Raw genomic sequence first — 72,089 nt, 5'->3', positions numbered from 1 at the left:
CATGGGTCATGCTCAGTGAACAAATCTTTTGTCTGGATGGGCTATTGTGTGTGTGCCACCATACTTCTATTATGAGAATGTGGCACTTGCTCCAAAAGACGTTTGGACAATTATTTCAAAATTCCATTATGATATTCAGCCCGAGTATGTGGATTCGAAGATCTTCTGTTGTACCATTATTTTCTGGTACTGGATATGTGGAGGTGACTCTCGATAGACTTCGGAGAAGATTGAGTTAAGTGTAGAGATGGCTTGGAGGGAGAACATTCGGAGAAGAAGGCGTACGTGTGTGGGATGAGGATAAACAAGAGATCTTTGACCTACGAGCATTGTTGTTTGTAACCTCAATGATTGTCCTGCACTAAGTAACCTTTCACGACAGACAAACAAGGGATATTGGACCCCACTGTTTAGATGATACAGACAGCATATATTTGAAACACTGTACGAAAGTCGTGTATATAGGCTATCGTCGATTTCTTCCTGCTAACCACCCGTTAAGAAAGAAAGGGATGCATTTCAAAGGGGCGTCAGACCATCGTAAAAAACCTGCACACCATAATGGAAAGCATGTATTTGAGATGATAAAGGATGTAAGGGTAGTCTTTGGAAAGGGTCTTGGTAGTGAACCTATTCCGAACGACGATAACGGACGTGCACCCATATGGAAGAAGAAGTCAATATTTTGGGAGCTACCTTATTGCGAAATCCTAGAGGTCCGCAATGCAATAGACGTGATGCACTTGATGAAGAATCTTTGCGTGAATGTGCTAGGCTTCATGGGTTGTTATGGGAACTCAAAAGATACATTGGAAACACGACAGGACCTGAAATGTATGAAGCAATGAGATAACCTACATCCGGAAAAGAGAGATAACGGACAGCACTACTTACATCCTGCCAATTACACTCTCAACAAGGAAGAAAAGGATAGCATGTTTGAATGTATGAATAGTATCAAGGTTCCGTCTGGGTACTCCTCGAATACAAAGAGAATAATAAATATGAAAGAAAAAAAGTTTACAAATCTCAAGGCCCATGACTCCCACATGTTGATGACCCAATTGCTTCCGATTGCACTGAGGGGTATTCTACCAGAGAATGTATGATTGGCGCTCGTAAAGCTATACATGTTTCTCAATGCAATTTTGCAGAAGGCAATCGATCCAACCAAGCCAGTAAAGCTACAGAACGATGTGGTACAATATCCTGTTAGCTTTGAGTTGGCATTTCTACCATCCTTCTTCAATATTATGACGCACCTCTTGGTTCACCTTGTCAAAGAGATTACTATTCTAGGTCCAGTATTCCTACACAATATGTGACCTTTCGAGAGGTTCATGTCAATAAAAAAAACTATGTTGTTAATTGTGTCCGTCTAGAAGGAAGCATTGCCAAGGGATATGGAACAGAGGAGGTCATTGAGTTTTGTGTTGATTTTATTGACTCAATTAATTCGATTGGGGTTCCAACATCACGCCACGAGGGGAGGCTGCGGAGAACGGGCACCCTTGGAAGGAAATCAAGTTTGAGCAATGATATTGATTTGTTCCACAAAGCACACTTCACTGTTCTGCAACAATCATCCTTTATGGCTCTATATATCTAGGAACACAAGTAGATTCTATTTTTCCAATACCCGATGAAATCCGATGCTTGGATTATACGTCTTCACATGGATACTTTTCCCTCTTGGTTGTGTCAACACCTTATGGGTAACTACGCGATTCGCGAACAACTTGCTTGGTTAGCCAGGGGACCTTCTAGCACAATCGTGAAATTCCAAGGTTACGAGATAATTTATTATACATTTTACATGAGAGCCCAAGACCAGAAAAGTACCAACCAGAATAGTGGTGTCTGCATAGATGTCATAGATAGCAACAGGAGTAAGGACCCATATTATGGTTTCATAAAGGAGACCTCGGAACTTGAATACGGACTGTTGAACATCCCTCTATTTTGTTGCCAATGGGTGAAGCTAGCTGAAGGTGGAGTAACGAAAGATCAGTATGGAATGATAATAGTGGACCTAACCAAGACTGGATACAATGATGAACCATTCGTCCTTGCCAATGATGTGCATCAGGTTTTTTATGTGAAGGACATGTCTAGCAAACCCAAGAAAAATTCAGAAGAGCCATGGGAGCCAAAGCGCCACATAGTTCTTCCAGGTAAAAGAAAAATTGTAGGAGTCGAGGACAAAATAGACTAGTCAGATGATTATGACCAGTTTGATGGCATGCCTCTATTCACTGTCGAAGTTAACTCAAGCATCATGCTAGCCAAAGAAGAGGCTCTGTACTTACGCTGCGATCATGACCATGGAACTTTCATCAAGAAGAAGTTTTTTAACGTTACACTGTACTAAATGGTTCACCTTTATTTAATGCTCTATGGCCATCAGAACCTTTGAATTATATTGTAATGCTCTATGGTGAATTATATTGTAATGTTCTATGATTTCATGTTTATACATTAATTGTACTACTTGATACAATTTTTAATTTAATGTATCTATAATTTCATGTGTGTTTAAATTAGTTGAGGTGAAGATTTATTCGATCAATATAAACAATGTTAACCACATACGTCAATTGCATCTTTTGCACGTTAAAATTATTTAATTGAATAGTTTGTTAATGATAGTGCTGCATTAAAATAATTATTTTAGAAACTTAAACAACTAGTATAGAATTAATGACTGATTCAAACTTATTTTAAATATACTTGCTAATTTATTATATTTTTGCATGTTCAAAATATGTATTTTTTTTATTTTTTCTTCAACAAAACAAGTGAAAATATATATAAATTGTATTTGCAAAACAGGTGGGAAATGAAAAATCCCACAAAAGGACCTTTAGTCCCAGTTGAAAAGTCCACCCAGGACTAAAGGCCCCCATGGTTGCAATTTGCAATCAGGACTAAAGGGTGCATTTTCAGCTCCATTGCGAAAATCACCTTTAGTCCCGGGCAGATTTTGCAACCGGGACTAATTCGAACTTTGCAACTGGGACTAATTCGGACTTTGCAACCAGAACTAATTAGTCGCAGTTGCAAAGTCCACCTAGGACTAATTAGTCCGGTTGCAAAGTCCACCTAGGACTAGGGGGTTTAAATACGCCCCCTCTTCTCCCTGGCTGCCTCGTTTCCAACACTTGCAAGATACGCTGCCGCTCCTTTGTCTCCGGCCTGTCCACCGCCCCGTCACCTACACCGTCGCCCCACCGCCGGCCGTCGCCCAGCCATCACGCCCGCCCCGGCTTCCGTCATCCGCCCGCGCTGTCACCCCGGTCGTCCCCACCGTCACCCACGCCATCCCGCCGTCCCCGCTGTCGCCCTGTCATCCCCACCATCCCTGCCGTCACCTCATCCTCCTCGGTTGCCCGCTGCCACCCTGTCGCCCCGACCATCATCTCCTACACCGTCCCCCGCCTCGCCGTCATCCCGCCGTCGCCCGCCATCCATCTCCCCGTTGGCCAGTACGCCCCCCTCCCCTCCCCCTCGCGCACCCGAACTGCTACCGCCGGGGCCCTTACTGACGCAAGGGCCTTGACTGTTACTATTTTAATTCTTTAGAAAATTCGTTTAATTTAGTACAAATTAGTAGAATTTAAGTATAAATTAGTATAATCTTTAGAATTAGTATGATTTAATATAAATTAGTATAATTTAGTATACATTAGTATAATTGTTCGTGTAAAATTCACATGTTTCTAAATTATAGATGTTAAATATTCAACATGGACTATTGAAGAAGGAAAGAGTAGCGGCAATATGTGAATGTCTCATTAGATTCCTAGTGGACGAGGTGGTAAATCCACAAGGAGAATTTTATTACGATGGACGAAATTTAGACGCTCCGAGCAACACTTCAACGGGAAGATTGTAGATATAGTTTGATTTGTATAATACACTAAGATTTGTATAGTGTGCTAAGAATTGTATATATATACTAAGAATTGTATATATAGTAATTGTATACAATTACTAGTTTGATTCATTTAAATACTAGTTTGATTTCATTATAAAAAAGTCTCAACTACTAAAGGTTACCTAAAAGGGTACGTACGTGACGCATGCAGGCGCCTGCATGGCGCGCGCTTGAAAGCAGGACTTTAGTCCCGGTTGCGCGCGCTTGAAAGTGGGCTCCCTTTAGTCTCGGTTGGTAAAATCAACCGGGAGTTAAGGGTCCTGTCCCACGCCTGGCGTGGCAGGCCCTTTAGTCCCGGTTGGAAGGGGGGCTTTACTCCCGGTTGAAAGACATGGGACTAAAAAACCCGTTTTGTCTCGATTGGTTTATCCCGGTTGGATTTTTAGGAGATTTGCTCCCTACCAACCGGGACTAAAGGCTAGTTTTCTACCAATGTGTCGAAGATCACAACACAAGAAACACATTGGTGTAAACAGATTTTAAAATTTATGTTTGATGAGAGGATAAATACTCGAAGAAAATACAACTAATTATTCTCGCCGACGTCAGTGAGAGATATCATTAAAAAAGTGACATCTCCACATATCCTGATTGCTTATGCATGTCACCGTGCTTGTGCATGTCACCATGTGAGCATACATTCTGATATTGCTGCTAGCTACCTGTGCTTGCGCATGTCACCGTGCACACATGCTTATGACTGTTGTTGCCCTGGGAGAGGGTTGGTGTGCTACGTTGGTGGAATGGTGTGGTGGTATGGTGGTGAACAGCCGTGCCACTGGCGGTTTGTTGGGCGCCCGGCAACGAAGGGCCCCCAAATAAGCACGGATGGGCCGGCAGATTTTTTCGCTATGGGCCGGTAGGTAGCCTATTTATAGAAACTTAGAAAGTTCATTATCAATATGAAAAGTCCATCATACCTTGATTTGTACTCCAGCTGTAACAATGCAAGCATGCGGTCGACTGACTAATGATTGCCATTGCCATGTACAGCAATGGCTGACCGTGCCGAAATTCGCGCAGCCGCCTCGCCATCCCGGACCGCGTCGTCTTTGCTGCCGTATGCAGCGGCCTAGCACGCCGCTTGCAAGGGATACCGAGCGACGGTCATGATCTACTCCCTTGCCGACCGGCAGCCCGCCGCGGTGCAAGCCCCGGACCCTGCGATGCGCGATCATCTTATCCTGGACTCATCGGTGCAGATCGTAGTCGACCACAAGGAGGGAGGGTGCCACTAGAAGGAGATGGCAGGCATTGGTGACGCCACACTGTTTGTCGGCATGAGTAGTTCGCTGTGCGTGTTAACGAGAGAACATCAAGAGATGGAGCGTGACGTCGGGATTCACAGCCTCGGTACGTCACGACGGAGCCGATCGAGACGCCGGCGACTGTTGGGATACGAGGTAGGCTACACTAGCGCAAATCAAAATTTCTACCGCGTATAACCAGGAAGAACTGCCGTATAAGGATCACAGGATTACCACTCGACGCACTACTGGTGCGGAAGATGTAGATATGCGTCGATGCAGTGAAGACGATCACGTAGTCGTACGTAGTCGATCAACGTAGTCGTACGTAGTCGATCACGTCCAGCAGCTCCTCAGCAGCTCGTCCACGTGCACAGCAAGATCGCCTCCGGTGCCGCGGCTCATCGTCGGCTCGTCGTGGCTCGTCGGCGGCTCGTCGATGGCTCGTCCAAGTGCTGCAGGCGCAACACCTCCAAGGTATCCACACGTGCAGGGAGGAAGCGTCGCAAGCCGGACTGCTAGATCCGCGAGTTGCAACAAGCGAGGGCGTGGGAGGCGCGGCAGGTGTGTTTCGCCAAAAAGGTGTAAACCCTAGGGCGCCCCCACCCCTCTATTTATAGAGGTTCCTGATGGGCCTCTGGATCCGAGGCCCATTAGTACTCCTAAACCTAATCCAACTTGGATCAGATCCGAATTGGGCTTCCAGCCCCTTAAGTGTGTGACCCTATGGGTTCGGATACGTATAGATATGGCCCGAGTACTCCTACTCGGCCCAATAGTCGGTAGCGGCCTCTAGCAAGACGTGCCAACTCCTACACGCACACGAAGATCATATCAGACGAACCATCACAACATAATATACATGCTATTCCCTTTGCCTCACGATATTTGGTCTAGCTTCAAGCCGACCGCTCTTTCTCGATCCTGTGATTCGGAATCCCTTTGTAGGTTAACTCTTAACCGTACGTAGCATGGCCATGCATTTTTGGATCCGATCACTCGAGGGGCCCAGAGATATCACTCTCAATCAGAGAGGGGCAAATCCCATCTTGATTGACCATGTCTCATAGCATGCTTCTTGACAAACCCGAAAGCTACCTTTATAACTACCCTGTTACGGCGTAGCGTTTGATAGCCCCTAAGTAGGTCGATCCACATCTAGAATACATGCGACAATCTCAGGTCTAAGGACAAAGCGTATATGTTGTTTAAAGAGAGAACTACTTCTCATGTTGGGTCAGTCCTAACACATGTCTTCACATGTGTCCACATTATTAGTTCAACATCTCCATGTCTATGACTTGTGAAACATAGTCATCAACTAATACATGTGCTAGTCTAATATTCATGTGTGTCCTCACATGAACTCCGACTAGGGACAACTTTAGAATAACCATACAAGTAAAGAGTTTCACATACAATTCACATAATTGCAAATCAATTCAAGTAGCCTTTAATGGATATTCAATGAACACAATATACAAATCATGGATACAAATGAAATATCATCATCTCTATGATTGCCTCTAGGGCATACCTCCAACAGTCTCCCACTTGCACTAGAGTCAATCTAGAAGGTACCTAATACCCATAGCTCTTACATGCGCATCATGCTTAGCCTGCGGGAGTGGTTTTGTCAACGGATCAGAAATGTTCAGATCCGTGTGTATTTTGCATATCTTGATCTCACCCCGGTTAACGAAGTCTCGAATGAGATGAAATCGCCGCATTACGTGTTTGTTCTTCTGGTGGTTCCTTGGCTCCTTTGCTTGCGCAATTGCCCCATTGTTATCACAGTAGAGATTCAATGGGCTGGACGCATTCGGGAACACACCAAGCTCAATCAGGAAATTCCTTATCCAAACACCTTCCTTCGCGGCTTCCGAAGCCGCGATGTACTCGGCTTCTGTCGTAGAATCGGCCACCGTCTCCTGCTTGGAACTCTTCCAACTAACAGCACCACCATTCAGTGTGAACACAAATCCTGATTGTGACTTTGAATCATCTCTGTCGGTTTGGAAACTAGCATCGGTGTAACCTGTTACAACGAGCTCCTCCTCACCTCCATAGACGAGGAACATATCTTTAGTCCTTCTCAAGTACTTAAGAATGTTTTTCACCGCTGTCCAGTGACTCTCACCTGGATCAGATTGGTGTCTGCTTGTCATACTTAGCGCATATGAAACATCTGGGCGAGTACTTATCATTGCATACATGATAGATCCAATAGCCGAGGCATATGGCACTCTACTCATGCGATCCCGCTCATCAGCAGTCGAAGGACACTGAGTCTTGCTGAGATGTATGCCATGTGACATAGGCAAGAACCCTTTCTTTGCCTCTTCCATGCTGAACCGCTTCAACACTTTGTCAATATAAGTATCTTGGCTCAAACCTATAAGCCTTCTCGATCTATCTCTATAGATCTTTATGCCCAGAATATATGCCGCTTCCCCTAAGTCCTTCATCGAAAAACTATTTTTCAGTGAAGTCTTTACGGACTCAAGCATAGGAATGTTATTTCCAATCAGTAATATGTCATCCACATATAAGATTAGAAATACTACAGAGCTCCCACTAACCTTCTTGTAAACACAAGACTCTTCTTCGTTTTTGGTGAAGTCAAACCCTTTGACCACTTCATCAAAACGAATGTTCCAACTCCTAGATGCTTGCTTCAATCCATACATGGATCTCTGAAGCTTGCATACCTTTCCAGCATTTTTCGGATCGACAAAACCCTCGGGCTGTATCATATACACGTCCTCAGCTAGGTTTCCATTCAGGAAAGCTGTCTTGACATCCATCTGGCATATCTCATAATCGAAATATGCAGCTATAGCTAGAATAATCCGAATGGACTTAAGCATCACTACGGGCGAGAAGGTCTCGTCGTAGTCAACTCCTTGAACTTGTCGAAAACCTTTTGCGACAAGTCGTGCTTTGTAGATGTGAACATTTCCATCCATGTCCTTTTTCTTCTTATAGATCCACTTGCACTCTATGGCTTTAACACCATCAGGCGGGTCAACCAAGTTCCAAACTTGATTGTCTCCCATGGACTCTATTTCGGATTGCATGGCACTCTGCCATTTTTCGGAGTCTGGGTCCATCATTGCTTCTGCATATGTCGCAGGCTCATCATTGTCCAACAATAATATTTCTCGTATTTCGCGGAGCCTTGCGGACCTTCGTGGTTGTGGCGGTGCTTCTCTTGCCATGGGTATCTCAACTTGTTCTGCTACGTTAGCATCACTCATTGATTCTTGCCCGATTGGCTCATCTTGAACTTCTTCAAGATGCACTGTCTTTCCACTTTTTTCTACTTTGAGAAACTCTTTCTCTAGGAAAACCCCGTTCCAAGCGACAAACACTTTGCCTTCTGATCGGTTGTAGAAATAATATCCCAAAGTTTCCTTTGGATATCCCACGAAAATGCACTTATCCGACTTGGGTGTGATCTTGTCCGACTGAAGTCGCTTGACAAACACTTCACATCCCCAAATCTTTAGAAAAGACAAACTAGGAATCTTTCCAGTCCACATCTCATATGGTGTCTTAACTACGGATTTAGATGGTACCCTATTAAGTGTGAAAGCTGCTGTTTCTAGAGCGTATCCCCAAAATGACAACGGTAGGTCCGACTGGCTCATCATTGATCGAACCATGTCTAACAAAGTTCGATTACGTCGCTCGGACACACCGTTTCTCTGAGGTGTTCCAGGCGGCGTAAGTTGTGGAACAATTCCGCAACTCTTTAGATGATTGCTAAACTTGTGGCTCAAATACTCGCCTCCACGATCAGATCGTAAGGCCTTAATTTTCTTACCACGCTGATTTTCAACTTCATTCTGAAATTCCTTGAACTTTTCAAAGGTCTCAGACTTGTGCCTCATCAAGTAGACATAGCCATATCTACTAAAATCATCAGTTAAAGTTATGAAGTATTGGAATCCTCCTCTAGCCGTCGTGCTCATTGGTCCGCATACATCACTATGTACGAGTTCCAACAAGTCTACTGCTCTCTCAGGAAAACCTGTGAAAGGCGTCTTGGTCATCTTGCCTAGCAAGCAAGCCTCACATGTCTCGTCTGATTCAAAATCAAACGAAGTTAGAAGTCCATCAGAATGGAGCTTCTTCATGCGCTTATCACTTATATGACCCAAACGACAATGCCACAAGTAGGTAGGACTCAAATCATTAGGCCGAGGCCTTTTAGCACTTACATTACAGACATGTGAACCATCAAGATTTAAAACAAATAATCCATTCACAATGGGTGCAAAAGCCATAAACATATTATTCTTAGAGATCACACAACCATTGTTTTCACTCGCAAATGAATAACCATCCTTCATCAAACATGAAGGAGATAAAATGTTTCGACTTAAACTAGGAACAAAATAACAATTATTCAACTCCATAATAAATCCTGACGGGAGGTGGAGTTGCATCGTCCCGACGATCAAAGCAGCAACTCTTGCATTATTGCCCACGTGGAAATCAACTTCTCCTCTTTCCACGCTTCTACTTCTTATCATTCCCTGCATCGAATTGGAAATATGAGCAACCGATCCGGTATCAAATACCCAAGAATTAATAACTGTATCAGCGAGAAATATGTTGTCTATAACATAAACAACAAGCGTACCTGAGGTAGAAGTACTCTTACTTCCGCCGTTCTTCAAGGAAGCTAGGTACTGCTTGCAGTTTCTCTTCCAGTGACCAAGTTCATGACAGTAAAAGCACTCTTTATCTGGAGCAGGTCCAGCTTTAGCCTTGGGCGGTGGGTTTGGCTTGGACGTTCCAGCCTTGCCCTTCTTCTTCCAAGAATTGCCCTTCTTCTTAAAGCTGGGCTTGTTCTGTATCGCCATCACATGGCTGGTACTAGCGCTTTTCTTGATGTCAGCCTCTGCTGTTTTAAGCATGCCACACAGCTCATTCAGACCCTTCTCCGTCCCATTCATATGGTAGTTCGAGATGAAGTTCCCATAGCTAGCCAGAAGAGATGAAAGAATGAAATCAGTGGCCAACTCTTGGCCCAGTGGGAAGCCTAGCTTCTCCAACCGTTGAGTGTAACCAACCATCTTGATTACGTGTGGTCCTACTGCTGCGCCTTCTGCTAGCTTGCTCTCAACAAAGGCCTTAGACACATTGAACCTTTCAGTCCTGGCCTGTGTTTGGAACATGTCTCTAAGCGCCACGATCATATCGTGCGCCTCATGGTTTGTTTCGAACTGCATCTGCAGCTCGGGTTCCATGCAAGCAAGCATAAGGCAGCTTACTTCGAGGTAAGCATCACATGCTTTCTTGTAAGCATTCTTAGCAGCAGCGGGTGCATCCTCAGCAGGTTCTTCTGGTAGTGGGTTGTCTAGAACATCTTCCTTTTTCTCAGCCCTGAGAACAATTCTCAGGTTGCGGATCCAATCCGAGTAGTTTGTTCCATTCAATTTGTCCTTCTCAAGGACCGAACGCAAAGCAAACGATGTGGTGGTGTTGCTAGGTGCCATTTAATCTACAAAAAAGTAATGCAAAATACACTAAGACAAACGTATCCATGATAGAGCAAATTACATTAAACTATTTTAACAGAATCTACTCCCACTAAAATCAATATCCCTCTATTGAAACTTAGTGATTCAGGATCCACAACTAACAAGTCTACTAGTGAGCTTTAGCATCACCGCTAGCAAACGAGGTAGATCGGTAAGCAACTTTTGCTAATCATATCACATATGACTCCTGTTGTTGGGTGACATCTCTATGTCTCGGCGCCCAACCTTTATGCCCCAAGGTCCTTAACCGTTAAGATGACCTCGTTAAGCTAACCAACCCTTATGCGTGTAAGTGTCCGACACAAACCCGTCTAGTCAAGGAAAACTAGTGGCACCCTAATTTCATAGACCCACCACTAATTGTACAAGACATGGGACGGTGCAAGTTTTAGTTGGGAGGGCATACTAACTTAAACTTTGCGAGGGATCGTTCTACTTCTAACATCACAGCATGCAGAAAGTAAAACATAAACAGAATAGCATTCACACAGTTGTGACACAGTATGGCCCGTTTTTCATATGGTGATCTCCATCTCCATAGAACCTGTTCACCATGGTGATCTCCATCTCCATGTTCCATGTGCGCCATCCTCCTGGTGATGAGTCCTCCAAGAACTAGAGCATGCTATTACGCCTAATAGCTAGTAAAGAATCTAGTAATGAAGATTACATAGTTGCTTGGATCATCACAGATTGGCACGCAGACCATTAAATACAATAAAGTGACAACACATATGGCTCCTGCCGTGTTGCCGTACGCGCGACACGCAGGTCACGAATGAGTTACACACATGCATCACATACACAAGGGGCCATACTGATCACAAGATACATACATCCTGCAAAAGAGAGTTAGGCGTCCTAACGTTCCAAACTTCGGAGGCCCGAAACTCCATCTTCCAAGCCGAATTTGGCAAATCTAATTTTGCCGAAAACGGCGAAGCGGTTGAATTTCATGTGTAACTTTTTCTGTAGATCAATTTTCGTATAGAAATCGCCCCGATCCGAGATCGTACCGAAAAGTTACGGCTGATTTACCGAAGCATACGCATACGGCAAAATCCCGACCCCGGCAGTAGATCACATCTACTATTTCACATCTAATGCGCCTGGCGTATGACCCTGGATCTCGATTAGACCAATCATATTGATCTTCCCTCACTGCAACTGGGTTTACGTGTATCACTTAACTCCGATGGCGGAAACCGACCGGTAGGAGTATGTCGTTACACTACCATTGCAGCAAGGGCACGAAATCAGGACATAGATCAAACAGAGAACTCGCATATCTCCATATGCACACATCCCGAATCCAAAACTAAGCAGCTACGGCTCTGATACCACTGTAGGGATACGAGGTAGGCTACGCTAGCGTAAATCAAAATTTCTACCGCGTATAACCAGGAAGAACTGTCGTATAAGGATCACGGGATTACCACTCGACGCACTACTGGTGCGGAAGATGTAGATATGCGTCGGTGCAGTGAAGACGATCACGTAGTCGTACGTAGTCAATCAACGTAGTCGTACGTAGTCGATCACGTCCAGCAGCTCCTCAGCAGCTCGTCCACGTGCACAGCAAGATCGTCTCCGGTGCCGCGGCTCGTCGTCGGCTCGTCGTGGCTCGTCGGCGGCTCGTCGATGGCTCGTCCAAGTGCTGCAGGCACAACACCTCCAAGGTATCCACACGTGCAGGGAGGAAGCGTCGCAAGCCGGACTGCTAGATCCGCGAGTTGCAACAGGCGAGGGCGTGTGAGGCGCGGCAAGTGTGTTATGCCAAAAGGTGTGAAACCCTAGGGCGCCCCCACCCCTCTATTTATAGGGGTTCCTGATGGGCCTCTGGATCCGAGGCCCATTAGTACTCCTAAACCTAATCCAACTCGGATCAAATCCGAATTGGGCTTCCAGCCCCTTAAGTGTGCGACCCTTTGGGTTCGGATACGTATAGACATGGCCCGAGTACTCCTCATCGGCCCAATAGTCGGTAGCGGCCTCTAGCAAGACGTGCCAACTCCTATACGCACACGAAGATCATATCAGACGAACCATCACAACATAATATACATGCTATTCCCTTTGCCTCACGATATTTGGTCTAGCTTCAAGCCGACCGCTCTTTCTCGATCCTGTGATTCGGAATCCCTTTGTAGGTTAACTCTTAACCGTACGTAGCATGGCCATGCATTTTCGGATCCGATCACTCGAGGGGCCCAGAGATATCACTCTCAATCAGAGAGGGGCAAATCCCGTCTTGATTGACCATGTCTCATAGCATGCTTCTTGACAAACCCGAAAGCTACCTTTATAACTACCCTGTTACGGCGTAGCGTTTGATAGCCCCTAAGTAGGTCGATCCACATCTAGAATACATGCGACAATCTCAGGTCTAAGGACAAAGCGTATATGTTGTTTAAAGAGAGAACTACTTCTCGTGTTGGGTCAGTCCTAACACATGTCTCCACATGTGTCCACATTATTAGTTCAACATCTCCATGTCCATGACTTGTGAAACATAGTCATCAACTAATACATGTGCTAGTCTAATATTCATGTGTGTCCTCACATGAACTCCGACTAGGGACAACTTTAGAATAACCATACAAGTAAAGAGTTTCACATACAATTCACATAATTGCAAATCAATTCAAGTAGCCTTTAATGGATATTCAATGAACACAATATACAAATCATGGATACAAATAAAATATCATCATCCCTATGATTGCCTCTAGGGCATACCTCCAACAGTAAGCAGTCTTAGCAGCAGCGGGTGCATCATCAGCAGGTTCTTCTGGTAGTGGGTTGTCTAGAACATCTTCCTTTTTCTCAGCCCTGAGAACAATTCTCAGGTTACGGATCCAATCCGAGTAGTTTGTTTCATTCAACTTGTCCTTCTCAAGGACCGAACGCAAAGCAAACGATGTGGTGGTGTTGCTAGGTGCCATTTAATCTACAACAAAAGTAATGCAAAATACACTAAGACAAACGTATCCATGATAGAGCAAATTACATTAAACTATTTTAACAGAATCTACTCCCACTAAAATCAATATCCCTCTATTGAAACTTAGTGATTCAGGATCCACAACTAACAAGTCTACTAGTGAGCTTTAGCATCACCGCTAGCAAACTAGGTAGATCGGTAAGCAACTTTTGCTAATCATATCACATATGACTCTTGTTGTTGGGTGACATCTCCATGTCTCGGCGCCCAACCTTTATGCCCCAAGGTCCTTAACCGTTAAGATAACCTTGTTAAGCAAACCAACCCTTATGCGTGTAAGTGTCCGACACAAACCCGTCTAGTCAAGGAAAACTAGTGGCACCCTAATTTCATAGACCCACCACTAATTGTACAAGACATGGGACGATGCGAGTTTTAGTTGGGAGGGCATACTAACTTAAACTTTGGGAGGGATCGTTTTACTTCTAACATCACAGCATGCAGAAAGTAAAACATAAACAGAATAGCATTCACACAGTTGTGACACAGTATGGCCCGTTTTCATATGGTGATCTCCATCTCCATAGAACCTGTTCACCATGGTGATCTCCATCTCCATGTTCCATGTGCGCCATTCTCCTGGTGATGAGTCCTCCAAGAACTAGAGCATGCTATTACGCCTAATAGCTAGTAAAGAATCTAGTAAAGAAGATTACATAGTTGCTTGGATCATCACAGATTGGTACGTAGATCATTAAATACAATAAAGTGACAACACATATGGCTCCTGCCGTGTTGCCGTACGCGTGACACGCAGGTCACGAATGAGTTACACACATGCATCACATACACAAGGGGGCCATACTGATCACAAGATACATGCATACATCCTGCAAAACAGAGTTAGGCGTCCTAACGTTCCAAACTTCGGAGGCCCGAAACTCCATCTTCCAAGCCGAATTTGGAAAATCTAATTTCGCCGAAAATGGCAAAAACGTTGAATTTCATGTGTAACTTTTTCTGTAGATCAATTTTCGTATAGAAATCTTCCCGATCCGAGATCGTACCGAAAAGTTACGGCTGATTTACCGAAGCATGCGCATACGGCAAAAACCCGACCCCGGCAGTAGATCCCATCTACTATTGCACATCTAATGCGCCTGGCGTATGACCCTGGATTTTGATTTGACCAATCATATTGATCTTCCCTCACTGCACCTGGATTTACGTGTATCACTTAACTCCGATGGCGGAAACCGACCGGTAGGAGTATGTCGTTACACTACCATTGCAGCAAGGGCACGAAAATAGGACATAGATCAAACAGAGAACTCGCATATCTCCTTATGCACACATCCCGAATCCAAAACTAAGCAGCTACGGCTCTGATACCACTGTTGGGATACGAGGTAGGCTACACTAGCGCAAATCAAAATTTCTACCGCGTATAACCAGGAAGAACTACCGTATAAGGATCACGGGATTACCACTCGACGCACTACTGGTGCGGAAGATGTAGATATGTGTCGATGCACTGAAGACGATCACGTAGTCGTACGTAGTCGATCAACGTAGTCGTACGTAGTCGATCAACGTAGTCGTACGTAGTCGATCACGTCCAGCAGCTCCTCAGCAGCTCGTCCACGTGCACAGCAAGATCGCCTCCGGTGCCGCGGCTCGTCGTCGGCTCGTCGTGGCTCGTCGGCGACTCGTCGATGGCTCGTCCAAGTGCTGCAGGCGCAACACCTCCAAGGTATCCACACGTGCAGGGAGGAAGCGTCGCAAGCCGGACTGCTAGATCCGCGAGTTGCAACAGGCGAGGGCGTGGGAGGCGCGGCAGGTGTGTTTCGCCAAAAAGGTGTAAACCCTAGGGCGCCCCCACCCCTCTATTTATAGAGGTTCCTGATGGGCCTCTGGATCCGAGGCCCATTAGTACTCCTAAACCTAATCCAACTTGGATCAGATCCGAATTGGGCTTCCAGCCCCTTAAGTGTGTGACCCTATGGGTTCGGATACGTATAGACATGGCCCGAGTACTCCTACTCGGCCCAATAGTCGGTAGCGGCCTCTAGCAAGACGTGCCAACTCCTACACGCACACGAAGATCATATCAGACGAACCATCACAACATAATATACATGCTATTCCCTTTGCCTCACGATATTTGGTCTAGCTTCAAGCCGACCGCTCTTTCTCGATCCTGTGATTCGGAATCCCTTTGTAGGTTAACTCTTAACCGTACGTAGCATGGCCATGCATTTTTGGATCCGATCACTCGAGGGGCCCAGAGATATCACTCTCAATCAGAGAGGGGCAAATCCCATCTTGATTGACCATGTCTCATAGCATGCTTCTTGACAAACCCGAAAGCTACCTTTATAACTACCCTGTTACGGCGTAGCGTTTGATAGCCCCTAAGTAGGTCGATCCACATCTAGAATACATGCGACAATCTCAGGTCTAAGGACAAAGCGTATATGTTGTTTAAAGAGAGAACTACTTCTCATGTTGGGTCAGTCCTAACACATGTCTTCACATGTATCCACATTATTAGTTCAACATCTCCATGTCTATGACTTGTGAAACATAGTCATCAACTAATACATGTGCTAGTCTAATATTCATGTGTGTCCTCACATGAACTCCGACTAGGGACAACTTTAGAATAACCATACAAGTAAAGAGTTTCACATACAATTCACATAATTGCAAATCAATTCAAGTAGCCTTTAATGGATATTCAATGAACACAATATACAAATCATGGATACAAATGAAATATCATCATCTCTATGATTGCCTCTAGGGCATACCTCCAACAGCGACTGCATCTCGCATAAATCTATCACCTATGTGTGGGTCCCTCTTGTCAGCGTCACCTTCCTCCTCTTCCTCCGCTTCTTTCTCCTCTCCCTTCTTCCTCTTTCTTCACTCAGTGTCGGTGCCACTGGGTTAGGGTCTTTGGACATGGGGTTGTCGAGGAGCCCCAATGACTTCCGATCTTAGAAAAGGGGTGGAAGGGGGGTGGAAGAGGGGGCGCATGGAGGCCCGGTGATAGAGGTGGGTTGTTGGGTGCCATGGCGCAGCAGTGGGATGTCGTCGGCTGGGAGTGACGGCTTGATAGTCGGTGGGGTAAAGATTGGGCGAGGGCAGGGTGTGGGCTCTCTCTGGTGAGTGCCCGCCGGGTTAGCATGTGGGGGGAGCTGCTGCCGAATTCGACGGCGGCAGGAGCCGCCAGAGACAATGTTCAAGGGTGGCGCTGGGCGAGCAGGGGAGAGGATGCAAAGGAAGCGAAGGAACGAGGGAGGCGACGAATCCTGCTGGAGATGGAGGCGGCGGTGGTGCAGGAATGGGCTGGCACCGGTCGTGGGCCCCACGCTCGCTATCACCTTCAGCGACGCTAGACGTGCCCAATCGAGATGCCGGGGCTGAGCTGGCCGCCAGCGGCATGGTTCACGCCGCCCTTCGCTTTTTAACTGCTACAGTTAACAAGTGAACTTTCATGGGCTCAGCTTCCCAGCCTCATAGCTTATTGGGCCGCTATGAATCTACCTTGGGCTGGATTTTTGATGAAATGTATCAATTTCTTCCTTTGTCATGGACAAGGTGAAGATTTTTCACTTGTACTATTTGGAACAAGAAAAATACACTTTATTATTTGTCACACCTAATCTATTTTTTAATGCAGATATACCTTCCTAATTGGTGTCAACAAAAACATAAAGAGATTTCAACTAAACTATCTTGTAATACTAAAATGACATAATTGAGTGCATTTTTTTGCAAATAAAAAATTGTAAATAACTTCGTAGTGCAATTGAGTTTGTTTTCGTACCAATGGCATAAAAGACCAACCAAAAATAAGCAACACAGAAAACCTAGCATATAATATAACAGACTAAGTTAACTCTTCTTTTTCAAAATCTGAGAAGCTACATTATGTAAATGCAATTGCTGAATTAGACAATAACTTTGTTGATTTCGTTCAAAATTTGTATGGTTGGTTTCACGATCTGTCTGTGTTGTTGGCTTGCTGGACTTTTACCAGTAGACCTGATTTGTGGTGTTTTTATAGTTGGCTTGGAGAGCGTTAAGAGCTAGTCACTTTGGACGACCTGATTTGACATTTTATTGTATAAGTAAAATTTCATCTATAGTAATCATTGTAAATTTACAGTTCATTCAATGTTTTTATTCATAGTTTGATTGTACTAGAAAACTTATTTTATCTTGTCGATGAAAGTGCTCCGTTACATTTGTTTTCCCTGTTGATAAAAAAAATGGATGAATTCCTCAAAATTATTACCTGAATATACGAGGTTAAACAACACTTGACAACGTGTCCTTTGGTGGAAAATGCAATGTTTAAGTTATTAGCTAAGTACCAGGTAGACACATATATCCGAAACAAAATTATACCATGAAAATAATTTTATAGTTTGGTTATGTATGATATAGTTTTGAGATTAATAAGCCAAAAAGAAACAAAATTCTTAGAATTAAGGGCCATTAATTAGGCCCATAAAGTACAAGCCTGCAAATCAAGCCCACGACATCAGGGTGCACTTTGGTTTCAGCCTGGGTGGAGTTGCCTGAGCCAGGCAGCTCGATAAGCCCCGGGCACTCGAAATCGAACGCCTGAGAGCGCTGCCTGGCAGGTTTGCCAGGACCTCAACTAAAGAAGCCCTAAACGTGGACTGGCCTAGTGTGGCATATACAGGATTCTACGGAAGTCAACCATATATAAGCTGAGTGTTTACAGGTAAATGTGTTTCCATTTGATTAGATAGAAACACTTGTACTGTCAAAATCCTTTCAGACTGAATGACTAATGAATATTCTTTTTGATCTAGCACCAGGATTTGCAAGCTCAAGGGCAGTTCTATTACATTGAAACAGTGTCGCAAAAGCCCTATGAGTAGAGGATTTTACAGAGAAAAGTAAGATTAGCCTAGATTGTACCATCAACATAGAGATGGATTTTTTTTCCCATTGCAAAGACTTGGAAAAAATTAATATTGTACCACATTAATGTCACATGAGGTTGTTTCATCAGTAAAATCCCCTCAATTCACATATACATTTTTCTCTATCAAAATTTAGAGAACCATTCCGCTTGGCCTCCCTTTAGCCTAGAAAACTCCAACATATTTGAATGGCCTATACCTAAAATTAAACTCCAAAAAAGAAGAAACTCAATGCAAGTGAAACACGTGCACCGTACCAACCATCTATACATGTGGACCCAAAAAAAAATCAACATTATATGAATTGATTGATAGTATACCCAACATATTACGGCAAAGGACTACCATTCATTATACAAATACCACGATGCCAACGGCCAACCCACACATAATCCTTCTACACTAGTTTACACTGCACTGGAGATCTCACTAGCTCAACCTACAAACTAGCACATCAGAATGGATCGATCGATCCGATCTCATTTGTAATCAGCCAGCAGGCGACTGCTAGCTAGCGACTTGCTAGCACGACAAGCATTCTGAAAGGAAAAACAACATTATCAAGAGAAGTAGGTCTGGACATCCCTGGTATCAATTGCTAATGGAGTTTACGAACCATGTGCCTTCGCACGTTGATGCTCCTTCTCGAACCCCTCTCTGGCAAAACCTGAACATATTGTGCTTGCTTTCATTTTGAGAAGCAAGCACAGTCCATTTTCTACAACTGAATTACACAGATACAGTACATGAGTAAACCCGTTATCTTACTAATTAAGTTTTGAAGTGACTTGGCTACTGCTCCATATGTTTCTCATGTCTACCACCTAACTACTTTTCTGTGCTTCAAGTACTACAACTGGTGAAGGTGAAGCCGCATGTCATGAAAGAGCTTTCATCAGCTGTGCAATCACTAGGCCGCCATTGCACGGCACTTCAGAAGGTTCCCATTGACACTCGTGCACCCTGTGGAAAGGTTGCGAAATGCCCACTTGCCAGCGAGAGCCATCCATGTCCAATCAACAAAAGGTCCCAAGTAAACGGACTGACGAAAGGAACAAAGGAGAATTGCAGGGTTAGGAATCGCTACGTGTACACCAAGCCCTTCACTACATACAGTACGTACAGATATCATCCTGTCGAGTACCCTTTTTTATAGGGGCCCTGCTAAGGTACTCCCGATTACCTCCTAAGAGGTAAGAGCTTGAATAAATCACAGCCCTTGATTTTTTATAAATGAAATATTTAAATAATTGAAATAATTAGAAAAGAAAAAAAGGAAAATGACACCAGATATCTCGGAAGGCAGGAAGCGGCGCCAATCTTCCCAACCTGGTTCCTGGTGAGATTTTTCTGTTAGCCTGATTACTACTCTAATCTCGGGAGTAGATCTATCATAACTAGTTTTGATTTGTGTTTTCATGATCTGTACAATATCATATGTCACACCTCCATAAATACTTAAGTTACAACAAACGTGCATCGTATGCCTACAGATTAATCACGTTGAAAGAAACAAAAAAACTGTTACCATGGCTAGGATCCCTAATAGATCTAATTGTAAGATATTTTTTTTCATTTTCCAATATAAGAATTATATAAATATATATTTCTTCCTTTACCTCCTAGAAGGTAATACGTACGTGATAATAGACATCTAGATTTAACTGAATGGACGGTCCACGGTTACTTCAGAGTACCTTATAGCAGAAGCCCTTTTCTTTAATCAGCAGCGTTTGTGTTTTTTGTGGTAGGTGATATTTGTTTCTTGTCATTGCACGACCTGTCAGTCATAAAGAAGTACTAAGTTAAATACCCTTCTATCACAAAGAGAATGTGCTGTATATAACTGATTAAGTATACCAAATAAGTGTAATTTATTATGTATTGTAATTAATTTTAAAAAAAGTATGTATGGTAACTTTTTAGAACAAGACCGACAAATCCTGACTCCATCAACCCATCTGCTTATTATTTTGCAGTGGTAGAATAAAGCCAAGAACCATTACATTTCTCCAGTCCTGCCTTTGTCACTGAAGGTCTGTGAGTTTTGAATTTTGATACTACATCATTTGACGAATACTTGATTTAAGAAGTTTCAATAAAACATGCTTATCAAAATATATTTTTATAATATATGGAAAAGTAGAATAGTCATTCGGATATATAACAGTTAGATTTTTCTCAGTTTTATTTACTTCTAACAGCATTTTCAATTTGATAGAAGCAAATTTGTAGTAGAAAATGAAATGGTATGCGCGATGGAAACATAAAACATATCCATATTTTAGACAAAATGCTTGTATCTTTTGTGACATACTAAATCAGAAAAGGAAAACATCACATATTTGCAATTGTTATCAACTTTGGAGAGTAAGATACACACTACACATAAGGTGTTGCCACTAATGTAATGTCTCCTTGTGACAACAGCATATCTAAGTACAGCTACATTACAATAACTTTCAGGTACAACCGAAACATGTAGGTATCACACTAGCGTAGTGTGGTAGCCATGCTTCTTCCTTGTTAACAAAGGCGTGTACGTAGCATTTTCGGTTTGGCATGGATGCTTCAAGGGGGCAGTTAGTTGCGGGGCCCACAGGACAGTAGGTTCCAACGACCTCTAACTACCGGCCGGGCCGGGGACGGGGAGTGTCAAGTGTGGCCTGTGGCTGGGCCCGGGCCGGCCTGCTGCTTTAATGCCACTGGAAGTGAAGTCCACTTTGCTGGGAGTGTGAAGCACTCCACTCCACTACTCGCTCCCCTGCTCTGGGCTTGCAGCTCTTCTCTCGATTCCTCCACACACACACACGCACACACATACACGGCACAAATCCTCCTCTTCTTTCTTAATTAGTTGGTGGCTACTACTCTTTTGATCTTTTTCTAGTACCCCACACACACCATCACGCTCACTTGCATTTTTCATGGATTCGATCTGATCACGCACAGTGTCCCAATTCACGAAAGGAGTGATTTGACATGTTCCGTATGGGCATGCATGTTTGGAACGCAAGAGAATTATCGCACATGGATTTTTTTTTTCCAGGAGGCGATATAAAAATTAATCAAGTGAAAGCTATGTTTCACGCATAGGTAGATTAGTACTTATCTTACTGAAAGATGCACGGATCAGAACTCGATCGCTCTTTGATCAGGATGTGCGTGAGAAAGCAACAGGAATTGTTTTCGTATAGCGAAGAATAAGTGATCTAGAGATGAGATAAGATCAGATGAGAACTACACAAACATAATAGGCCAAGTGGGTCTGAAGTCAAAATCCCCTACATACCTTATAAAATAATATTCCCACATGGGGCCTGAGGTCAAAATGCTAGAAGAGAGCTCAGGCTCTATATGATGCGATTGTTGATTTTTCTTTCTTGAATAAGTACGAGAGCTGCGTATCATTGTATTAAGGAGCGGCTACTCTTTGTAATTAAAGTTTGAGCGGTTACATGGACGATTGTTGATTGAATCTTTATACTGAAAGTACATGGATTTCAATTTCAAAACAACACTTCATGGAAAATTTTTAATGATTACTGGTTGGAACTAGATAACAGTTCAGTATATGAAACCCGCCACGTTTTATCAGTTGTCATTTACACTACGGACAACATATTGGTGAAAACAAATAATGTGGGAAGCATGCTTCGCGCAGTCAATAAGTTTTGATCATATTATACTCATAAAAATAATTTTCTTTATGGACAACATATTGCTGGAATACGTACTTGTTGTGAGATAAAGAGTTATCTTTTCAAAATCAATATGGTTATTAGCAATGTGAACACATTTCAGTCAGATTTTTTTTAATAATATCATCTTTTTTTTGGAGAAAAGAATGCGTGAATCATGCTTGCATCTTTTGGCTTCTCGGAAAAGGAATAACAGGAATGGGATCTAAGAAATTAGACTAGAGAAGACGGAAGACTTGTTCTTAATCATGAAGTCATGATGAACTGTACAGAGTATAATGCCAACACGGTAGGTGAAGGTGTATGCAGCTTGCATGTGTATAATTCTTAGACTAGGGGACTGATGATATGAATTAAGAAATTAAATCTAGCGTTGCTAGCCGCCATGTGCCATGGACGCCCAGTTACCTAAGCGCATCCCTCGGAACACTGGAACTTCAGAAGAATTCTGCTGAAATTAACCTTTGCTAGAAACAAGTTAAATTCAAATACAATGGAGAAATTTAAAGTTCTAATTAAGTGAGAGCATATATCCTTATATATGCATGGCGAATTGATGCAGAACCTTTTTCTATAGTTACGCGCAGATCAAAACCGGTTGATGCGAAAACGAAGTTCCTATTGTCGTTTGTCAACCCTGCATGATATCGTTTTAATTTGTTGGTAATGGAAAATGAAGGCTTACTGAAAACCATGAAGCAAGATTGCACACACCGACGTGCTGTGCTCACATGTTTTATATAAGTTTTTAATAGTTTCCTGGCGGTTGGAACCTTGCATTTGGTGATGGTACGATTGAGCCACGCACCTGTGTGGTTGGGAAGGTGAAGTGATGCTGACCAAACCCATTGCTAGTTCAATAGAAATCAAGCACTTGAGACATCCTATTTTTTGCTAATTTGAATTAAATTAGAGGATCATCTCATGCTCTGGACGATATTCCAAACGATGCCGACTCCTGACCCAGTTCCAAAATCCACAAGAAAACTCCAGTGGCCATGCTTTCACTTTATATGTGCCAAAGAATCCATGAGAGGTTCCCATGCGTTCTCCAAGAAGAAGAAAACACAGTTCCCATCTTTTTCTTTCCAAAAGGTAAACAAAGTTCATTTCAACAGAGTGTGCATATTCTTCGCCGCGGAAATTGAAAGGAAAATAAATGCAATAATAAGATGAGAAGTTGCAAGCTAAGGGAAGAGAGTGGAGGGCCTATACATACAAAACATGTGTGTGGTGTGAGGAGGGATTGGTTGGAGGCCATGAGTTGAGGCCTCTCACTCAGCAGCGTCATGGTCAGGGGCCGCCAGCAGCTGGGAGCCTGTCTGGCCCGGTTAGTTAGCATGTTGCCCCGTTGTCCGCTGCCCCACCGCACGAGCTGCCACACCACTCCACACCGCCGGATCCTCTGCACCAGCACCACCTCCCCTACTACCCCCCTTCTAATCATTCATCTAATTAATCCACTAAACAACTGCTACAACCCAGCTCCCCATCTCTCTGTGCCCTCACATTAGTCCACTAAACACACCTTATCATACTAGCTATGGGAGAATGATGCTCGGCCTGTTTGGAACGGAGGAATTGCGACAGAATGATGGAGCGATGAGGTTACTTGGAAGTTCTTGTGTTCGTCAAGATAGGTGCTTGAATATTAATGCATATTCCTTTTTCTAAAAAAAGGGATAGGTGCTTGAGTTAAGAATGGATTGAGGCGCTAATTCGGCTGCTAGCTAATAGGCCAGTCATGTGGGCTAGTGTGAGGGAATCCTAATGCTGATCACCCAATGTGGGCGTTCAAGGAGGGTTGGGGTTGGGTGGTGTGCTTCCAACTTCAACTTGCCAAGGAACCAACCAAAGCCAGTGGAGGCAACAATGCAAGCAACAGAAGGGGGGAGCCTTTTCGTGGTGGTAGAGCAATGACCAAACCAAACCCAAGCTAACTCCCCCAAAAAGATTAGATGATGATTACGATGGGGATGATGTAGACACAGAGAGTGAGGGGTCACAGAACAGCACACACACACACACACTAGAGAGAGAGGGAGAGAGGTCACTCCCTTTACGTGAGCACAATGCCTAGCGAGTACCCACCTTTTTCCAGCTCTCTCTCTCTGCTTCTCTCTCTTACTTGCTTGCCACTTTACACACTCCATTGCACTCATCATCAGCTCACACTCATCTGATCACACACTGGCATGACAATGCTGATCACATCCTGGTCCAGTCAATATTTCATAAACTACAAACGGAAGTTGATCCTTCACAAAATGAAAATACAAAATTTCGTAGTTTGATCAATCACTAGCCATAGTAATATAAGGGAGAAATTGGGACACTCATCAATGGAAATAAATCCAAATCAATCAATGAATTAATAGAATTAATCACACAGGTCAAATCTCAAACATATTTCTGTACCGATAATTCACATCGCCCATTCCAAATCATTTGAACAAATAATGGAATAAAAATACCCCAAAAAGAAGAGAAAATAAAAAAAGTATTCAGACAACAAGGAGAATTGTGTGTACTGTATGTAGTAATTATGTATCAGCTGAGAAGCAGAGAGCTAATTGGTGGTTACTAGTAATGGCAGTCAACCAGGGCCGACGCGGCGGACGCCGGGAAGAGAAGGGGCGCCGCCGCTGCCGGCCTCTCCGCGACGTCGAACGCGAACCGTGGCGACGTCACCGCCCGGGCCTCTGCTGCCACCTCGTCGCAGGGCGCCGGCATGTTGAGGTCCAGCTCCAGGAGGCTCTTCTCCTTCCTCGGCGCGTCGTCCCGCGCCGCCGCCGGCATGAGCGGGCGGTGCCGCCGCATGTGCCCGCCCAGCGCCTGGCCCGACCCGAACTCGGCGCCGCAGATGGAGCACTCGTGCACCCGCGGGTGCTTGGAGTGGACGCTGCTGGTGGCGACAACGACGATGGCGGCGGCGGCGTCCTGCTGCTCTTGCTTCGGCGCCACGGGGACCCGGACGGGGATCGCGAGCACTGTTGCATCGGCGGTCGATTCCGCCGGCGGCGGAGGCGTCGGCGGGAGCGACGGAGACGGCGCGGCTGGCTCGGCTGCGGCGGCCGCCTTGCTGCTGCTGTCTTCGGATGTGAGCGCCGACGGCGGCGGGACCAGGCGGGGTTTCTTGTGGCTGGTGCGGTGGCCGCCGAGCGCCTGGAACGACGGGAAGCACTTGTTGCACGTCTTGCACTCGTACACGTACTCGCCGGCGGCGGCGCCGTCGGCCGGACGGCGGCTCCTGAACCTGGCCTCCTTGGCGACGACCACCGCCACCTCGTCCTCCTTCGCCCCCACGGCCGCCGCCGCCGGGACGCCGTGCGCGAGGAGCATGAGGCAGAGCGCCATGTCCTCGTCCTCCTCGGTGAGGCATCCGCCGCCGCCGCTCGACGCGGCCTCGTCCGACCGCGACGTCCCGGACTCCTCCTCCGCCGGCGCCGTGGCCGCCGACGCCGCGGACGAAGACCACTCGGGCGCCGCCGAAGCCGACGCGGACGCGGACAGCACCACCGGCGGCGCGTGCACGCGCTGCCTCTTGCTGCGCTTCCCCTTGACGAGCACCGGCGGCACCGCCATGGCAGGCGGCGTGCCGGCCTCCTGATGATCTTCCCGGACGCCGCTGGCGCCCATGGCCCCGATCGTCGTCGAAGGGATCGGAGATGGCAAGGTGGAGTGCGTGTGTGGAAGTGGGAGGGAGGAAGATTGGTTGATGCTTGAGGAGAAGGGAAGGGATGGCGCTGCTGCAGCTGCAAGTGTGCTGTGCTTTGCTGCCTGTGAAGGATATGATGTGATGCTAATGACACCACAGAGGGAAGAGTAATAAAGTGGATTGTCAACAAGAGAAGGCAAGGGGAGGTGGAGAAAGTTAGGAGGTTGACATATGCCCATGGCTGGCAATGTGCCAATAAACTAGTGGCCGAAATCGCCGGCTTGGTTGGGCTACCATGGGGATGTGGGAAGAACTGGAGAGGGAGTGGAAACTCATGAAGATCTGGACCGAAGAAAGTTCGGTTCCGTGGATCATCCTAGACGATCCACGTCTGTTATCTATGTGGAAGTCGGCGATTATTCACTAATATCGTAATAAACGGTTGTCTTATGCTATTGGTTTGGAATACAAGTTTCCTCTATATTGTTTCATGAGAAAATTGAATTGTTGAGTGTTAAAATTCTTGGTCCTTAGTGATATTCAAATATCTTTGCATCATGCCCAAGTAAGATTTATGGTACCAGATGTGGTGGGGCAGCTTTGATGCTATCTTTAGTTCATGCAACCAGACTGACTGGCACCTAATTAGTGAGTGAGTGGCTAACTAAAAGTGCTAGGACTTTGGACTATACCGAAAGTGAGTGTTTAATCAGGTGTACCTGCACATTACTGTCTGATGCAGTCCTTTTTGCAACGTTTTTAATTTCCACCGCATTTATTTTTCTCCCCTGTAAATTGCTCAGCACTTGCAAGTTATTGCTCCATACAGAATAATTCCTAGCACAGATTGACCAGCATACATACTTGCATCAAAGGAGAACACACCGATGCGTGTATTGACCGGCGTCGCCACCTTTTCTGACGATTTATATTTTACAAACATTATATTGTGCCTTCACCAATGGGTTAATGTTTTGTCTTGGCAATGTGGATATGTCATACTCATGCTCGGCCAACAGCTCAAGCCAATGTGTCATTGACAGATGAAAATTCCAATGAATAGGTATGCGTTGGATATTTCTTCCGTCCAATCCTTTTCCGTCCTTCTTGAGTCCACAAGGAGAGACCATTTTGCAAACAATGTAGCTGAGGAAGACACACCATGGTAGTTCGAGCATATCGATGCCCAATTAGACAGGACTCTGCATCAGAGTATGTAAAATTATGCTAGCATATCAGCTATTACTCAAGCATACGTTAGTGGTTAGTGGTTGAAGCCATAATTCCATCTTTGAACAACTACCGTGAAATTATGCTAGCATATCAGTATACTGTTGGGTGCACTGTTTGAGCAAAAAGTATTGGGACGGATGTTTGAGGAGACGAAAGGTGGGGTGGAGGCTTGAAGTGAAAAGGAAGTGATTTCAACCTGGAAAAGAGATATCTACACTTCTCTTTCAATACTCCTGTGGACTTCTCTGTCGCCTCCTTTTGCGCCAACTCCTTTGTTAATTTCTGAAATGGAGTAAAGGTTAAACACAAAAAAAATGCATAAAGAGATTTGTTTTCTTATGTTCTTATTCATCGTCTTGTTCTTGGCCACTTTATGTTTTCCCTCACTTTTTATTTACATATATAGGAAATAAGGCTAGATAGCCATACTGAAAAATTTTATCTTTTTCCATTACAATGGTGCTTTCATGATGCCCCACGCATAGGGGTAATGGTCGCAGGGATATATCAACCCCTAGAGTGTAATTTTTTTTATAGTAATAATGAGATCTTGTATTATTTTAACACGTTTGAATGATGTTGCATTTTTAGCTAATGTGATTAATAGGCTCTGGATTGTTTTCAACATTATATATTTCACCTGAATCATTATCTTGGACTAGAATGCATATTATTATACATCACTAAGTCCTCTGAAAACAAAAGAAAAATAGACACTAAAATTGTAATACTTTTTACATTTTTCTAATTCACAAAAACCACCCGAATTTTGATTAGATCTGCATACACATCTAGTAGTGTGGCCCAAGACACTTCGCACCAAATTAGCCGCTTCCTTTTACTGTAGGTCAAGTATTCAGTACAACCGCAACTCAACTCTCATCCCTCCCCTTTAATTATATATGCAAATGCAATGATCCAAACATTACATGTCGATGAGAGGAAATGAGTGACCCTTAATCATTTGATACCGTGTAAAACCGTTGGGACAAGAATAAATAGTTTTGTTCAGGTCAGAGGTTGGTTGGCTTGCTTGCGTCCCACTCCTGTTTTTTAAAGGGAGAGGCAGCTACGGCTGTTGCCTGTCTTTGAAGCTGCAACAATACTTTAGGTGTGTGGTGTGGTGTGTACTAGTAGCCTGGTAGTGGAGATGGTGTAAGTGTAAGCAACTGCTTCACTCCCCTAATCCCCATCTAACATCTCTCTCTCTCTCTCCCATTCCCAGAAATGGAATTTTGGCATGATCTGTTCTTTGTTAAGAAATGGCCTTCCAAATCCTGAGAGATTCTCAATGATTAAATAAATATAAGACGTTTTGAAAAGGAGCTAATGGGGCAGTGAGTAATACATGGCTCCCACCTCTCTTGTCATGGGCTCATGGCCAATTTGGTACATACATTTTGTTGAAGTAGCAGCTGCTTCTACGCAACTCTCGTATGCTACAGATGAGCAACGTTCAGCGTAGAAGAAAATTCTGTGGCCACTAGCAACTTGATTGCGCAACTTGAACATGAAGGTTCTTAACTTTGCAATTTACTTGTCATTTTAAGTTTGTACGCATCCTGAATCAGCTCTATTCCTGAGTTGGGGCGCTGATAGAGGTCCGAAGCACCCCTTTGGCTCCCAATCCCTGCGTCTACGAATATGACCCTGAATCGTGTGCCTCCTCGCGAAAACTAAATAACAACTAAAGAAAAGGAATGAAAAGGATAACAGCTTGTCTGCAGCTTAGTTACGTTGGGCTAAGTGGAATACTAAGGAGCACAGACTGACCCATTCTGAGACCTTGCGTGCAACCAGTTTCCACATGAGCCTCAACACCTGACACCAATCGTAACTGTGGAAAACAAGAAAATTAAAGGGCATCCAGCATCTTGCAAAACCAAGAAAGCCAACAGAAAAGGTCAGTTTTGAAGATTTTCCCCTGAATTCTCCAAGTTCCAAACAGTGTGAATAGTTTCAGTTTGGCCCTTGCTTACTCTTCCTGGATTTTACAGCAGAGGAAGCAACAGTACACGTACTACTCGTTAAAATTAAGATAAGGAGCTGATTCTAAACGTTGACCCCATCAACTCACCTAATACTGGATCTGAGAGAAGCATATCGGCTAGTGTCACACACTAACACTACTATCAAATTCATCTACATAAGTTGCATTGCTATCCATTGGCATGTGCAGAGGATGGGAAATAGTGCAACAAGAACTACCCTTCACCACATCAAGAGATGATAAAACAGTTAAGCCCACTGACATAGGTTGACTTGCAATGTGTTGTGCACTGAACACCTGCTGGTCGTTGCTGGCATGTTGTCTCCATTGCAACCAATCCAACTCTCATGTTCGCCCTCATCATTGTAGTTTTTGACGTGTCGACGTGTTATGGCAAGTGGGCTGGCCGCAGGCCTAGGCCCACGAGTATTGTAGCTCGTGAACCACGAGGGGAATAAGATTGGTTTGTTAGCAGGTCATTAGAGATAAGGTTATTTAGATTAGATTAGGTTTGTTAGGTAGCTACCTATATAGCACAGCCACACCATCCATTGTAATCAAGCAAGAAGAACCGTAAAAAGTAGTCAAATCCTCCTGAGGGAGGGTGACGACTTCAGACTATCCCTAGTTATACCATATCAAGAGAACTGTTTCAAATCGTCTGATGGTTTCAATTACTTCGCAGTGTAGTTGGCATTTTAGTTTTTATGGACTCTGACCAACTCTATTACTGAGCTTAACAAAATTACTTGTTCCTAAGTTCAGACTTCTTCTCTTCCGGTTGCTTGCCCTGCGCTACCAGTTCTGTCATCAAGTGCATCAACAATTCAACTTGCATGCTCAAGGGCTATTTACCTAATTATTTTTTCGAGCACAAGTCGGCTTCAATATTGAAATTTAATAAAAAAATTATGTTTGAACCAAGGGTAAATATTTCAAGACAAAAATAAATAAACCGAGTGAATACTTGATGGGCACCAAGCTTTTAACTTTCAGGTAACCTTTTTTGCGGCATGGATGACAAGTAAGGAAAAAAAAACCGCATCAACTAGAGGCCCCTTGCGCACCTAAAGCTCTTCAAAGCTTCGCAAAATAAATGGAAATTAACTGAAATTACATTTCGTCTTGTAAAAGGAACAAAGAAAAATAACAAGAGTTTTTAGCACAGCCAGGCTGCAGCTTAGTTGTGCTAAGTGGTCAGCTGCACCGATTGACCCATTCCAACTTTGCGTGCAACTCGCTTGCGCATATGCTTTAACAGTTCATTCCAATATCTTGTGCAAAAGAATGGAAAGGGCATCCGGAATCTGCCAAATAAAAGCTACTTTCATAGTTTCCAGTTAAACTTAGGGCCTGTTCGCTTCAGCTTATAAGCCGGCTGAAAAGCTGAAACGGCTGATTTGTTGTGAGAGGAAAATACTGTTTGGTGACTGATAAACCGACTAAATAAGCTGAAGCGAACAAACAGGTGGATAAATCAAATTCATATGAGATTTGGTCACATTATTTTCCCACAATCCTTGCATTTGACCCCGTACACCGACTGGTCATTTAAGCAGTATGATTTTGGCATAAGCTTGTTGTGAACATGCTGCCATACTGTATAGAAAAAAGAGCCTATTCTAATCGTTGACCCCATCAGCTCAACTAATACTGGATCTGATCAGCATCGGCAGATGAAGAACAGACACGTAGAGCTAGGATCATACAAAATTGACTGCAAAAGTTACCATCCATCGACTTGTGCACAGAATTAGCTAGAGATTAGGGTATAATATTAGATCGAAATCGGATCATGAGACGATGTGGTGCAGTGAAGCCCACTAAGCTGTGCACTAAGCACCAGTTAACACTTAATCGTGCTGCCATGTTGCCTGCATTGCAACCACAACCCCACACTCATGTTCTTCCCCATCATTGCCACTGAAGTTTCGGATTAGTGTCAATTAAAAAGAGCTTAATTAGAACGTGTCAGGGAGGCAATGGATTGCAACCAGATGGGGGGATTTTTTCGCATGTGGAGCCTAGTATCTCTGCCACATCACGGCGTCAATCTTGCTCCTTCGGCACATGGTGCTGCAAATTTATGCTGCCGCTTACGAATTCATCTCAACAAACTTGGATCTAAATTTTCAGAAAATGAGCTGAAAAAAATACGTGTAGTACAATGACACTGCATAAAGAGGAAATGAGTTCTCCAAGTCACTGAATAACCAACACTTCATGTAAAATTCATGGCATCAAGAATATTCATCTGGAGCTGGAGTCCATGTCATCAAGAAGATTATAGGATGTCAATGAAAAGAGTGTAACTAGTTTATCATTGTTCATGACTGAAATGTTTTCAATGCATCAGATTTCACTTGGGGAGCCTTTTGTTCCTGAAGCCTTCGATAATGATGTTGCAGGTGTTCATGGTGCGCGCATCTAGCAGATTGTGGTTCCAGAGTTTGATCATAAAAAGCCTCCAGCACCTGTTTTGCGGTAAGAAAACCTCCAATAAAAACACAAGCACATATGAAAATGCATGCCTGCTGCAGTCCGCAGACATGCATAAACTCATGTAGCAGTCACTCACCCTAGTAGAGAAGGGTTTCGTGCAAGTAATTGTCCATGAAGCTGGGAGAATGCTTTACAGGCCCATGGCATATGACTATCAGCTATCACCCTGCACTTTACCCTTCCATTTTCAGTAAGAAGATCGCACATATAGGTCAATGAAATGTCCAAACAAAGATGTAGAAGTGTCTGACAAACTAAATTGTAGTTCCAGGAAAAAAGATTGATTAGGGTCATATGTAGTAAAAAATAGATTGCGGTCTGATTAGGATCAAAGCATATCTTTTAGTTTTTATTGTCATAAGTCTGCTATAGGCAATTTATTCTTTAACGAAAATGCTACGCAACTCTCCAGCATATTTGATGGGAAAAAAGTCTGCTACAGGATCAACAAGTGATGGTGCGTTCCTAAAAAAAGAAGTTTGTAGCGACATTCAAGCAGCACATAATGTTGCATTGGTAGTATTATTATGGCATTAGATTTAAGAAATGTCTTATCAAATCATCTAGTGGCAATGTTGCAACTTTATAGTGTTACTAAGAGCCACTTTGGTAGTGCTCCGGCTCCGGCTTCTCCTGCTGCTCCTGCTGAAGCCCTACCAAACAGAGATGCCAAAAATGGCTCCACGCATGGGACACTAGAGGAGCCGGAGCCGTTTTGTATTGAGAAGCCGGAGCAAAAAAAAGTGACTTCTCCGGCTGTTCCCCGTTTTAGAAGGAGCCGGAGCCCTACCAAAGGGGACCTAAGTTTTCATTAAATGGACATTTTTTATGCATAACTCAACTAACCCATGACTGTAGATCATAACTATTGCAGTGACATAGTGAATACTCAAATATATAAATTAATTTCTAGTAATAGGATGTCGAAAATTCTATACCCTAGCAAACATACCGGATAATGTGAACCTGATCACAAGCAGCTATCTACATTGTTACCTATACTAGCATTTAGTCTCAGCTACCCTACCTCAGCAAATCCCTCAGTGCCATACTGCCATCAAAATTTATAAGGCTTCCCTCAGTGCCATAGAATTCTGCGAAATCCCTTCAGTGCCATTGAATCTAAGATTTATCCCCTCAATTCCGTCTATCTTTCCATCAATATGCTGTTAAGTCTGCTTGGGAAGACAATTTTGCCCCTCCCAGGTTAGGGTCCCATCTGTCAGCTCCTCTCAATCACCTCTTCTTCTTTTTTTCTCTTTCTCCTTCGCCCGGTCCTGACACTCCTCTCCGCCCGGCCCCGGACTGGACCTTCTCCCCATCGCCCCCTCATCCGCCCGGAGCTCCTCCTCGCTGCCCCTCCTCTACCGAGCCCGCAGCTCCTCCCCATGGCCCCTCCTTTGCCCGGCCCCGGTAGGGAGGACATGGATGGCGGTGCCGGTCTCGGGCGAAGGGGTTTGCCAGCGGTGACGGCTCGGGCTTTTTCTTCCCCGGCGGTAAAGGTCTGGAGGCACACAGTGAGGTTGGTGATGTAGATGATGGAGGGCGTGTTTTCTTGGAAGAGGCAGCACTGCGCTACGAACTCGTGTCGTCCGTCGAGCGGCCTGGCTATGGCATGAGGAGCAGCAGAGCAAAGCTTGCCTGATACGTTCGCTGGAGTCTGGAGACACGAGTCAAGAGAAAGAAAAAAGAACAGGAAAATGGATGGTCTTGTACTCACATGGGAGGATAAGGTCGGGGAAGAAAATAAAAGAAGATAACAGAGAACCTTTTGCCCAGTTATGAGTAAAGGTAATTTGTTCACAACTTTACTTACAGGTGGGTCCTAACTTGGAAGGGGCAAAATTGCCTTTTCCAACTAAACCTAACAGCACATGGATGGAAGTATGGATGGAATGGCATTGAGGGGATAAATCTAAAATTCAATGGCATTGAAGGAATTTCACAGGATTCTATCTATGGCACTGAGGGAAGTCATATAAATTTTGATGGCACTGAAAGAATTGACTCATCCTAAAACATGCCATAGTAGTAAAGACAATTTGAGCTAGTGCACCAACAGCAGGAACTGAAATCACTTCTATTTACCTAGCCAGGAATTAAATGGAAATATTAGGAATCGACCTGACCTTTGTCTGGAAACAAATGAATTCCACATATGCATGATAGACTTCTCATCTTTCGAAATATTAATGAAATCATCAAGCATCTGCATTTAATCAGAAAGTTAAATAACTAAACTACTAAACTATTACGCAGCAAATACATATTTAATGAAGCTCAAGCTAAGGTAGCAGACTGTTCATATTCCATTCTAGCACAAGAACAGAGCAAAAAAGAGTATCTACCCTTCTATCTTCAAAGTCAGCAACATCATCATCAACTTCGTCTTCACTATCATGATCTGAGAGAACTTCTTCCAATGCCATTTGCTACAATAAGTATAAGGAGATGATTAAGCTAGATTGCAAATATAGGAATGAATCATTGGAGGCAGTTAACTTAGCAAGATGATGGGAAGCAAAGCTCAAGGGCAACAAATTAAATTACCAGCACAGAGAGCATAACACTAAAGCTGAAAATTGGCCAAAAACTTTTGGACATGAAAACAAAACTGAAGTCAGCTAGCCTAGCAAACATCTTCAAATACTTCCTACAACATTATATCAGGCCTTCCCATCAAATTAGTAGATCATTTGTGAAAATGTGGTACCAAGTAGTATCCGGTATGCCACCAAGAAGTTATGACTGACTGCTAGAAAGGAAAGAAACCAAGTATAGGGTTGCCACCTGTTTGGTATGCCACTCAACCTTACAGATCTAACAACATTTCTATCATTTATGACACTGCTAGAAAATGAATAATCCTAGCAAGGTTGTCACCTATCTTCGCTTGACAAACCAAATGCACAAATTTAACTTTGGAACGAAAATTTTTCACTTTGGTTTTTTCAATGGGCTAATTATCAGTAATGACATTTAGATCTGAAAGCTTCCCTATTCTGTTAAAACCAAGGTTTTAAAATCTCCCGCTATAGCTATTTGAGGCATGGTAACGCTACTTGAGTTCATGTACAATTTAGCCGCCATAGCCTCATTTAGCTCCACTATTAGCTTTTTTATAGTCCCACTGCTAAACCCCTTAGCCCGCTATTTAAAACATTAGTTAAAACATGCAAAATTAGCAACCAAATATCATATGCCCAAAAACAATCATTAATTTCAACTGAAAACAGCTATGTTAGTGTTTGCTGAACTAATTAACTTCCATTTTTTTGGTCAAATGCTATAATGTCATTCTAGGGAAAGGGAAAAAAGGATATCCATTGAAAAGCCTCGATTTACTTAAGGGAATAGAACAGCAGTATTGATCAAATGACTGAGTAAGCATTAATGTCATGGCACTATGTGCAGTAGCTGATCTTGACCGAGGCTTAGAGGTAATTACGGTCATGGCAATATGTGCAGCCTACATAGCTCAATGGAATTATGGTCAAGATCAATAGAAAAGTGTAGGATGGGAACAAGACAATATGGATGAAAAGAGGAGCACAAGTTTAACACCTGTCCTTTGTGAGAATGGAAGAATTGACGTTTTTGAAGGAGTAGCTGACTGCCAAATGATATAAACGTAAACAAAGCAACGAGTTAATTGAACAACTTGTATCAAAGGTGATTCAAGACACAATTAACTGAGTAACATGGTATCAAGAACGAAAATAAGAGCTTACTTTCTGGGGTCCAACTGATCAACAGATAGTCTCCTGGTCTTTCCAAACTGGAGTACTCTTGGTGGTGAAAGATGGCTGCCATGTACTGAATAGGCAGGATCAACTGATGTGTCTGACACAGAAGTCCCTGAAAAATTAGGCATCATCAAGAAAATCCATGATTACTATCAGAAACAAAATTGATGTGCTATGTGCAAGGCATTTCAGAGATACAATGGCAGCTGTTATTGCCTATGTGGCACTATAGAAGCCACATACTATGTGTGCAGGTGTTAGGGACGAGGGCCTACTGGGCGCCAGGGGCAAAAGGGGCCTAACTGGGCCAGCAAGCCCTATGGGCCCAATGGGTCCAGCAGGACCCCTGCGCCAGGGGGCCACGCAGCACTGTAGCGGCGGCGCCCCCAGGCAGCTGCCGTATATCTTGTATAGTAGATTAGGAATTAGGAAGGATCTAGATATTAGGATGGCTTGCAAGCCAAGTTAGGGTTCCTTGAGAGCCAAGTCGTGTCCCCTCTATATAATAGAGGCCCCATGTACCAAATTAATCAAGAAAGGAATTAAGGGGTAAAACCCTAAAGTTCTCCAGCTCTCAGGCTTCGGCCTCCCCTCCCCCTCTCCCTGCACTGCCTCCATGGGCGCCGGGCACCCCCTCCCTCCCTCCCTCTAGGCCCCAGATCCAAGGGGGTAGCCAAAACCCTATCAGCAGGATTTCACCTGCACAATATTAGTTGAAGACAAATTTTCATTGGTTTAATCTTTAGATATCATTCTTTTAGGGATTTAAGTCAGCACTATAAAAAAGGGGTATCCAGTTGTGAAATATGCAATAATTTTAGGGCATCACACATCTTAGTTATTACCAGGGTACGCAGATGTAACTAAATTAAGTGTTGAAGTCAAAATATAATGCAAGTTTTTCTCAATATGCCAGCAGAATGATTGCCACAAATATATAAACAGCCACTTTATCAGGCTATACTGACTCTATTCAATAACATCTCTCAAAAAGCTACACCAAGAAAATGTCGAAGAGTTCAACTTTTACAGACTAGCATGGTGTAGACCAATTGTTCAAGAAGGGTTTTATAAAAATTTACTGCTTGGACCATGTGGCCAACCTGTATATATGTATCTTACAGAAAACATGCAGTTTAAAATATATTTTCTCCCCTAAATTAAATTTGATCAACAAATAACTATTAAACTAAGTTAAAAACAAGGAAAGGAGACAAAGTACGTAATCATGAACAGGTAGGATTTCAGTATATTATAATATGAATATAAAAAATGCAAATCAAATAAGATAAGAGGTAAAAGATTTGAATTGTCCAACCCATATGTGAAAGGAAATCTGACATGGTGCATGTTAGAGAATTGGGAGTCATTGCTGCTTTAATGACACTTCCTAGCTAGATCCATAACTAATATGAAACTAAAACCATTAACAGTACTCCTAACATTAGTTCATTTCACAGGATAAGAAGAAAAAGATTATAAATGTACTAATTTCCTTTTGCACATGGGTATCTACAGGTAATTTTGATCCCATACCAATTAGATATCCATGCCAGATCGTCTCAGCTGCTTTTGATGGAACAATCGTCTCAATTGCTTTTGATGGAAGGATCACCTCAGTTGCTTTTGACGGAACGATCGCCTCAGTCACTTTTGATGTAATGATCCCCTCAGTCATTGTAACTATTCTTCGACGCTTCTTATACTTTGAGCTGATGAACCATTATTACTAATATAAATTTGGATGAATAGAGAAGTGATAAATCATAAAAGGCAAGGGAGAACAAGCATACAAGAAGGAAAATGTTCTTTGTCTCGGATCAACTCCTGCAGGAAAATCCTGGAAATGACAGCATTAGTTTTTTCCAGACATTTATGTGCAAAAATGTTTCATCTAAAATGGTATTCAGTATGCAAGAATCTCCAATGTCATTCATGTAAAAACCCATTGGATCTTCCATGTTAAGCATCCAAATTCTTAACTGGGTTTTGGTGCACCCTTGACTTTTACATCCAAAGAAAGCAAGAACAAAACAGAGCTATGGGAGGTAAACTAGCAGAAGAATAAGAGGAACGTTAAACTTAAAAGGTTTGTAAACCACTGACTGTGGCATGCATATCTATGTACATCAGTTTCATTTATTTCTTAATAACTAGACAGCAACATACATTTGAATCTTCTTACCTCATTTGTCCAGGTATTGTGCTTCAAACTAACATTAACGACCTGTTCCTTCTTAGATATCTGTAAGAACAAGTAAAAAGACTATTTACCAAAGAATTGAGCGTGTTTGAAGAAGGTTACTTCTAGAGGTTTACGAACCAAGAACCCAAAGTTGAACTGGTCATGCGATGAGAGTAAGTGACATTGCAGACCCTGACATAACCAAAATCATTATATTAGCTATGATATCGAAAGAGAGTAAACATGGATGTTACTTCTGATAGTTAAGTCTAGTAGCTCTATTAGTTTTTATTCCTATTTTACCCCTTTGCTTAGCCACCAAGCTACCTTTTGGTTGGCAGCCTATATATGTACCAAAACTGGACTATTGTCGAAGTGTGGAATGAGAAAGTGATCCATTTAGCTAACAATTGGTATTCAGAGCCTATCTTTCTCATCCCCTCTCTCTTCTCCCGAAGCACCCATGCTCCCCGTGCTACTCTGTCTCTCTCCCGTGCTCATCCATTCCCCGCGGGCCCACCTACCACGGGCGGTGGCGGCACATCCACCCAGCCCAGATCCAGCGGCCGACGGGTGTCCTTCACCATCCCGCAGCCCGGATCCAGTGGCGGCGGCTCGGGCGCGAGCGGCTGTTGCGGCGGGCGGCGGCGAGTGAGATGGCTTGGGCGACGCAGGCACAAGCGCCAGCAGCGGGCGGCGGCTCGGCGCGGACGCGGCGGCGGCACGCAGGAGGCGCAGGTGGCGTTGCAGGGGCAGCGCAGAGCAGCTCGACGTGGGTGCGGGCGGCCAGGAGCAGCGGAGCGCGCGGAGGAGCGTGCAGCAGGGCAGCGCGGGTGCCAGCGGCGGCTCCCTCCCCTTCTTCCCGGCGGTTTCCTTCACCTCTCCTTCACCTTTCCCATGGCTGGCTCCAAAAGAGCACCGGCCGCGGGTGGCGTAGGCGGCGCGGGCCGCGCGGCTGTGGTTGTCGGCACGCCACCGCCGGCTGGCGTGGTGCCGACACTCCTAACCAGCTCTAGGGGCTCCTCCCGTACCTCCTCCCACCGCTTGGCCACGAGCACTGTGCGGCGCCGCAGGGCGGTGGCCAAGGAGGAGCGGTGTGAAGAGGCGGTGGTGGCAGCGGTGATGCAACGCGCCGAGAGAAGGAGCGGCGTATTGAGACTGAGGAGGAGGCAGCATTGGAGCGGCACCGGGCACGGCGTGCGGCTGCGGCGCGCGAGAAGGAGCGGCGGGGCGGAGGCCGCGAGGCGAGAGGACCGGCGGCGCGCAGCGGCGTTGCGCAACGCCGAGTTGCGGGAGGCGGCTGCGGCTTGGGCAGCGCGTGCACCACCCATGGAGACCACAGCGGCACGCGCAGCCGAGGCAGCTTGCCTCGCCGCAGAGGAGGCACAGGCGACAGCGGCTGCCGCTACCTAGCGGCGCCTGGAGGCAGACCGGCTGTGCAAGGAGGCGGAGGTGACGCGCGAGATGGCGCAGCGCAACGAGATGGAACTAAGGCGTGCGACGCAGGGCGTCGGTGCCGAGGCGCAGGGCCACCATTCTGGGCTGGAGGAGGCGGACCGGCGGCGGAACGCGGGGGTGGACCAGTGGGTCCAGGACTTGCGTCGAGGCGCGGACGGCGGGCGTCCTTGGAGCAGGAGGAGCTCCGTCCACGAGTCCAGCCTCGACTCCGACCTCGACTCCGGGCACCGACCCCCGAGGGTCGTGAAGATCATCATCCGGGAGTTTGTTGGTAGCACACAGTGGCCGATGTTGACGAAGACCGACTACATGGAGTGGTCCTCGGTGATGAAGGTGAAGCTCCAGGTGCGGGAGATGTGGGACGCGGTCCAGTATAGCGACGTCAACAGCCATAAGGACGGCGAGCACTCGAGGCATTGCACGCCGCGGTCCCGATGGCGAGGAAGAGGACTGCCAAGGCCGCCTGGGACACTATCGCTGCGGCTCGAGTTGGCAGCGATCGCGCCCGCAAGTCCACTTTGCAGAAGCTTCGGCAGGAGTGGTATTGTCTGGCTTTCAAGCCGGGCGAGAATGTCAACGACTTCGCCCTCCACCTCTCCTACCTGATGCAGCGGCTGGAGCAGTATGGTGACGACGAGATCAACGAGGAGAAAGCCGTTGCGAAGTTCCTGCACGTCGTTCCGAAGTACTCGCAGCTCGCTATCTCCATCGAGACACTGCTTGACCTCTCAGCACTGTCGATCGAGGAGCTGACGGGGCGACTCAAGGCGTTCAATGACCGCAACGAGCCTTCTTCTAGTGGGGAGGTCATCTTTTGTGGTCAGCTCCACCTCACCGAGGAGAGGTGGCTCGCCCGCCAGAAGGAGCGGAAGGAGTCTTCTTCTTCCTCGATAGGCGGTCGTAAGCGCGGCAAACTGCGCAAGGCGCCCAAGGCACGAGGAGGTGCCGAGGGCGGCGCACGAGGAGGCGCCCAGGGCGGTGCCACCAGAGAGCGCGAGGCCGCACGAGACGACACCTGCTACAACTGTGGTAGGACTAGCCATTGGGCTAGAGAGTGCCGCTAGCCGAGGCGCAGCTAGGCCCACGTTGCGCAGGCTGTGGAGGAGGAGGCAGCTTTGTTCCTGGCTCACGGGACCATCGAGCTTCTTCCAGCGGCACCGGCCACAACAGCTCTCCTCCACCTCGAGGAGCCGCGCGCACACATCTCCCTCGGCGATGGTACCAATGACGACAAGATCGACGGCTGGTTCCTGGATAGTGGTGCCTCACACCACATGACCGGGCGCCGGGAGTACTTCTCCGACTTGAACGTTGACATGCGCGGCTCCATCAAGTTCGACGACTCTTCAGCCATGGAGATCAAGGGCATCCGCTCTGTCGTCCTCGTCGCCAAAATTGGCGAGCACCGGCTCCTCACTGGTGTCTACTACACTCCCGCGCTGAGGAACTCGATCACCAGCCTCGGGCAGCTGGATGAGAACAGGTCGCGCGTGGAGATCGACAGCGGAGTGCTCTGCATCTGGGATCGATGAAGCCGCCTCCTTGCCAAGGTGGATAGGGGGAAGAACAACCTCTACGTCCTCTACGCGGAGGTGGCACAGCTTGGCACCAAGGAGATGGTGCGGGGCAAGATGATGGATGGCGGCTCAACTTCGATGTACAACGACTATGTCCACTTCGAGGGAGTTGGGGGAGTGGCAGCTCTTCTTCGCTGAGGGTGCCTACCCCAGTCCCCACTACGGCGAGCTCTTCACTGGCGCCAACGAGTCCTCCACCGACTCCGACGAGTACTCCTCCAAGCACTGCTTCGTCAACACCGGCTCACAATGAGCCCTGCTCGGTGAGTTTCGCCACTCCACTCTCTCATGACAAGGACCGCGTCGACACGCACCACGATGGCGAGCCACTGCGATACCGCACCATGGCGGACATTCTGGGCGACCAGCCGATGCCGGGACGGGACGGGACCGGTGCCATGCTTCACCTGATGCACGACGACGGTGAGTCTCGCTCCTTTGCTGAGGCTGAGGGACACACGGCCTAGCACGCCGTGATGCAGATAGATGCGCTCAAGCCTTGGCGAAGAACCCTGTCTTCCATGAAGGAGCTGCTTGGAGGAAGGGAGCGTCAAGGCAACCACATCAACACTCAGGAAGAGTCAAGTTCCAAGAGTTAAGTCCTTATGGTGATAGAATAATATATTAGCAGTGCCTGTATGCACTTAGTGCCTGTGAGCACTAGTATCCGTGGGTGGTTCGTGCCTACGTGCACCTTATCACCAATTATGGTTTCATTTCTATGTAAAAGCTGCTAGACTTAGGGGGAGATTGATAGTTAAGTCTAGTAGCTCTATTAGCTTTTATTCCTATTTTACCCCTTTGCTTAGCCACCAAGCTACCTCTTGGTTGGCAGCCTATATATGTACCAAAACTGGGCTATTACCCAAGCGTGGAATGAGAAAGTGATCCATTTGGCCAACAACTTCTTTCAATATAAATATCAGTTGAAGGTATGGACAACGAAAACACAATCTCAAATTCCTTGCTAGCAAAAAAGAGACAACAATGTGGCTGAAGTTGAACAAAATAACAAAAGCTATTTGTTTTAATCTTAAACATGTTATTTCTTTCTATACTAAAATATGAGACAATCGTTAGCACAAAACAGTAAAATATAAACATAACACAAAAGAAACTTTGCTCCAAACCTTACCGTGAAGCTTCCACACTTTACCAAGCAAAATGAGCAGCAAAAATCTTCAGTAACTGGTAAGATGGGTTCAATAAATGAATATAAAAAATGTTATAACTGTGTAATGTAAGAGGAAAGGTTTAAGAACAAACAAAAATATCTCAAATAACAACTGTCAGTAAGGGATGCAAAATTGAAGACAGAGCAATTCTAGAGTGTTTAACTTACAATATTGGGCATGAAAAGCTATCAAACAAAGCAAAAGCAGCTGGCAATCCAGGTGTAGCCAAATGAGGCCAGCAGCTAAGTTAGACCTTAAATTGTAGGAAAAATTGGGTTTGCGACACTTAAAGATCCATGTTTTAGAAATTTACCAGCGAACTGATGTGGTACTCTTTAATACCATTGAAAGATTCCACCGTTAAGAAATATACCATTCCGTGACATTTTTCATCCATCCCACGTCATCTCCGTAATTTCCTGTTCATCTTCTCCTTCTCAGGCGCAAGCGCCGTGCCCAGGTTGTTGGCGGCAGCCCGCAGGCCGCCGTGCCCCAACCTACTCAACCCATGGCCACGCCTCACATCAGCTCCACCTTGCCACATAGCCGCGCAACAGTTTGGCTTGGCCGCAGGCCGCCGCCCTGCCCGCGCATCAACCCACTTCTTTGCCCCCAGCTCGGCTCAGCCACTGCGCCCAAGCTAGGTTCCAGCCATGGCTGCCCCAGCTTGGCTATGCCAAAGTCCGCCATGAGCCAACTGTGTCCCGTCACACCTCTCCCCGTCGGGGTCAAGTACATTATGGCACTTGCAGAGGAGCTGAATGGATTTGTGTTCCATTGAGGATGAAGCCGATTTAGAGCTGGGCACTGAGGATTTGCAGCTCGCTGCCTGCTACTGCTGTAGTACATGCCATGGCAAGGGAATTAGATCCTGCAGTGGCAGCACCCAGACCCAGCACGCATCAGCAAGGGCCCTTCACTTCCTGACCAATGCAAGCAGCAACGGCCCTTCACTTCCTGACCAATGGAAGCAGCAAGCACATGCGGCTCGCCGGCTCCTCTGGTTTGGTTGGAGGGGGAGCAGCTCCTCCGTTCACTGGTTGGAGAGAGAAGAAAGGTTGAGAGCCAAACGGCAGAAAGAAGAGAAATCATGAAGAAACAGCAGTATGGATGGAAAACGTGACGGAGTGGTAAAATTCTAAACGGCGACATCTTTTGATGGTATTAAAGTGTACCGGAACGATTCGATGATAAATTTCTAAAACATGAATCTTTCAGTGTCACGAACCCAATTTTCCTAAATTGTAAGTGTCTCACCCAACAAAACATTGAAATCCTTTTGAAATTGATGTTCATTACTTCACTTTACCACACCAAACAATCCTGTTTATTTGTCTAATAGCCCAAACGAAATTTCGACTCATTTTACTACTCCAAACAATTCAATACAAGCCATTTGAACCTCTATCCGGTTAGCCGACGTGGAAATAGTCTCGATAGTTCATATTTTACCGAAAATTCGTGGGGCCACATGCCATAGGTCTGGCACACTCAGAGAGAAAGCCAATCCACAGCCGCCTACTGTGCAGCACTTCTACCCACCTCTGCCTCCCAAAATGACACAACCAGCTCCACCGCGCACTCTACTTCCACCTCAAATGCAAATGAGTTTGTTTGGGTAATGGGTAGTCATCATTCAGATTCAGTTACCTCAACAGGGTCACCTATGCTGTACAAAATTTTATTTTAAAAGCATCCTACAGAATTAGGATTCTGGTATCTGCCAAACATTTTTGCTGTGCTCCTCATAAAAGTATGAACTCTTCTAAAGAATAATTAACCGGAGTCACCCTTACATTCTTTTCCCTGCCTATATTTAACAAAACAATATATGTGGTATAAATTTGACTTCTCAGTTTATTAGTGTGAAACATAACTTAGATGTCAGAAGGATGCATAATTGAACAGCACTGTTGTTTACAGAAAATGGTTAATGAAGGAGCCATTGTATCATGTTGGTGCCTCAAAATAATACTAGTTATTGAGTATAAAGTGATAAATTGCAAACCGACCAGGATCAACACATCAATCAAACCTGAAAACTAGAAGAATAAGAGAAAAATGTAATATCATTGACTTCCACTTTACCCCCTCCATTCGCAAATAGATCTTATTTTAGAATATGTGCACCACATGAAATCATTAGGACTTGATAGATGAAAATGTTATAAGTGGATTCATCATAAGGAAAACTTTCATTTATCATATTTTTAATAATTTCACTAAGAAACAATTATCAAACATAATGGCCAAATGTGTATCTGTATCAATGTCCTGAATGACAGATAAGAAAAGAACAGAGGTAGGATTATAGATAGGAGTATCTTGTGGTGTACACTTCTGCATCCTTGCATCTATATTAACATGAGATGCATTCCTTGGCACAACCTATTCTAAGCAATATGGGACTAAAACTTCTTTTGCTGTGACACGAGTCTGTTTAGGAAGTGTACACACATAAATATTCCAGAAAAATAATTACCATTACCGAATGGTATAGGTGATTCTTCAAGCATGTTACCACATCATATAGTGACACGCTAATAAATAAAGGGTAGTCATATAGTTATTTTACCTCTAATAACATTACCGAGTTATGGGGGTTTTGCAAATCTTGTGTTGGAAAAAAATGTGTGACAGCTAAATTGAAAACAAACCAATGTTGATCCTATCAAGCAAACAAAATATAGGTAACAAAGTTCTTGGCTTATGCATGTGTACCTTCTGTCTTGCAAATATTGTCTCCATACTTAAAGAGCACATTTCCAACTCTTAACCTGTGGGAAAGGAACTTCTCACAAGTTTTCAAAAAAAAGGAACTTCTCACAGTGAAGTTAGGTGTAGCAACGTGCCAATGTATTTGATAAAGAATACAGATAAAGCAAGGTGCTATAGCTAGGCCCAGCAAAACTCTATTCCTTGCCAATAATGTCAGGTGAGGCTACTTGGTCTACATCATCATCCACTGGACTGCGACATACTATATAAGAGCCAACTCCCAAATCTAAAGCCCATTTCTAAAGTATGAACATTACTCATATTATTTAAAAATGTTCGAGTATGTGTGTATTATGGCCCAATAAGGCCCATGTATGACTACTATGGCCCTGTTTGGCACGGCTCCACTCCTAAACTCCAGCAACTCCATCAAAAAATTCAGCCAAACACCCTAACTCCAAAACTCCATGGAGTTGCCAACTCCATGGAGCTGTAGTGCAAATGGAGGTGGAGTTTTGAAGCACCTCTTTTGCTGCTCCAGAAACCTCTCTTTTGAACCTTCTCGTGGAGTTGGGCCACTGGTTACACAAAAAACGTTTCATTCTATTCTCCCGAGCCCCACTCGCCGCCAGAGCCCTGCCCGTCGCCGCCCTTGTAGCCGGCCGGCCCCGCCGCCCGTCGCCGCCCGCCGCCGCCCGTCGCCCGTCGCCGCCCGTCGCCGCCACTTGTCGCCCGTCGCCGCCCGTCGCCGCCCGCCGCCGCCACCCGTCGCCCGTCGCCGCCCGTCGTCGCCCGTCGCCACCCACCCCGCCGCCTATCGTCGCCCGTCGCCGCCTGTCATCACCTGTCGCCGCTCGCCGCCCGTCGTGGCCCGTCGCCACCCGCCGCCCCGTCGCTACCCACCCCGCCGCCTGTCGTCGCCCGTCGCCGCTCGCCGCCCGTCGTCGCCCGTCGCCACCTGTCGTCGCCCGTCGCCGCCTGTCGTCGCCCGTCGCCACCCGCCGCCCCGTCGCTACCCACCCTGCCGCCCGTGGAGGGTCTCCCGTGTGCGGCACAATGCAGTGGAAAAAGGGGAAGAAGAAGATGGGATAGAGAGGATGACAAGTGGGGCCTCAATTGGGGGGCAACAATGGCAATCCACACTGAAATCGATCTTTTTTGGAGCTGAGAGCACCCATCTAGCCAAACACCTCATTTTTTTCTGGTGTTTTGGAGCGGAGCTGGCTCCATGTGGAATTCTGGAGTGGAGCAGCTCCACCCGGAGTTGGAGCCATGCCAAACAGGGCCTATATAGCTACCCTTCTAGGGTTAGCCCAATAGACAAGGAATTACATCTCTATCATGGTATCAGACTAGGTTTTCTCCTCACCTCCCTCTCCCAGCCGCCAGTGCCAGGGCGCCGCCGCCGGCAGCCGTGGGCGCCATGGCCGGCGGCCCTCCTCCCCCTCCTCCCTCCTACTTCCATGCCTTCCCATCCCTTCCTTCCACATGGGCCCAGGTCGCCTCGGGAAGGCCTCCCGCGGGCGTGGCCGCCGCTTCCACGGCGCTGGTCGGCGGAAGCGGCGGCCGCCGCCGACGGGATCCCTGGCGCGGGCGCGGATCCAGCCCCCGGCGATGACGCGGGCCACGATGGGGCTCTGGACGGCGCGGACCAGGCCGCGGCCGCCGCTGCGGTCCTACGCGCGGGCGCGGGCGCGGGACGCGACCCTGACGGCGCCGCTGCAGCCGCCGCTGCGGCCCTCCGCGCGGGCGCAGGCGGGCGCGCGGGCGTCGATCCAGCCGGCGTGGATCCAGCCGCGGCCGCGGCTGCTGCGGGCGCGGGCGGCCACGTCTGGCCCAGTGCTGGCTTCGTACTGCCACGCCTTCCCTTCCCCGCCCCGCCTCCTCTGCCACCTCCTCACCAACACGCAGCAGGCCCTCCCGATTCAGCCCTCGCTGCGGCCCTCGTCGCCGCCGGGGCTGCTGCCGCAGAGGGCCAGGCACGCCTGCGCGTAGCGGCCCTGACCTGGGAGCGCGAGCGTGATGCGGCCGACGTCTTGGCCCGTCAGATCGCTGAGGCGGAGCAGCTCCTCGTCCACCCGGTGTACCACGACAGCACTGCCACCTCCTCCGGCTCCGGGGCTCCCCGTCCGCCTGTGGTTGTCTGGACCGACCCGGCCGATCCACTCGTCGCGCAGCTGCATTACCAGGCCGGGGGCGTTCAGAACATCAAGAGTTTGGTCCCAGTCGTCCTCGACCCTGAGTCGCCCTCCTACGCCCGCTGGCGGGACATGGTGCTGCTCATTCTCCGCCGCTACGCCCTCGACGACCATGTCCTCACCGACACCTTCCCTGCGGCTCGGACAGCTGTGTGGCTTCACCTCGACAGCATCGTCCTGTCGTGGATCCTGGGAACCATCTCCCTCGACCTCCACGACCTCGTCCGCGGCACCCCCGACACCACCGCCCGCCGGGCCTGGCTGGCGCTCGAGGGCCAATTCCAAGGCAACGCCAAAGCCCGGGCCCTTCGTCTCGACGCGAGCTTCCGCACCTTCGTCCAGGGCGACCTCTCCGTTGGCGAGTTCTGCCGGAAGATGAAGACCATGGCGGACTCCCTCGGTGACCTTGGCTGGGCCGTGGAGGACCGGATCTTGGTTCTCAACGTTCTTCGCGGCCTCAACGAGCGCTACGCCCACCTCCGCACCTGGATCACCCGGCAGCGGCCCTTCCCCACTTTCCTGCAGGTCCGTGATGACCTTGTCATGGAGGAGCTTACTCAGGGCATCCAACCTGGGTCCCTTCCCGCGCCGGGCTCCTCGTCTTCCTCGACCGCTCTTGCCGTGACTCCTACGCCACGTCCCTCCGCTTCGCCACCGTCGTCCCTTCTTGGTCCTCCTCCTCCTGGGCCGAGCGGGGGTGGGGGAGGCCGTGGCGGCCGCCGTCGCCGCGGCGGGGGGCGTGGTGCGGGCACTGGTCGTGGGGGCACGCCGGCGTCTCCACGGGGTTCTTCCTGGCCATCCTTTGCCAACCCATGGTCAGGGCGCATCTCCATGTGGCCCTTCCAGGCCACCGGCGGCGAGCCTCGTCCACCGGCCGCCATGCTCGCTGGCGCTGTACCGGTTGCTCCGTTTTCGTCGCCGTGGGCTCCACCTCCCGGGGCCTCGCCTGGGCCTGTCGGGTGGGACCCGACAGCCTTGGCCCGCTCTTTCGGCACCATGACCCTGACTCCGCCAGTCAGCCAGGACTGGATCGCCGACTCGGGTGCCACTTTCCATACTACACCCAACCCTGGTATACTCTCTTCTGTTCACCCTCCTTCTTCCTCCCACCCTTCGTCCATCATGGTCGCAAATGGCTCTTGTCTTCCTGTCACTTCCGTGGGTACCGCTCACACTCACGGTTCTTTTCGGATTCCTGATGTTCTTGTTGCTCCCTCCATGGTTCACAACCTTCTTTCTATTCGCCGTTTTACAGCTGACAATTCTTGTTCTGTTGAATTTGACTCCTCTGGTCTTACTGTGAAGGATTTGGCTACCCGGCAACCTCTTCTCCGATGTGACAGCACCGGGCCCCTTAACTCCCTTCGGTTTCCTGCGTCCACTCCTTCCGTTTCGCCCTCCGCTTCGTCAGCTGCTTTTGCCGCCACCACTTCTTCCACTACATGGCACTGGCGTCTTGGGCATCCTGGCCGTGATGCCCTGACACAGCTTAGTCGTAGTTCCGACATACCATGTACTCGGGCTCACGATGAGCACCTGTGTCAGGCGTGCCAACTGGGCCGTCATGTTCGCCTTCCGTTTCCTACCTCCTCTTCACATGCAACCCATATTTTTGATCTTGTACATTGCGACCTATGGACATCGCCTGTTTTGAGCATTTCTAGCTATAAGTATTATCTTGTTGTGGTTGATGATTTCTCTCATTATTCTTGGACTTTTCCCTTGCGTGCCAAGTCTGATGCTTTCCCCACGCTTGCCCACTTCTTCGCCTAGGTGTCCACTCAGTTCGGCCTCACCATCAAGGCCGTCCAATGTGACAACGGCCGCGAGTTCGATAACACCACCTCCCGTGCCTTCTTCCTCTCTCACGGTGTGCAACTACGCATGTCATGTCCGTATACCTCCTCCCAGAACGGTAAGGCTGAACGCATGATTCGTACCACGAACGACACCATGCGCTCTCTTCTGTTCCAGTCTTCTCTCCCTGCCCACTTCTAGGCTGAGAGTCTTCACACCTCCACCTATCTCCTTAACCGCCTACCTTCCGTTGCCTGCCCCGCTCCCACTCCACACCACGCTCTTTTCGGTACCTCCCCCCGCTACGATCACCTTCGTGTCTTCGGGTGTGCGTGTTATCCTAACACCACTGCCACCGCTCCTCATAAGCTGGCTCCCCGTTCGACTCAGTGCGTCTTCCTCGGGTACTCCCCGGATCACAAGGGGTACCGTTGCTTTGACCTCTCCTCTCGGTGGGTCCTCATCTCTCGCCACGTAGTGTTTGACGAGTCCGTCTTCCCTTTCTCCACCACCTCCCCACCCCCTTCCACCTCCGACCCTGATCTCTCCTCCCTGTTTCCCACTGACCCGGTGGACCAGCCACCGTTGACATTGTGTCCTGCAGGTACTGCTCCACCGTGGTTTTCGCCGGGCTCGACGTCCACCGGTGCCGCCCCTGACCCTGTGCCCAGCAAGGGTCCGACGGCGCCAGACTCTGGTGCTGCCCCTACCCCTCCGCCCTGCGCGGGGCCGGAGGCACCGCACTCAGCACCTGCTGCACGGTTCGCGCAGCCAGTGCTCGTCTACCAGCGCCGCGCGCGGCCGGCTCCACTACACCTGGAGCCGGCCACGCCACCGCCGTCGCCGCCTCGGTCACCGCCTGTGGACTCTTCTCCGCCGGCGACGCCTACACCACCACCTCCGCCGGCCCCGACTGCCCGTGTCGTGCCGTCGGTGTACCACCCGCCTCTCCTACACCGGCACCTGCGTCATGTTCACCCTATGGTGACGCGACACGCGGCTGGTACCCTGCAGCCCCGGGCTCTTACAGCGATGCCCGGCGAGCCGCCGGTCTCTCCTGTACCCTCCTCCGTCCGCGGCGCCCTGTCGGACCCTCACTGGCGCCGCGCGATGGAAGAGGAGTACGCAGCGCTCCTCGCCAACCAGACTTGGGATCTGGTGCCACGTCCGCCTGGCTCCAACGTCATCACCGGCAAGTGGCTCTGGACACACAAGCGGCGGGCTGATGGTACCCTCGATCGGTACAAGGCCCGCTGGGTTCTCCGGGGTTTCACTCAGCGCCCTGGTGTCGACTACGACGAGACGTTCAGTCCGGTGGTCAAGCCAGCTACCGTCCGGACTGTTCTCTCACTGGCTCTCTCCCGCTCCTGGCCCGTGCATCATCTCGACGTCAAGAACGCCTTCCTGCACGGTACTCTGACTGAGACAGTTTACTGCAGCCAGCCAGCACAGCCAGCCAGCGGGTTTCGTTGATTCTTCTCGGCCTAATATGGTCTGCCGGCTCAACAAGTCACTCTATGGCCTCAAGCAGGCCCCTCGAGCTTGGTATTCGCGGTTTGCTGCCTACCTACTGACGCTGGGTTTTGTGGAGGCCAAGTCCGATACTTCTCTGTTTATCTATCACCATGGTGCTGAGACTGCTTATCTGCTGCTCTATGTTGATGACATTGTCCTCACTGCCTCGAGTCCGTCCCTCCTACGGCGGATCATCACCTCACTTCAGCAGGAGTTCGCTATGAAGGATCTGGGTGTGCTCCATCACTTTCTCGGGGTCACCGTTGAGCCTCGTCAGGCCGCCTCTTTCTTCACCAGCGGCAGTACACTCTTGATATCCTGGAGCGAGCTGGGATGACTGACTGCAAGCCCTGCTCCACTCCAGTTGACACTCAGGCCAAGTTGTCAGAGGCCGACGGCACTCCTGTGACAGATGCTACTGCGTACCGGAGTCTGGCTGGGGCCCTTCAGTACCTCACCTTCACCAGGCCGGATATCACTTATGCAGTTCAGCAGATTTGCCTACACATGCATGATCCCAGGGAGCCCCATCTCACTGCTCTCAAGCGCCTACTCCGTTACCTCCGGAGCACTGTGGACTACGACCTCCTTCACAGGTCTCCCTCCACTGAGCTCGTTGTCTACACCGACGCTGACTGGGCCGGGTGTCCGGACACTCGGCGCTCCACCTCCGGCTACGCCGTCTTTCTGGGCGGCAACCTGGTGTCCTGGTCGTCCAAGCGTCAGCCGGTGGTCTCCCGCTCCAGTGCCGAGGCGGAGTACCGCGCTGTCGCTAACGGCGTGGCAGAGGCATCGTGGCTTCGACAGCTCCTTGCCGAGCTCCACACTCCTCTCTCCCGGAGCACTCTTGTCTACTGCGACAACGTCAGTGCGGTGTACCTCTCCACCAACCCTGTTCAGCACCAGCGGACCAAACATGTGGAGATCGACCTTCACTTCGTCCGGGATCGGGTCGCCATCGGCGATGTTCGGGTCCTCCACGTCCCGACCACCTCTCAGTTTGCCGACATCTTCACCAAGAGCCTCCCGTCGTCTGCCTTCACCGAGTTTCGCTCCAGCCTCAACATCACCAGTGGCTAGTTGCGTCTGTGGGGGGGCTCTTGTGTGTGTCCTTCTTCTTTTCATGTCCAGTCTGCAACTCCGCTGCGTCGGTAGTTCAGACTGCGGGGGAGTGTTGGAGTATGTGTGTATTATGGCCCAATAAGGCCCATGTATGACTACTATATAGCTACCCTTCTAGGGTTAGCCCAATAGACAAGGAATTACATCTCTATCAAAAAAGCATATTTTACCAGCTGCTATTAGAAAGTTATTGCAGCATAGTCAACCTAATCAAAGACTCACAATCAGATGCATCACGACATACACAACAACTTATAACACTTCGCATTAGCATGTTTAACGAGGGCAAGATTGATATAGACTGTTTATTGGACAATGGAGATATGGACAGCAGAATAGATCAACTAACTCGCCCTCCCGCAGGAGGCTCTGAGATGCTCTCTTGATCTATTTTCTGCTTACCTAACCTAGGACTCACGGCAGCCTTTTATAGACACAAGGCACCTAACAAACCCACGAACAAATCCTATTTTGCTAACAAACTTGAACAACTAATCCTATCTGTTGCTGTCGGACTGGTTCTGGCCAGGGCCAGCCCACTTTACCATAACAAAGATCCTGTATTAAAATCAACCTAGTCACAACATACACTTCCCCAATTAAACTACCTAAGGACAAGATGTAATAATCTACAGTTCCTTCTCAATATAATCCAAACAGCAAAGTATCGCATTTGGAGATAGAGCACGCAAGCATTAAGCACAACCATTCCTATATTGGGAGGTAATGTAATGAGCACAAAAGAATGAAGAAATGAACAATTAATAACATGAGACAAGCTCTATAGAATGAGTTATTGTTACCTTATGATATGCGGTAAAGAAGATGGTGGGACATCATTATATAAGTAAGAATTGTAAAGAGATTTAAACATGTCTCTTGCACCAGCCTCTTGTGCACATACGCTTACATGTAATTGATATGGACACTGAAACAGCAAGGCTCAAAAATCTCAGCAAAAGTACAGTAAGTACATTACAAGGTAAGTGTACTTAACTATTTTTGTCACAGAAAAAACAATAAATATTAAGTAGATTGAACAATAAAGAGAGGAATAGGCAGGATAGTACCACAGAATTAAGCTTACAAGAACAAAATGTCAAGAAACTGTCCTGCTTGAGAAATTTTGACTGCAATAGCAAATTAACAATTAGTAACTAAAGAGAATAGGATTAGCATAGTGTTACCATTAAGTGCAATAAGCATAATGGAAGTGAAAGATATGTTACGAAAACATGGAGAAAGTAGAACCCAAAAGCAGTCACGGCCCTAGGAGTAAGGAACTAGGTGATTTTGCATTAATAAAACAAAGCACCAACTTTGAGCTGAAGAGAGCACAAACCTGGGAGTGTGGAGGCATACACCCACACCACCCATGTGCAATGCCATGGTAGCTAAATGCTGGTTATGTAACAACCACAGTGGGAAAATACACTCTCAAAACTGGTTCCAGGGAATGCCGGAATGAAGTGATTCCGTAATAGAAATTCAACGGTTAAGCAGACCAAGAAAAAAGAAGTTCAGGGGATGAACCAAACAATTCCATTGTTAAGGGGAATAAGGTAGACCTTTACAAAAAGACGTTAACCTTTAGAATATGCACAATATATACTTTAAGGACTTTGTTGCATACCTCTACGAAGCCTGGGCTCATAGTAATTGACAAAGCAAACTGCTTAGTCCGTCCTAAGCTTAAATCCACGCAGTTCTCCAATGATGAACAAAGTAAATCCTTCGGTATCTTACCCCAGAAACACTGCCCTTCAAGCTCTGTTAAAGTGCATCATGAAAAATAATTCATTTGGTAAGGATATGGTTTGTTTCTAAGAGACAATACCTGTCACTCTGCCCAGAAGACGCATATTTATACTATATTTTCTATAAGGGTGGAAGCTACAATGGTGAAGAGCCCATCAGCTAGAAGAATATTTCATATTACTCACAAGTATAAGGTCATATTGGTCTGGCTATTTCAGCTAAAAGGTACTAATGCAGTCTCTGTTTAAAGATACTTATGCGCTCTCTTGGTATAGCAAGCAAACAAGGCCAACTCTTGTGTTGGCTAACATGGTAAGGGATTATGTTAACTAGTTATCCACTGGTAACTGCAGAAGTGAAAGGCAGGTGGTTCCAGGATGGTTGTGGCGTGCTGGATGCAGAATAGTGTGAGCTAATAGAATCCATAAGCAGAACAGACTACAAAGTACAGACACAGGAACACTAAGACAGAGACCGTCAGTGTTAATATCAGAAAGGAGTGTTTTGGTGTTCCATATTACGGATACAAATGACAATATGAGGCAATATATTTTAGCAACTATTCAATATCTGCCACAAAATGACAACCATAAACATACTTTGAAGAGAAGAGTTCTCCAAATCGTTATTGGAGAAGTTATTTTCATCAGGTGTTTGTCCAATTTGTCCTTAACAAATGAGAGAGAAATAATCAAATTTGATGAAATCAAAGAAATACAACACACAGATAATCCTATAGGATGCACAATATACCACAGCTAACAAGGATAATGTTAGCTAAAGTCCTCAGGTCTTGAATGATGAACGTGGCTTCAGTGTGGCTGTCGCATCCAGATTCATCGAAACAAGTCAGCAAACAAGCCCGGGTGAACTGATATACTGGAGAATGCTGCGAAGTCATGTCATAGATGAGAAAGGGACCATTTGGTGGCATAAAATTTCAGTTGCATAAAGTAAAGGAAGATAGACTTACCCCTTCATGCAAAACAGAACTAATTGGTTTAGCAAACAAAGCATATAATGGAAAGATATTCTGTGCCCGCACTTCAGGGTTTAAACTTCCAGGCAGTGATAAGGTTATCTGAATCCTATATTCATGAACACAAGTGAAGTTCAGTATTTGCAACAAACAAATTTCAAGCATGTCAGTATTTACCACAAAATTCACTGAAACAAACTTAATAATTTCTTAGTCCTTCAGCCCGGCTATCATCTTGTTTTTGTCGTGCTGAAGCTCCAGCTATGTAGCTATTAGCTTCTAGAAACAAAGTGATGTCGGATATACAGCCATTTGAATTAGCTTTCTAGCTTCCCTGCTTGATGCTGGATTCATACTTCCAACATAGCATTTAATCTTGAAAAAGGTAAAACATGTTGTGGTTCTATGGGGTTTTTTTTATATAACTTGCTTGCCTTAGCTGCTGGGGCTTCCCGAAAACGAGAGGTACTAAACTTTCCCACACAAAATAGCTTCAATTCCAGTTTAATCGGGTCAAAGATTCTACAAGCCTTGGTGTTAGAACTGTCAAAAACTCAAAATCCCAACAAATTGCTACAGTACTGAAATGCTAGGAAGGTTACATTTCGATATTTGGGATCAATGCTACAACGAGATATGTTAGTCATAGAATCAAAGCAGGGTGGATGAAGTGGCGCCAAGCATCAGGAATTTTATATGACAAGAGGGTACCATTGAAGCTAAAAGGCAAGTTTTATAGGACAACGATTAGACCTGCAATGTCGTATGGTGCAGAATGTTGGCCTACAAAGGGACGACATGTCCAGCAGATAAGTGTTGTGGAAATGCATATGTTGCGTTGGATTTGTGATCATACGAGAAGGGATCGAGTCCGGAATGGGGATATACGTGATAGGTTAGGGGTAGTACCAATTGAAGAAAAGCTTATCCAACACCGGCTGAGATAGTTTGGACATGTCCAACGAAGGCCTCCGGAGGCACCGGTGCGTAGTGGAACCCTAAGGCGTGACAGTAATGTGAAGAGAGGCAGAGGAAAACCAAAATTGACATGGGAAGAGGCAATAAAAGGAGATTTGAAGGGATGGAATATACCCAAAGATTTCGCAGTGGATAGGAGTGCTTGGAAAACAGATATTCATGTGCCCGAACCCTGATTTGTGGCTCTTGTTGGGTTTCAACTCTAGCCTACCCCAACTTGCTTGGGACTGAAAGGCTATGTTGTTGTTGTTGTACTGAAACAGGATCTATGATGCGGAAATTTTCACAAAAGAAAAATGTAGGTCAAACAGGAGCACCAGTGCACCACTATGCATGTATGAAGTCTGTGATGTGAAAATTTTCACAAAAGAAAAATGTAGGTCAAACAGTACCATCACTATGCATGCATGAAGATTTATTTATATGAATCCAAATAGGATGAACAAATAGTTTTGGATTGTATTTTGTGCAAAAAGAAACATCATGGGCCCTGGGCATGTCTACTACACAAATGACAATTTGTGTTTTTTAACTAAAAAGTAGGTGCTTTTTGAATCAAAAGCTAGATTGTCCTCCAAATTGTGATGAAGTCTGTGAAGCTGTGCCGCACATGGATATATCATAACCTGATCACCAGAAGTTCTAGTGTAAAGTGCGCAAGCAAGCTTCATTTCTTACTTATGCAACTTAGAAATCGTATCAACAAAGTCACTAGCAAATGATACTGAAAAACAAAACCCTAAATAGAATAAGAATGCGAAACTGTTCTAAAAGCTCAACTGAATGCAAAATAATACCAGTATAGGGAGGAAATAGTGAAATCCTAAACCATTGAAGGATGTTACCTCTTCTTTTGCTTGGCATGTATCTTGTAACGAAGGTTCCTTTGAAGAAAAGAGGGCTGCAAAGTTTGATTATCAGGGATGTAGAAAAGTACTTAAAGTTAAGGCTGCTATTGTGCGGTGATTATTATGTGTGCAATGTTAAAAGAAGGGTTTACAATTTTAGGATGAACTTTACCTTTACATTGGCTCGTTTCTGAATAATGTCAGAGAGTATAACATGCTTGCAATATAAGGCATGAATTTTTTCAGCACAATCTGGAGGCAACTCATCTCTTGACTGGGAATGATGCATCTTGTCTGAAGACGAACTAGATCCATATATGCAACCCGTATTCCTGTATACATAGTACAAATACAAGTTGCAAAAAGACTAGATTGCATACCATCTTCAAACCAAGAATCCCATTCAGGCATTCACTATATACACATGCCAAGGATGCACAGAGAAATTGAATCACTAACAAAAATATATGGACTACCAAATCCCAGACCATTACACCCACAAATGGTCACAGAAATATGGAAGAAAACATGTACCAAAGAACCCCAGACACTTCAAATTTGCAAATAGGGGTAAGACAGATGCCAAACGTAAGACACACATAGCATACAAGATTAAAGAAAAAAGTTAGGGTAATACATTGCAACACCATCTGGTAAAGCTTGGCAAGACATCCAGTGGATGAGCACCTTGGTTCCCGTGGATTCGAGGATCCCACCAAATCCAGCACGCACAAGAGCACAAGTGCCTGTAAGAGGATCTTATCGACAGGTTGCATCAATAGCATAAATCAAAATTTCTACCGATGAAATTATCCAGGAACTGGATTGGATCCTGCAGGCAGATCTGACTGGCTGCTCCTGGGAAAAAAAAGGGAAAAATGTAACTAATCAAAAATAGTTCTTACCGAATAAGTATTACTTCAAATAATCTTCAGTAGGGGTGGGAGATCACTGCTCCCTTGATTGGATCCATTCAAAGAGCAGCGGCGATAGAGTGGCTGCAAATCGGGAGATTTGGAGCCTTCGCTTGCAGGAGTTTTATTCTGTGTTGGGTCAAGTCTAAAGGGTGTGTGCAAATGGACTTTAGTGGAAAAGGGGGATGGATCCAGAAGGACCGATCACAGTAAATTGAAGAATTGAACAATGGGAGCTAGTGTAAAACAAAATAAAGCCATGGTGAATTCTGAGTAACACCAGGTGCAATAAATCTGTAAATGCACAGCTGGCATGTATCTGGATTCCTGAATAAAGATCAACCCAGGGCCTGTTGGTTAGACTGCAAAATGGATAGATTTAATTGAAATTAAGGGACGCCTTTAAAAAATAAGAATTTTTATTGCCATTATTAGCTCCTTGGTGATTTAGATTGATATTATTATCATACTATATGTTAAATAATAAAAAAATAACAGAGGGGAAGACGTTCCTGCTGGTGTTTCAATATGTGGAGACGTGGAGTGTGGTCCTCGAACCCAGGTGGGCTAGGCAAGTTCTCTGCTCCCCAACCACTAGACCCATGAGAGTCATATGTTAAATAATCAGCAACCTACTTTGTAGTAATATATTAATAGTGTCTTGTGTTAAGAAAGAAACACAACCCAACAAAAATCCATTGGAACAGTAAAGGAGCTCTATTTTTCATCTAAAATAATTGGAAGTTGTCAAGATCCTAGGATAATAAGAAATTCCAACCCTTCGAACAGCTTGCCTCCCATACAGCTTGCTGAACCACATCATCACTAACGATAACAAGTTCCTGTGACGGGCGCAAGAATGGTGATAAAAATATATTTGTACTGGCATATAATTCTATAAAGTACCTTCAAAGATGAATTAGCTCTAGTATTTCACGCGACCAAGTCATATTCTATCATTGGTCGTTTTATTGTTTGTAAGTGGTACTAATTTCATCTACTAGTATCAGGGTGTGAGTGTGAATGTTTAGTATGCATACTCTTCTGCTTGGAAGAGCATAGTAAGACTTCTTTTTTCCTTCTTAATACAAAGATATGCAGCTCTCCTGCATGTTCTAGCAAAAAAATTGTCCTATATTTTAAAATCAAAAGTAACAACAAAAAAATGTGTTTGTTAAGTGAAACGTAAAGAGTTCAAGAATTCAGAACAGCATAAACAGAAAATCTGATGGCAACACAACCACTGCCGCAGAGTGGACAATGCTATGGACAAGGAGAAAATTGCACAAGGTGGGGTTAGCAGCTACAAATTAGCATTTCTGTAAGCAAAATATGGGAAACGCTGAAAATAGGTGTACCTTCTTTACGGAACCTGATGCTACAGCCCATTATCCAGGAGCAATGCTTAAAAGATTCTTAGCAGAAACATAGCAGTGGAGTACTTTTATCCTGCACAGGCTAAGGAGGACTCCCACAGTTGATCTATCAATTCAAAAGTAAAATAACTTATCATACAAAAGAGAGCATATGAAATGGGAAACACCAAGGAACCAAATATACATGCCACAAATGTAAACCTGGATTGCATATTTCTAATCAGGCAGGGAATCTATTCCTAACAGCACAGCTACTTACTGCCCGAGTGTTTTGTGATGATGGCAAAAAACATGTAATAGCACCAAATGAAGATAGTAATGCAAACCGAACAATGGCACCAAAGGAGTACATTGGGGCAAAGAAGAAAAACGAATTTCAGGAGCCGACTTGGCATGGGGGCATCAAGGTTCAGTTCAACGCCCAAATTTGTTGGAACATGAACGCCTCCGGACCTCAACTGCTTGCCAAGAAGTTCACTGGTTGCAACCGGCGTCGATCTTGGCATCTTTCACAATGCCGAAGAAGAAGAACCTAATTGAACCATGGATGGATTGGATTATTAGGGCACTACCGCCGGACAAAAATTCCACAACCAAATAAATCGAATTGGAGGAAGGAACTGAATTGGGTTCAATCGAGAAGAAACAGACTAGGGAATCAAGCTAGGATTACTTACAACCAAATAATGCGAAACCAATCCATCCCACGTGGATGTGGATAGAGCTGAACCCCATTGTACCGACTGACAGAAGGGCGGCGCTGTGGCGGGAGGTCGGGATCAGAGGACTGAGGGGCGGTCGATGGAAGATCCGCAGGAGAGACGGAGGGACCGGCCGGGGGCCGAGGAGTAGGGGAGCACGAGGCGGCGGACGGCGGACGGCGGAGGAGCAGGTGAGATTGTGCCCGCTCTTTACAACGGTTCGATTGCCCGTGCTATATCCATTCCCCGTACTATTTTGAAAGAATTCGAACAAATACGGCTAGAAATTGAATGCTCGCATTTCAAATCATATCCAGACAGGCATGTAAGCATATGAGACGGTCTTTCGAAAAAAAAAAAGAACATTCGTACGAGATCTATATTTTTTTTATTTCAGTTTGTATCCGACACTTGAGGTTCTCTCTTTCCTTTTTATATATGAACCTGATTATAGCTCAATTTTGAGATAACTAGCGTCATGTATAAAAGAACGGATCGGAAAAAAATAAAACATTTGGAAGAACAGATGTTATCCAAGAGGTTCCCCTTGATGAAACAAAGAGTCTGGGCCGTCCCAGTCATTTGAGAGGCCCTGTACCATGAATAAAGTTAGGCCCTGATGGTGATGAAGCAACGATCAAGAAATTTTTTTGCTTAATTGTATGCTGTTTTAAGGAAAATCCATACGTTTGTTGAGTCTTAGCATAATAATGCGCATAAGTAAAGTCATAAACAATTGAGTTTATTTTTGACAAATATTTGCTATAGAAGTTTGGTTTGATCCATATTATAATTAATTCACTCGGATTTGTGCACAAAATTAAATAGCGACACTTGAACTCGAGTGTTATGATAAATTCTTTGATTAAGGTGCACTTAAGCAGAGCGAAGCATGAAAAGAGAGATGAAAATGTGCTTTCGAAGCCCTCGGTGAACTTTTTATGCAAGTACATAAATACTCGTTAAATTAAGTTTTTTTTAGTAAAACTGTGGGGGCCACAGCGATTCATTTCAAAAAAGGAGAGAATATGTACAGAGTTACGGAGATACTTACGAGGGGGGAAAAGAGAGAAGAATTACAAAATAGTTTCTAGCTAAATTAAGTTATGAGCGAACAGCTTCAAATTTCATGCAAATGTTATCTTACAAAGTTTGTTCAATAGCACACTCACATTAGGTATTTTTTAAAGAAAAAACTTTGCTTTTAAGCTGCTCTCGTAAAGGTTGGCTGATTACACATCACAAGATCCTGTGTATGCCAAGCATCCTTCCCTTTGCATGTAACGTTTCTCGCTATATGCAATATTAATTTCTCTCTAAAGCTATTAATGACTACAAGCTAAAGAAGTGCATGATTAAGGAGCCCTGCATGTTTAAGGGCCCTGTACAAGCACACACCTTGCACGTCCCTAGGGACGGCCTGAGTCAAGTAGTCACTTGAGCGTAATGGCCTCAAAAAAGTTAAAAAAAAGATCTTGTGATAGATGCCCTATGAATGTAACAGCTCACGGAGTTGAGCTAATGCTCAACAATTCAAGAGAATAAGAACACTACTTGAACAAATGAAGGCCTAAATTTTCTTTTCTTCATATTCCAAATATTGTTAGGTGATGGATCAATGTTCTTAGAAAAAGAATCAATATACTCAAATAATAAAAAAAACAAGGTGATGAATCCACCTTTTTACCAAATGCATTTGCCGCAACTCTCACAAGAACACCTTTCACTTATAAGTAATTACTGCATAATTCAGCTCATCTCGAGCATCGCCTTGTGGAACTCGGCGGTGATGCGCTGCGTGATGAGCCAGGTCCCACCCGGCTTGTGATGCGCCCGTGGCCTCACCAGAATACACGTGGTGGCGACGTGGGAAAGGTTCGTGAGCGGCACGACATGCGCTGGTGGGCCCCACCCGTAGTCAACCTCGGCGAATGCGAGCCGGGACCAGTCGAAGACCAGCAGCGTCCGGTAGTCCGCCGTGATCCGGTACGGGTCGCTGGCGGGCACCTCCTCCCCGCCGCCCACCGCGCGAACTCCGCCGGCATCCGCCGCTTCCCGTCCTTGATCAGCCTCACCACCTTCGCCACCGAGGAGCTCGCCACCTTCCACGCGGGCGCGGACACGCGCATGACGTAGGTAGCAGTTGCCGTAGAACCCGGTGCCGCCGCGCGGGAGGGAGCCCCGCAGCAGGGCGCGCGTGCTCATCGCGAAGCAGAGGTGGATGACGGCGTCCGCGCCGAACCCCGCCACGCGGGTGCGGCTCGCCGTGGTGATGAGCGCCTCGAACGCCGAGCACCGTGCGCCTGCGTGCGCCGTGTCGTACTGGTTCTTCAAGTGGTTGATTTGGTCGGCCGGGACGTAGACGGCGAGGTACTGTACTCGAGCAGCCAGTTGGCGGCACTGGAAGGGTCGGGACCGTCGGGTAGGCCCGCGGCAGCCACTAGCGCTGACGACGGCTCCAGCATAGCCTCACGGCACCACTGCGGCGCGACGGAGACGCTCTCCGCGACGCGCGCCAGCTCGCCGATGGCGGCCATGAACTGGGCAGTGCTGGCGCCGTCCGCGACGGCGTGGCTGGACCGGTACCCGACGACGAAGCCGCCACAGCTGAAGACGGTGACCTGAACGAGGACCACGAGCTCCCTCTCGTTCTCCTCCGGCGGTGTCGGCGGGTTTGTCCTTGGGAACCATGAGCGGGTGCTCCAGGTGATCCACCTCCTAGAGACTGCACGATGCCCCGCATGGTTGCAGTCAACCGCGACGGTTGCGGCGCCGCCGCTGGCGTTGTTGGAGAATGCTAGGTGCCCTGCTAGTGGGTAGTAATTACAAGAACCATCTAAGTTGAAGTCGAATTAAGTGAATTGTACCAATAGGATGCACTTACTCATCTTTAAACGTGTCAAATGACAACTCACACTTAGATAGCGTTTGGTTGGGAAATTTGTAACGTAATCAGATTGCGGAAGTTAACGGATCCCGTTAACAGATCCCGTTAAATACGTTTGTTTCGACACAGCCAGTAATCGAATACCGCGTAATCCAATACCAGGCTACTCATATCCGATTACCCCCATCTGCGGCTGTTATCGCTTCCCCGCCTCCGCGGTATCACCGCCGCTTGAAGAATCAAGCGCCGCCTCTTCGACTGCCTTGTTGTCTTCCTCCCACCCCCTGTTCACCTGCTCTAGAGCTTTGCCGGTGACCATGTATGCCTCTGCCTCTCTTCAGCGAGATCATCCAATAGCCACCTCTGATTCTACCCATCATTTTCATGGGTGAGGAGCTCTGGCCCCTCGTGTCCCATACGGGAGCAGTACACCCCTCGCTATCCCCTTCTGGAGGAGCTGTACTGGTGACCACCTCATCGGCACCCTGCCATCTCCAGCAAAAGCACCATGAATTGCTTCTTATCCGTCAAGAGAATCATGAATCACTTCTTCCCTCTCCTTCCAGATGTGTTTTCTTCTACATGGCTCTTGCCTGCTGCCGCTTCTCAGTGACACCGGTGAGCGATGGCCAGCGTGCTTCAAATGGTGGAGCTTGCTAGCGTCTTCAAGGTGAAGTGGAGCCCCACACCTACGTTACCATGACATTGCTATTTCGGCAGGGCAATGGCTGATAACTCTGGCTGCATCGCACTCAATGGGGACGGCTCCTTCAAACACACTCTGCTCAACACACTCTTCTCTTCTCTGTGATTTGATACCGTTACATTTGGCAGCCAAACAAAGATAATAATCACTTATCCCGCCTTTGATTCCCCTATAACCTGATTTCATTTCCATTTGCATTACCAGAGGTTGAACCAAACACTATCTTAGAGATACAAGACTCGGTGCAATTCAACATAATAAGAGACAAATCCAGTAATCCCGGTAGGTGTTTCACAACATGCCTAAGAGCGAGCAACACCAACCGTACAAATTGCACATCACCACATGAACCATAAAGAGAAATTTTAAGCATTACAAAAGTTCAACAATTAAGATTACAAGTTCATGACATACATGGTTCAAATCTAAATTTAAATGAATGAGCTCCAAAATACAAGTCTTGGACAAATCTGAAATTTAAATGAATGAGCTCCAAAGTATAAGTCTTAGACCCATGACGACAACAACAACATGAGATTAAATATTAAGGTTCAAGTTTCCCAACATCTAACTCATGAAAAGAGCACATCTACGTAGCGAATACGATAGATTAACGCAAAAGAAATGATGGTGTCGTTGCCCAAGAACACCACCAAAGCAATAACGACCGCTCTAATCACTCATCACCCACTCTCGGATTGGCGGGGTAAAAGTGACAAAACACGGCCTCAAGTTCACCTGCAACTTAGTGAGCAATAACAACATGAGTACAAAAAGGTACTCGCAAGTCTTACACAAATATATAACAAGAGCATGCATAGGGTTGAACAAGGAATAAGGTTTTAAGGTTAAGTAAATTTTGTAGCAAATTTTATTAATTTTGCCCAAAATCCACTTCAAATTTTAGTAAAAATAATTACATCAACATGGTAACATAGAGCATATTCATGTGAACAAGTATACATAAGCATTCGATAACTCTACGATAAATTCATGGGACTTGAGCTTGCTCATAACCGAGAGCGCGGCAATTCGAATTGATTTATCTTAGCAAGGGTGTACTCTTTATCCACATGACTCGAAGACCTTGCGGCTCGCACACCGAGCTAAAGGTGCACAAGGGGGTACTCATGCCAACACTTTCCAAACCACCCCGAATTATGAGTAAAACACGCCTAGCTTGTGTGGAGGACGACCTAGGTCCATTGGGGACACCCCTAGGCTCCTCTACATAGTTCGAAGACCACACATCTAGGACCGTGCCCGTAGATCGAGACAAGTAAGGTATTACCTTCCTATTAGGGGATGTGTGGTAACATGAAAATGGTGCTCAAACCTATATCAACAACGGACGGTTCTTAATCGACTCAAGCAGTCTATGCCACCGAGACTCCATTCTCATGACCCTACACACCGCTCAAATCTCGTATCCAATTAACCATCATGTTCAATTATTCAACAACATTAAAGATCCATACTAGCATCGATATCGGTGTTGATTAACCTATAACCATTCGCTTACCAAAGTGACTGTTCTACATCTAAGCATAGCTAAGTAATTAACAAGATTAATTTAACTTTACCCATACTACTCGAGCAACAAGGTATATGATAACAAAGCAAGAGAGGCCATAATAACAAAGACATAGATTCTAATAATGCAATAAGATAACCCACATGCAACACATAGCGATACATAGTAACAATTTCTCTTTGAAAAGTAGGATATAAATATGCTTAGCTACTTGCCTTAGTTTTCCTCGGGTACAACCACAACTTCTACTTCGGCCTCGGCTTCGGGCTCGACAGTCTCACACTCTGACACTTTGTTCTCTAGAATGGATGAAATGCATGCATGCATTAGAGATGATGTTATAAGTAAAAATGCTTATGAAATGTATGGAAAATGATAGACACATTCAAGAATAAATTACGGACAGAACAATCAAGCTAACAATGGTAATAATCAACCACCAAGATTAATTGGAAGGATCACTTTAATTGATTAATTCCTTAGTGAGCATGAATTGCAAGATTAAATTCATACGTTGGGCAACAAATATGATATAGATTGCACTGGTAGAAAGCAACAATACAAAACCATGAGAGTTGGATTCACATCAAAATCAATTTCCATCATTGAGATATAAATTAATCAAGATAAACTACCATTAAACACATTAAATCATAAAAGGTATGTAAATCATCTAGAATAACATAAATATCATTTTTAATGGATTTTATACAGAACACATAGCTTAACAAAAGTGGTTTCAACATTTTATCATTTTTCTTCTATTTATTATGCAAATAACAAAATTAATATAGCAAAAAAAATATATTTAAAACAGTATGAAAACTATACATTACACTTCTACAAGTTGCCGATCTGAAACATATATGATACATGGAAGGTAACAAAACTAGTTTCACAATTTTTGGAGCAACACGTGATTTATTAGGCATTTAGCAAGTTTAACACAAGATAAATCATAGCAATATATCTACAATAGCAACATGCACATACCCAATTTTGCATAAAACTATCTCATCTGGAACCCAACAAAATAAGAACCACCATTTTTGGATCTATAGATATTTTACTACAATTTTTGCAAACTCATGAACACACAAGTACCAACATGTAACTCCCTATTAGCTTGTACTGTTCATCTTCTTCACCTTCTTCAGTTCATTCACATACAGAGGCACACATAGAGGGAAGGGCCGGTCAAGATAGCAGGTTGCCATGCTGCAAGACTTGGAGAGGGGTACCAAGAGCACAAGCACGCGTGCAAGGAAGAAGAGGGGAGCGTCCAGCTTAGGCTATCTCACCGTTAGCAGCTTGGGAGCGAATGGACAGGAGTGTAGGCAGAGGAATAGCAGCAACGGCCAGAGGAAGCTCGCCGCCGGGAGGCCTACACAGTAAGGGAAAATGCGGGTGAGAGGCAAAATGAATGCACGACATCGCTAGGATGCTCTGGCTACAAGGAATCGAACCAAGACTCACCAACCGTGGCGAATTGGGCCAGCAACGGCGGAGAGCTTGGAGTTGGTGGAGGCACAATGGAGAAAAAGGGGCTAGGATTTCGAGGGAGGGCCGACGGGGTCTTAAAAAGGCGAGGAACGGCGAGGGCAGTGGGGCAATTTTGCGTGGGTAGGGCCTCGACAGTCGGTGAGCGGTGGCGACGTGGCAGCGAGCTTATGCGTTGCCCAACCAGCGCACGAGAGGGAGTAGGCGAGGAGGAAGAAGCCGCTGACGTGTGGGCCCGGCGATATTTTTCCACATTCAAATTTTCCCTTCAACTGAGCGAGCTACAAGGGTCCAAAAATTCCCCAAAAATACTCTTTGGAAAGATAAAATCACAAAGAAGACAATGGAACTTGAATCACATCTAGAGCTGCACAGGTTTGCACACAATTGATAAAGGAAAACAGCTAAAATTGAAATTTTAAGTTAATTTTTAACACAAGCAAACATCACTCAAAAATTCAGTAAAAACACTGTACATTCATCACATTGCATATAGTATTTAAATAAAATCACAGGAGGCATAGTTGCATGGCAAACATTTGAGTTGCTTCACAAAGTTGAATTTAAACAATAACAACAATGTATGAACTTTAAACAAATGCTATTCATTGATGCTCAATTATGTCCAAATGATGCTCATGATGCCTATGATGACATGTTAAGCATGTTTTGTAACTTTGGATCATGACAATCTCCCCCCCCCCAACAGAATCTCGGGATATTGTTCTCTCATTTTATCCTCATGTTCCCAAGTAGCTTTATCTTTGGAGTGGTTACTGCATTGAACCTTGACAAACTTGACATTCCCCCTTCTCATTTTCCTTAATGTGATCAAAAATACCAATAGTATGGTCATCATAAGTAAGACCCGATCGAAGGTCAAGAATTCTCCTAGTCCACATTTTCAGTTGGCACCCGAAGACACTTCTTGAGTTGAGATACATGGAACACATTATGAACAGTGGAGAGTGCTGGAGGAAGATCCAATTGGTAGGCTATGGTGCCGATTCTTTTGGTGATTTTGTAAGGTCCAACATATCTAGGAGCTAATTTCCCCTTCACTAGGAAACGACGAGTGCCCTTGAAAGGAGAGACTTTAAGGTAGACATGGTCACCTACTTCGAAACTTAACTCACGACAGCGATGATCAGCATAGTTCTTTTGGCGAGATTGGGCTATGCGAAGGTTCTCACGAATGGTCTTCACTTGTTATTCGACTTCCATAACTAAATCGAGACCAAAGAAATGTCTTTCCCTGAACTATGACCAATTGATAGGAGTTCTACACCTTCTTCCATGGAGAGCTTCAAAAGGGGACATCTTGATGCTTGCTTGATAACTATTGTTATAAGAGAATTCCGCAAATGGGAAGCAAGTCACCCACTTCTTCTCATATATGAGCACACATGCACACAACATATCTTCTAGAACTTGATTAACTCTCTCGGTTTGACCATCGGTTTAAGGATGATAAGGGGTACTATAGGTGAGATTGGTTCCCATGGCATCATGAAGGCTTTTCTAAAAGTGAGCAACAAATTGAGGACCACGATCGGAGACAATGGTTTTTGGGATACCATGGAGACACACTATCCAAGTGAGATATAACTCCGCATATTGCTTGGCTAGGTAAGTGGCTTTGACTAGAAGAAAGTGAGCTGATTTTGTCAAGCGATCAACAATTACCCAAATAGAATCATACCCTTGAGAAGCCTTTGGTAGGCCGGTGATAAAGTCCAAGTTAGAAGAGTTAGCGATAAGATAAAGATTTAGTATAAATTGGATCAGGGTAGGAAATACCAAAGAATAACACATGTATAGAGTGCTAGAAGTGATAAAGATGGCATGGACAGATTTTGGACAGCAAGCACATCACTTGTTTTGTCTCAGATTTGGACATTAAAACAGCAATAAAAACATCGTATATTTTCTCAAAAAGGTAACTCACATGTGCATGAACATGTATGCAAGGTATGGATGCAATATGACGTTTCTTCACCACGTTCTAGCAATATATTGGGCTCACATAGAAATTTCAGCAAGCAGGAATTTAATTTAAGCATGATATAAACTTGCACAAATGAAGCATAATATTAAGGAAATTTAAAAAAACATGAACTGCAATTAAACCAACATTAGACTTAACAAGTTGCAGCCACCAAGCTTCACAAGTTTAGAAAATAGGGCACGATACACAATAAGCATCTAAACATTGCAATACAAGACTAAAAGCCAACGGTGCAACCTCTCATCCACTCCTAACCAAAAGTTCTTCTAAAACAGCGCACAAGCACTTAGGACAACCCCACATAAGATAATATAAGTTAAGACCATCTTTAATAAGCAAGTAAGTGAAGCAAGAGGGAGAATAAGCTCTAAGATAGAGAGAAAAAGATAGAGTAATTAGCCTTAAGTTCAGATTTTAACAATATAAAATTTAGTAGAAGTTGTCAAAACTTTATTTCTTTATCCACCTCACTAAACAAGTTTTAAGTTCACCCTATGAAACACCGGCTCTGATGCCACTTGTAAGAACCATCCAATTTGAATTCGAATTAAGTGAATTGACGGTCATGCCAATAGGATGAGAGCCAACACTTACTTGTCTTTATTGACGCTCGTTGTTGACACACTTTTAGTGCCACTTAACTAGTATTTTCATGCATATTCTTATACTAACCCGTCACTTGGCACCTGAAATAACCCCATATTTGTGACACAACCGCCAAATTAAAACTCTAATTAAGTGTAATGGCCATCATTTGAACACATCCGGCTCATTTACTTGATGGTTTACTGTGACAAGTTGCATTCCCCAGTATGCCGATCGAAACAAATACTAGTAGTCTCACGCGAAGGTGAGTGCAGATAGTACAAACATGACAAAGTTCATACACAAAAGATTACAATTCAGAGTGCGACACATTAACTTTTACAAGCCGAGTTCGAATACATAAATAGTTGCAGAGTTCAATCGAAATTAAAACATGTCTGACAGCAATAAAACTGAAACTACGATACACAAAGTGTGAATGGTAGATCACACACTTCAGCCAACAAGTGTGCAATCTGAGGACAACAAGTGACTAAGCATCCGGTCTAGCGACTTCCCAACCATCAGCATCACGTCGAATAAAGTTAGCGCAACAAGGATAGAAATCTATGCCATCGGGACCTAAAATAAATTAAGAAACAAACCATGAGCAACTAGTACTCAGCAAGGCTTACCCGACTAGTGGTATATACTTAGCCGACTTCTAGTATGCAAGGCTTTTGGCTCTGGGGTTTGTTTTGCCAAAAAGCAACAAAGAGTGAATCCTTACTTTCAATATTTCAGCCAAATTTAAATGTGAGAGTAACTACGTTCTAAGTTTGATGGACTGCAACACAATAGTGTCGAAAATGATTGATTAAGCAAACAACAATAATTATCATCATTTCCCTTCTTTACTATGATGTGACAGAGAGATCAAGGTCCTCTTATCCAAAGAGTGGCGGCGAATCAATTCGATTAAATCCTTGCAAGGAAAACCTAACCACACAACATGTGTAACCCCGTCGAGTCACACGCACTGACTTTTTCCAAAGCCCACTACAAAAATGGTTGAGCCGCCCCTCGACCCACAAGTGACTAGTCCCTACCGATACCTTAGGAAGGTCAGCCATGAGTTTTGACTAGTACTCGATCGGAGAATTAGGTATCAGCTCAAACACCAGAGTGAACTAGGTACTAAGCTTACCGGGTTCCACTACCTCGTACTACCAGCATATGAATTAGTACTGTTCAATGTGCCACAAAAAATGGGCCTTAATCAACACAGGGCAGGGCTATACAACCGACCAAATCATGAATATAAATATGCCTGGTCATTATCTTTACCATGTGAATCATTTTTCAAACTCAACATAAGTATCAAGTGGCCCTATATCCTGCGAGTGATAGGAAATCACTCGACTTCTGCCGAACTTAATTAAGCATAGCAGTGCTAATGACCTACATATACTAATATAACACATGGGGAGCTATGGATCATGCATTTATAGCTTCATTCAACTCCTAGAAACGTAAATGCACAATACATGGGAACTTAATTATTGTATTAGATTGAGCATTCTATAAGTTGCTGGACCAATCTGTACCCACCTAACAAGTTGTTGTATGGTGGGTGCAATTTACTCTTAATCATCAATTTTGTATCATTATTTTGGTAGGGTAGGATATTTAATAATAAAATTTATCCTTGAGATACAAAATTATATAAAAACTGAAAAATTCATAAAATATTTTTTAATATAGATTATGATGTCCACTACCACCTTACAAAGTCTCAAATTAAAATTTAACTTGTATATGGAGAAAAAATGGCAAATTGCATTATGGGGTAAGCTGAACCAAATAGTATAGTTTAGGGGGTAAATTGAACCAAAACATAATTTAGGGTGTTATTTGGACTTTGGCTATACTTGAATGGAATAATTTGGACTTTTTCCAACATGTATACTATATACCTCCGAACTGGACAATCTCCCATGTGGCTCCGAAGCTTTGGCTCCGAAGCTTTTTTTTATGAACCAGGTAGAAGAGCTGCTGATTATATTAAAAAGAAGATGAAGACGAGACTAAGCGAAAACAAATGAAAAAACAACACAAACACCGGGAGGTTGGATTGGGTCATTAACACATACCGCCCCACGCTATTGCACTTAACTCAACTTAACAACACATCGGTCAGCTAGATTGGAACATCAACACGCGCCAAACTCAACACATCTCAAGAGGATTTAACTCCAGCCGACAATGGCAGTAGAGCCGAAGCCTTTCTGCGGCACCTACAAACATTCACGCTCATGTAATCACCGAAATCTCCAGGCATGGCCCTGTGTCGATAGGGAACCCATAATAGACTGCACCGCACCGAGAAGGCCACCACCATGCGGGACCCTCCGCTGTAGTGCCACTGCAACACCACACTCCATCTGACAGAGTGATACCAGTGAATCCGGACCTCTCGTAGGCTACCTCGTAGTCGCCACCACGATAACACAACACGTGGGGGGCCTCACCACATCCACCGGTGTACTCCACCTCGCTCTCATCACCTCGAAGAAACATTGCACGTGAGGGCCCCGCCATGCCCACCACAGTACTCCACGTCATAGATCTATTTCTTTTGTTACCGTCATAGTGGTGAGCATGTTGCCCCGCTCCACAAGATCTCCATCGATCAGCCAAGCTGTCGCCATAGGTCGACTTCACCTTGTTGCTTCACCCGTGCAATAGCCTCCGCCACTGTGTTAGCAATCCAGAGAAGGCGCTTGTGCCATCTTCTGACGATGTACCGCACCGGATAGCCTAGCCAAGCTGAGCAACCCACCACGGTCCACTGCAAGCTTAGTCGTCCCATGATGCCGTTGCCGCAAGCGCCATCCTCCGACGCAGTCCTACGCCACACTGACCATTGCCGAGCAACGCCAGCCGTCACAGTCCACTGCAAGCAGCTAAAACTGACAACCATGCGACAACCCCTGACCGCCACCATAACTATGATTACCTCCACGTGGTCTCGGCAACACCCGTCAGCTTGCCACGCGGCGGAATTGCCGCCACCAGCTGCGGCCGCCCATGACCAATGGACCGGCAATGCCACAAATTGAGATGGGTCTCTAGAGACGACGCCTCCAAGGAGGGCACAATGCCAATGGCGTTGCCGTCGCTTGTTCAGGATCTGGACAGGGTTTTCACCCAGAGGACCCCATGCAGCAGGGTTGTAGCTCAGACATGATGCCCTCAACAGGGAAAATGATGCCCTAGGGCGCCGCCATCATTTCCACCAGCAAAAATGTTGGCGAGGACTTTCGCCCAGAGCATCCCAACCCCTTGCTGCATGCTCATGGCTCGGCACTCCTGGACCACAGTCACGGCAGCCCATCCAGGGCGGCGTCTCCACCGTGCCTCCACGCACCACGCTGCCGTACCTCCACCTCTACTGCGCTCACCACCCAGCTGCGTCGCCACTTGACCTCCGCTCCTCGCATGCAGCCACCGCTGCACCGCTTCACCGTCACGTGTCATCGGGCATCTCCTCAGGGCGTCGCCACCTTACACACGTGCCTCACCGCGCGCGGTCTCCTCCACGCCGCGCGAGCCCCCACCAGCGCCCAGCCACTTCCCTCTCCCATCACCACCTTTCCAACTCTTCCGCCGAGGAGAGGTGGCCCGACAACGCCCCTAACACCACCTTGGTGCCGCCAGTGTGCCCCTGCGCTAGGTGTCCCTGCCACGCCTCCATGGCGTTGCTGGCACACCTTGCACAGGCCACCCCGGCCGTGACACCACGCCGCCGCCGTTGAGGATGCCCTCCTCTTGGAGCTCAAAGATCCAGACCCGAAGAGGTCGGATCCGGCACGCCGCGGGCCGCCGCCGCCGCCCTCTTGCTGCAGCACCGCCAAGCAGCCCTCCATCCAAAGCTCGAAGATCCAGACCTCGAGAGGTCGACTCTAGCATGCCTCCACCTGCCGCCAACACCACATCTTGCTGCAGCCTCGCCAAGCAGACTGCCCTCGCGTGGATCCGCGAGAGACCAGGCAGATGCCGGGCCGGGTGCCTGATCCGGCCATAGTGACGCCGGATCTAGCAGCCATCAACCCCCAGGGTAACAAATCGAAGCTGCTGGCCACCAACG

General features: G+C 45.9%; 2 protein-coding genes and 1 pseudogene across 9 annotated transcripts; all 3 read right to left on the bottom strand.

Annotated features, from left to right (window-relative positions):
* Positions 1 to 24,694: 24,694 nt before the first annotated feature.
* Positions 24,695 to 26,500, bottom strand: LOC117863127 (uncharacterized). The gene has a single exon (XM_034746724.2). The coding sequence runs from the start codon at positions 26,246 to 26,248 to the stop codon at positions 24,935 to 24,937; it is 1,314 nt and encodes a 437-aa protein (XP_034602615.1). The 5' UTR covers positions 26,249 to 26,500; the 3' UTR covers positions 24,695 to 24,934.
* Positions 26,501 to 31,412: 4,912 nt separating this feature from the next.
* On the bottom strand, positions 31,413 to 59,027 carry LOC117864397 (polycomb group protein EMF2B). Of its 8 annotated transcripts, XM_034748486.2 has the most exons (24): positions 58,756 to 59,021; positions 58,429 to 58,610; positions 58,061 to 58,184; positions 56,476 to 56,646; positions 55,961 to 56,120; positions 55,786 to 55,841; positions 53,957 to 54,071; positions 53,737 to 53,872; positions 53,583 to 53,651; positions 52,859 to 52,995; positions 52,296 to 52,355; positions 52,029 to 52,153; positions 44,597 to 44,652; positions 41,836 to 41,888; positions 37,804 to 37,857; positions 37,666 to 37,725; positions 37,274 to 37,320; positions 37,017 to 37,192; positions 35,466 to 35,592; positions 35,299 to 35,347; positions 34,083 to 34,166; positions 33,864 to 33,943; positions 31,811 to 31,900; positions 31,413 to 31,706 (listed from the first exon to the last, which is right to left on the bottom strand). In XM_034748486.2, the coding sequence occupies exons 4-24, from the start codon at positions 56,571 to 56,573 to the stop codon at positions 31,592 to 31,594; spliced, it is 1,947 nt and encodes a 648-aa protein (XP_034604377.1). In that variant the 5' UTR covers positions 56,574 to 56,646; positions 58,061 to 58,184; positions 58,429 to 58,610; positions 58,756 to 59,021; the 3' UTR covers positions 31,413 to 31,591. The 8 variants fall into 8 exon arrangements, 7 of the variants coding, with proteins under 7 accessions (XP_034604377.1, XP_034604382.1, XP_034604384.1 ...); XM_034748491.2 differs by having other exon boundaries at positions 56,426 to 56,534; positions 56,694 to 58,610; XM_034748493.2 differs by having other exon boundaries at positions 56,476 to 56,534; positions 56,694 to 58,610.
* A 1,501-nt stretch (positions 59,028 to 60,528) lies between these two features.
* On the bottom strand, positions 60,529 to 61,491 carry LOC117862691 (acyl transferase 7-like; annotated as a pseudogene).
* Positions 61,492 to 72,089: the final 10,598 nt, after the last annotated feature.

Source organism: Setaria viridis, chromosome 7 (assembly GCF_005286985.2).
Source record: "Setaria viridis chromosome 7, Setaria_viridis_v4.0, whole genome shotgun sequence".
In the NCBI taxonomy this organism is placed as follows: domain Eukaryota; kingdom Viridiplantae; phylum Streptophyta; class Magnoliopsida; order Poales; family Poaceae; genus Setaria; species Setaria viridis.
This window is presented reverse-complemented; position numbering and strand designations above follow the sequence as displayed.

What these genes read in the sequence shown, in the direction of transcription:
- LOC117863127 (XM_034746724.2), bottom strand. Translation starts at nt 26,248, where the DNA reads ATGGGCATATGTCAACCTCCTAACTTTCTCCACCTCCCCTTGCCTTCT.
- LOC117864397 (XM_072295113.1), bottom strand. Translation starts at nt 56,573, where the DNA reads ATGCTATTGATGCAACCTGTCGATAAGATCCTCTTACAGGCACTTGTG. An exon ending in TGAGCCCAGGCTTCGTAGAG is followed by an intron (nt 52,356 to 52,858) that starts GTATGCAACAAA and finishes TTGCTATTGCAG; the next exon opens with TCAAAATTTCTCAAGCAGGA. An exon ending in AGTTCAACTTTGGGTTCTTG is followed by an intron (nt 37,726 to 37,803) that starts GTTCGTAAACCT and finishes TTGTTCTTACAG; the next exon opens with ATATCTAAGAAGGAACAGGT.